At 35.4% G+C, this 55129-nt stretch overlaps 3 protein-coding genes and 1 long non-coding RNA gene across 5 annotated transcripts; 2 read left to right on the top strand and 2 right to left on the bottom strand.

Annotated features, from left to right (window-relative positions):
• The first annotated feature begins 7167 nt into the window (after positions 1–7167).
• Positions 7168–20308, top strand: tab3 (TGF-beta activated kinase 1 (MAP3K7) binding protein 3). Of its 2 annotated transcripts, none has more exons than XM_073819071.1 (7): positions 7168–7333; positions 12314–12482; positions 14157–15315; positions 17025–17185; positions 17632–17725; positions 17869–17940; positions 19496–20308. In XM_073819071.1, the coding sequence occupies exons 2-7, from the start codon at positions 12381–12383 to the stop codon at positions 19621–19623; spliced, it is 1716 nt and encodes a 571-aa protein (XP_073675172.1). In that variant the 5' UTR covers positions 7168–7333; positions 12314–12380; the 3' UTR covers positions 19624–20308. The 2 variants fall into 2 exon arrangements, with proteins under 2 accessions (XP_073675172.1, XP_073675173.1); XM_073819072.1 differs by lacking the exon at positions 7168–7333 and adding an exon at positions 7480–7840.
• Positions 20309–25646: 5338 nt separating this feature from the next.
• On the bottom strand, positions 25647–33269 carry tmem47 (transmembrane protein 47). Its single transcript, XM_073819203.1, has 3 exons — positions 32862–33269; positions 26482–26622; positions 25647–26038 (listed from the first exon to the last, which is right to left on the bottom strand). Exons 1-3 carry the CDS (start codon positions 33094–33096, stop codon positions 25860–25862), a joined length of 555 nt encoding a protein of 184 aa, XP_073675304.1. The 5' UTR covers positions 33097–33269; the 3' UTR covers positions 25647–25859.
• Positions 33270–39509: 6240 nt separating this feature from the next.
• prrg1 (proline rich Gla (G-carboxyglutamic acid) 1) lies at positions 39510–47896 on the top strand. The gene is made up of 4 exons (XM_073819208.1): positions 39510–39551; positions 40132–40173; positions 40584–40744; positions 42986–47896. The coding sequence occupies exons 2-4, from the start codon at positions 40164–40166 to the stop codon at positions 43457–43459; spliced, it is 645 nt and encodes a 214-aa protein (XP_073675309.1). The 5' UTR covers positions 39510–39551; positions 40132–40163; the 3' UTR covers positions 43460–47896.
• A 1139-nt stretch (positions 47897–49035) lies between these two features.
• On the bottom strand, positions 49036–51418 carry LOC141287074 (uncharacterized). Its single transcript, XR_012339400.1, has 2 exons — positions 50816–51418; positions 49036–49804 (listed from the first exon to the last, which is right to left on the bottom strand). It is a non-coding gene; the product is annotated as an uncharacterized lncRNA (long non-coding RNA).
• Between the last annotated feature and the right edge of the window lie 3711 nt (positions 51419–55129).

Below are 55129 nucleotides of genomic sequence, written 5' to 3'. Positions count from 1 at the left end.
AATCAATAGCATTACAGTATCATTTCCATATATAGGCCATACGTTAAGTGATAAAATGAAGGGGGGAAAACGAATATAAACGAAAATAAAAATATATATAGGCTAATTATAATAATTAATAATAATTATAATAATGATGACGATAATAATAATACAAATACGGAAAAAAGACGATCAGGTTAATAGAAGGAATGTCATGTAGGCCTATTTTACGGTGTGACGATAAATGATTTCCAAATGAAACTACGTGAATAATTCACTCTCACTGAAACACTATATTTGTCTATTAATTAGACTAAATAAAATACAGTATATGTTAAATTCAGCCTTTGAACTGAAAAAATCCCAGTCATAGAACCTACATTCATAACGTTAAGGAGATCGAAATGAAGGGGGAAATAACGAATATAAACGAATAATAAAAATATTACGGAAAGAGGAGGATCAGTTAATGGACAAGACTGTGGGATAAAATGTTTCCTGTAGGGCTATTTTATTTGATGTACTTTATGTAATATTTATTCATGATAAACTTTTGAATATACTGTCTACATCGCGCACAGACAGCATCAGCATTCGCATATACAGCATCGCCCATTGTTAATATAATAATTTAATATTGTAACAATTTCTGTAACAATTAATATAATAATTTCTTAATTAAAAATCTCTGATAGGCTAATCCTGGGTTACTATGGTCACGCAGGTTTGTTTATGCATTAAAACTCGTGCCCACGAGAAATGCATGTTGTTTCCTCAACATAATAAGTCGTGGCCACGAGAAATGGATCTCGTTCCCTCATCATCGCATCTTGTGGCCACGACATAAGGATGTCGTTACCTCGACAAAATGATCTCGTGGCCACGACATAATATCACGTTCCCACGAGTTAATATGACGTTCCCACGAATTAATATCTCGTGGCCACAACATAATATCATGTTCCCACGAGTTTATATGTCGTGGCCACGACAAACATAAGTGAACCGAAGGTGTCCCCTGGCGGGCACCGTACTGAGGAGTACATTCTTAAGCAAATTTTCATTTTGGGGTGACCTACTCCTTTAAGCAGAGGGAAAAAGGGCTGGTTTAGAGTATACCATTTGTAGCTTCTTTCAGAGGGGCATGACTTGACAAACACTGCAATAGGAGGTGGTATAAATAGCTCCTTGCTTTAAGTGTGATGAACAGTGCTACAGCAGGACTTCCTTAAGTTGTGACCTGTGACACTTTTTTGACCAGCTGCACTTTAAAATGGTTTATTATGGAGGAAACTGTTAGAAATCCAGCAACAGTTAAAAGACACAATGCTTTTCATTTGTTTACACTGAAACAAAGCCTAAATTAACATTTACTGTTCAAATGAATTATGTTCATAATGTTCTTAGTCTTATGTATATTTATTTAGTCAAACTATTATCTTTTTTATTACAAGCTCATGCTTGAATTCTCATTGTTATGGAAGTAGCGACAGATATTTTCTTCTGTTTTGTGACATACATCTAAGTGAAACAGATTCGAGAGTTTTCACGTTGTGTCATCAATTGTCCATATTGGCGGCACTGAACGTAAACAATGCCACTGAACTGAAGTAAACTCTGCAAAAACTCTCTGAGGAACAAAAGGCGTTTGTGGTTGTCCAAACTGAACCAGGATTTCAGGGCAAGAATCTTGACAACCTTTGTGTTTGTTCTTATAATTTCCAGTCAGGTAGGTGAAATATTACACCAATATCTTAATTAATTCTGTTGGTACATACCACCTATTAACTTAGTTTGTCAAAATATTGCGCCCTTTCCTGCTTACTAAGTCCTTTTAAATAGCTTCCACACAATTTGTCCATGGTTTAAACAGCATAAATTAGCAGAACTACGTATTCAGTAGTACATTAAATGTGCAATCCATGCTGCTGTTTACATCTGAGTATCGCCAATATGCCCGTGCATCCGGGTAACTGACCAAATCGTGACGAAAGTGCAAACCCTCAATTGAAAAAGATTAAAAAAATGCACTGTGCTGGGGACTTGGTTCTGTCCATTGGTTGTTGATTGGATGGCGACAGATCTGAATGTGAGCATAAAGCTGATTGTAAAAAAGAGGCAAGGTTTAAGAGGATGAAATGATCACTAGAGAGAAATATGATAGATCCAGTTGACATTTTATATATATATAAAAAAAAAACAGTGTATGAATGAATCATTCACAAAAAGATCAATAAGTTGGTAAATCATTAGAAAACAGGTCAGCTACATTTTCATTTCATGCCAACTTTAATGTGAAAAAGGTATTTTTAGGGCCTAATAAATGCCTTCTCTACTGGTGGAATGATCTTCCCACCCCTCTCCGGGAATGCAGACTCCTTAACAGCTTTCAAGTGACTGCTGAAAACCCATCTTTTTCAACACTATTTGACTCAATAATATTATAAAAAAAAAAAAAAAAACTGTTCTCCTCTCTTTCTTGATCTTCCCTTTCTAGCCTGTACTAATCTAACAAAGCCTAATATATGGTATTTTTGAGCACATGTTGATCTGCCTCCTTAGGATGAATCACTTGTTGTATTCCCAATTTGTAAGTCGCTTTGGATAAAAGCGTCTGCTAAATGAATAAATGTAAATGTAAATGCAAATTATGGAGCAAATCTGTCTGACAATGCAAAAGAAATTCCAAATCATGTACAATAACTAATGCCATGTATGAGTTATTTAAATAAATCCCAAAGGGAGTGTGATATCAAATGTCCTTTAATCCGTGTTTGTTTCTTTATTTCTTCTTCTCTTTGCCTCTTTACTGCGGGTTTCCTGTCTGCCTCGCTTACTCTCTCAACAAGTCAGCTGTTGGCCTGGTTGGGCATTTACTCTACTACAGGAACAGGTGCAGATCACACCAGGACACTAGGCAGGATGCAAAGTTTACAGTTGGTTTGAAAGAAAAATTGTAACACTTGAAACAGTTGTATTTGTTTCACAGTTGCTGAAATATGCTGCATTACAATTCACTCAGGCATGCTCCAAAGTTCTGGGCCTTGAAATCTAGCTTGATGGGTCTAGTTTTCTTTGTACGTCTGCTAATTTATTTGTGATTTGTGTTAGAATACAAAAAGATATTTTAAATACTATGAAACAATAGTTTATTGATTGTAATATTCTTACAGTTTTACTTTTAGATCAAAATGCATGAGTTATTGTTGTTGAAGTAATCAAGTATTGTTCGCAAAACATTAAGATATCCATTTCTAATCATGACGGAGGTCTCAAGGGAGCCGTATTTCCTCGGCATATCTGCTTACAGATAGCTGAAGTCTTCACTATCAGGTACCAGAGCCAAGCTAAATTAGGGCTTGTGACAAGTGAGAATTGGCTGACTGCCCAGGAGCTCAGAGAAAATGTTGACTTACCAATCTCAAATAACTCAGCTATGATCTAAAATCCTGATCTGTGTCAGAGATCCCAAATAGACATATGACATGTCGTTTTTTCTATTGTGTTGTACACATCAGAATTTAAGTCTTGTCTTGAGACAAACCCTTAGTGCATATTGTCTTGGTCTTGGCCTTTTAAACTGGAAGTCTTAGTCTGAGTCTCAGCTTGTGGAAAAGATGTCCTTTTTGATATTGTTAATTAACCTTAAATGGATAGTTCACCCAAAAATTAAAATTCTGTCATTAATTACTCACCCTCATGTTGTTCCAAAGCCACAAGACCTTTGTTAGTCTTCAGAACACAAATTAAGTTACTTTTGATGAAATCGGAGATCAAAGCATGCATATGCGTCATGGTACTCTGCAAAAATGCAGAATTGGTGAATAAAGTTTTTATTTTAGTTTTTTTGCGCACAACTTGTTCAATTATGGTTGAAACACTGATGTCACTGGACTATTTTGTTGATGTTCTTGGTACCTTTCTGGACCTTGAACATAGTAGGACCCTTGCTGCCTATGGAGGATCAGAAAGCTCTTGGATTCCATCAAAAATATCTTAATTTGTGTTCCAAAGACGAATTATGGTCTTACAGGTTTGGAATAACTCAAGGGTGAGTAATTAATGAAAAGAAATTTCATTTTTGGTTGACCTATCCCTTTAACAATTATTAATAAACACTGTAACAAATGTATTGCTTGTTGTTATTTATTGTTAAATAATGCATTAATTAGCCATAACCAATGTGAACTTATTGTAAAGTGTTACTGTTCTTCAGTGTAATTCTCAGATGTCATATGCAGGACTATTTAACATAAATCAGATAAATGTTATCAGTCTATAAATTAATTGCTTTCATATATCTATCCAAAGGGAGGGTTTCAGAGCTCTTTGTTATTATGACACTAAATCATATTGGTAGCTGAGCTGCAGATAATGACTCCCTCATCTGGTGGACTGTAAGAAACACATCTCAATGCATTGACATTTGACCCCAACTCTTGATGCTTTGGGAATTTTTTTGCCTTCTAAATGGAACAAGCTTTCGGTTGTTCTTTATTACAAAATGGATATCTATGTTAAACATATTAGAGGCAGTATAGATGCCTATATAAGTATAAGTTAATAGTTTTTATCAAGTAAAAGACCTGTCTGTATTCACCTTTTTCTTTAGCACAGAAGTGAGCCTATGGGTGAGATTTTTTCTAAATTTTCACTATAGGGAAATAACAAGTAAAATAACAATGTGCCGTAAATGGTAAAACTGTTCATAATTAAGATAATACATTAAAATAACATGGTAAAAGAAACCAATTTGCAATTTCAAGCATCAAAAATAAGCTGTTTAGTACAGCTAAAAATAAGTGTGGCTAAGTGTAAAAACTTTCACTTCAGGTTGTGGTACACATGTCTTTTTGCTGTGAAATCTTTACTGATTTTTAATTAAATAAACTTAAGAATAACTTTTAAATAATAATTTAATGTTGAAGACCTAATGAACTGAAGCAACTTGAGAATTTTTTTTTTTTTTGAAGAAAAATCATGTCAGACTTTTGAGGAATGTTTTTTGTAGATCTCTCAATCATCATTGTATTGCAGTGCATCGTATGTTTTGCCCCACAGCAAAAACTGCAGCGCTTTGAGAGATACAGAGTGTCAACTGATATTTTTATTCTATTTATGCAAGTAGCCTGTTATACTGTTATACAAATCTAATCTAATTTATATATATTACAAGCTATCAGAATTTCATCTTACATTTTGGCCATAAACATCAGCTGCTGCACCAAATTGCATATTTTTGCTCAGTTTGGGTTTCTTTCCTTTTTTCAAGTATAAACTTCATGTCCTCAATATCACAGACACCCATACAACCTGATGTAGCAAATATGATATGACAATTACAAAATAAATATACATATGCAACCCTTGTTTGAGTATTTTGTCTAAAGTTTGAATAAACTATTCAATTAAATAAATAAATAAATAAAAAAGATTTTTCTATAGACTATTATTTTAAATGTCAAGCCATACTGGGCTAAAGTGTACACAAAGATGTCCTATATTTTTCACAATGCTGTATCCACCTTATTTTTCTGTAAGCCATTTTGTAAATTTTATGGGTGGTTTTGCTGCTTGATATTGCAAATTGGTTTGTCTTACCATATTGTTTTAATATATTAACTTAAATATGAACACACCATTTGTAGTGCATACTAGTTACCATTACTGCACATTGTTACTCTTCTCATTATTCTCCTATACTTCTGTATTAAAGAAAAAGGTGGATAGGCTGTGCAGGTAACTAATGTACACTCTCAGAAAAAAAAGGTAGGCCTATTAAATCTGTCACTGGATACCCTCTTAAGGTACATCTTTGTACCTTATTTACCCCTGAAGGGTGCATATTACTAACGCATACATATTGGTTCCTAAATGGCTTATGTGACCCTGGACGCCAAAAATCATTAGAATAAAAAATCACATTCCATGAAGATATTTTGTAAATTTCCTACATAAAAATATCAAAACTTAAATTTTGATTAGTAATATGCATTGCTAAGAACTTAATTAGGACAACTTTAAACAACTTTTTTATTTATTTATTTTTTGCACCCTCACATTTCTGATTTTCTTCGTCAAATATTATCCTATCCTAACAAACCATACATCAGTGGAAAACTTTTTTTATTCAGCTTTATACCCCAGGGCCCAGTTTTTCAAAAAAATTTATCTGGATCAAATTGGTCCAGATTTGGAATCCCATGTTTTGCTATCCAGGATTAACTGATCTATCTTACTTTTATGACAGTTTTTTTAAAGGAACACTGGGTTGGATCACTGTGATCCAAATACCAAATATCAGGATTGCCAAATCCTTTTTACCATAGCCTTAAATGGAACCAACAGTGTAGTCTACTGGCTTAGCAAAGAACAACAGGTAGGCAAAATACCAGTGGCCACAAATAGCCATTGTTTGTTTTAATTTAAACAATGCAATAAACAAACATTTTACATTTTTTTAGTTTGTTCTAATGTTAAATCACAAAACAAAAACAATACTGTCAAAAAGTTAAATCATTTACAGGACAGATACCAGCACTTTCCATCTTTGACTTTCCATCCATTTATTTGACATCTGATAGTTTTTATATTATTTTGTTGCTGTTTTTACCATATTTCATTAGATGTGACATCCTTAATATAGGGTTCAAATATCAAGGAATTTATATCACCAGTAACCATTAAGTTTGTGATCATTCACTTAAAAATAAAACTTTTTTATTTTATTTGGTTAAAAAAATCACAACTGAATCCTGAATAAACCCTTCTGATGGGATCAGGATAATCCTATTTTAGATCACAATCTGAGTTCAAAGTTTTGAATAACCCAAAGGGCAGGTTTGATCCAAATCAAATGTAAGATTGGATTACATGGTCTGATCTTAATTCAAAATCCCTCTTTTACTTTTGAAAAACCCATTTCCAAGATTTGATCCAATCCGTGATCCAAAATCCCACTGGATTACTTTTGAAAAACTGGGCCCAGAGATTATATACATCTCATATGACTGGTTTTGTGATCCAGTGTCACATATATTAGTACATTTTTAGTACAGAGACAGTTTTATGTACCATTTTGTACTGAGAGGTTCTCTTTCTTTTACCCCAGCCCGGCAGAGGGCATGAATGTGCCGTATAATGTTACATGAGAAACCTTCAACCGGAACTACAGAGGAAGAGAAATAGGCGTAAGTGAAGACGACAATTTTGTTGCGACTGCGAAAACCGCTTGATTCCTGTAGAACTCCGGTGAATTGTTGTCATTTCCGATCACCTCAGCAGTCCGGTGACACACCCCCTGTGAAAAGCCTTGCTTGGATGGTCAATGGCCGTGAGGCTCCGGCGCACGGTATGTTGTCGTACATACACTGTTATCAGCACGGCGAGCAGCCAGCCGTTGTTTGCACTGCAACGAAACTGACAGCGAGTCTCCGTATAAACTGTTGCTTTGGTGTTTTACGATGTCAACAAGCTTTTGACAGGTGTTAATTAAACGTCAGTCAGATAAACACGCGGGAGCGGCGCGCATTGCGTTTCCGTTTCTCCCTGCGGCTCAATACCGGACGGCTAGCGGCTATGCTAAAGCTAACGGTTAATGAACAGCTAGTGTTTTTTTCTCTTTCTCTCTCTATCTCCTCCCAGAGATAACTACGTGCAAGTGAAACGTTTCTGTATGTCTTAATATTTATATATGTTGAAGAATAATGCGGAAGCGTCTTTTGTTTTGTAACGAGACACTGCTGATCCCGTCAATTGTGGCTTTCTATCTTTGTCATCATGTAAAAATAGCGTTGAGTTGTAGCTCTTAAACGGATTTGGCAACGGCTCGTCGTCGATCAGGAGGCACCAGACACAGGTACTCTGCAGAACTGTCACTACTTGACTTTAATAGTTAGCAGATTGTGTTTTTATGGATGCTTAGCTGTCTCTGCTAGCAGTGCTGGAATGAACCTGCGATTGGTTTGTGTTGACATGAAGAACTGAAACTGACAAGGGAACAAATCATGAAGTTGATGTCGTTAATATAGTGTAGAATGTTGGTGTTTAGTTTTATTTTTTGCTGGTGACTCAGGCTTATTGTCTTGCATTCAAAATTATCTTTTGTGTCTTGTGGTTAGTTTAAGATCGGCGTCCCATTCTTTGCTTATGTTACGCATAATAAGGCGTTGACAGTGCTGCAATTATGCTTATGACAGTTAGTAACACCTGTCGTGTGTGTGGATGAAGTCAACCGGAAGGGAGTTGTACACGTGAAACACTGTTCACGTCTCAGATTTCAGGTCGTTGCCAATGGTGAGATCGCTAAACACAACACAAGCCATTCTGAAACATGTGTCTTTTAGGTTTGCATTCGCATCGGATTTACCTGAGATGTACTACAATCGTGCTTTTGTTCTGATAAATAGCAGTTTTCAGGTTGCAGGTATGAAGTCTCTGTTCCTGTCCAGGAGTGCGCCATGTTCACACTGCGGCAGCCAGTCTGCGGCCGTCTGGTGCATAAGCGACCTTAACCCTGTAAAGCCTTGATGTGTCAAACAATAGTCAGATTAACAATTAATTGTTTTGAAATGGAACAAGCTTTAGACAAAATCTAAAAAATAAAAAAAAACCTTTGCGCATATGTTTGTTTTGTATCATATTTGATACATCAGAAGTCATATAGTGTGATATACAGAGTATGGAGCTCACATTTGAGAAGAAAAATACTTAGGCCCAAACTGTGCAAAAATATGCACCTTTGTGCAGATTTTATTTATATAAGTTGTTGTTAGTTGTTAATTACAAAAAGATGAAATTCTGATAGTTTAATGTAAATTAGTGTGGTCTTTATTAACAGTCACTCAATATATGTCCTAAGACACTACCAGTCAAAAGTTTTTGGACAGTAAGATTTTGAATGTCTCTTCTGCATTTATTTAATCCAAAGTACAGCAAAAACAGTAAAATTTAAAAATATTTACCAATTTAAAATAACTGTTCTATTTGACTATATTTTAAAATGTAATTCATTCCTGTGATTTTTTTTTTAAGCATCATTACCCCATTCACATGATCCTTTAGAAATCATTCTAATATTCTGATTTGCTGCTCAAAAAACATATATTATTATTATTATGTTAAAAACAGCTTAGGAATTTTGTTTAGGTTTCTTTGATGAATAGAAAGTTCAGAAGATTTATAAGCGTTTATAAAGTTTTTTTGCATCATTACTCCATTCACATGATCCTTTAGAAATCATTCTAATATTTTGATTTGCTGCTCAAAAAACATTTATTATTATTATGTTAAAAACAGCTTAGGAATTTTGTTTAGGTTTCTTTGATGAATAGAAAGTTCAAAAGATTTATAAGCGTTTATAAAGCTTTTTATTTTAGATAAATGCTGATCTATAGATCTTTCTATTCATCAAACAGTCCTCAATAATAATAATAATAATAATAGAATTTTATGCAAATTAGCATATTAGAATGATTTCTGAAGGATCATCTGACACTGAAGACTGGAGTAATGATGCTGAAAATTTTGTTTTGGTCACAGGAGTAAATTATATTTTAAAATATTTCACAATTGTATTGCTTTTGCTGTATTTTGGATGTATTTTGGTGAACAGAAGAGACTAGTTTTATGATCAAAGCTCAGCTGATGTATAAAATGTTGTTCAAGCTTGTATCATGTTTGATGCTTGTTTTATCACCATTTTTTATGCTGTATGGATAATCAAGTAAACCTAAGTTGCTTCAGCACATTTTTTGGAATTATACTAAAAGGCCTTTTACTTGCTTAAGTCAATCACAAGGCTTGTTGTTGGTTGTGTACAACATGTTGTTTTTTTTTAGCAAAGTTGATCATGTTGATCATGTAGAGCAGGGGTGTCCACATTTGGGCAGAGTTAAGCTCCATACTAGGGCTGTGCGATATTAAAGAAAAATGCGATATGCAATAACTCATTAAATAATGCGATATTCGATATGCCATAGGATAATGCTTAAAGTGCCACATGCTCAGATTAAACCATTTTACGCAGCTGTTAGTGAGTCAGTTATGTGAACTTCCATATCTTGTGTCATATATATATATGGTTATTTATATGTGCGTATGTATCAAGAGCTCCTGTAAAACAAATTCCTTGTGCTCATTCTGATTCTGATATAACTAGCATACATGTTTCACTTTTTGTGATGATAAACCACCCCTACAACAACTTCTGAAAGTGAATGGTAGTGTTTTACTCTAGCATTACATAAGTGTCATTTTAATATTAGTGTAATCATTTTAACATCAGTTTAGGAACTGAATAATAAAAAGGAGAAATAAAACTCTGCTTAGTCTTCACTAGTGATGCTCCGATCGATCGGCAACCGATCATGATCGGTCGATATTGGCTAAAAATAGCTTGATCGGCGAACCCCAAAAGCGCCGATCAAAAAAGCCGATCACTTGACGTAAATTACTCGCGCAACTTTTTCACACGTGCATGCACAGCGCCTAGGTAAACAACAGAAGAGTGGAGCTTACCAGTGGCAACATGAGTACTAAATTCTTTATTAGTTTTGTAAGGGTAGTATTGTTCTTGGGCATGTGACTAAGTTGTGCGTGTACAGAGCGCTGACTAGTTTTGCCGGAGAAGTATACTTTCGGTTTCATTCTGAGTGGTGAATGTGCGTGCTTGAATGTAAATGAATGTATCTTTGTATACCCGTCATATTGCAATAATGTTACCGCTGTATGTCTGATTGTTGTCATCAGTTAATGTTGTAGTTCAGTCCATATAGAATGAGGAGAAACGGCGCGCGTGTAATTCACGTGGGTATGTTTAGCGCCATTTTATCGCATCGTAATTCTAATGAACGCATATAGATGTTACTGAGGTGAATGTTTATGTTTTCTTATATACAGAAAGATTCTGATATATCACATTTAATTCAGCCTAAACCATATTTTACTACCTTTACCCTAATGACTGCAATGCTGGATAATATAATCCTTACATCATCTTAAAAAGCAGCTACAAATAACAAGCAAAGAACATTTACAATATCAAAGAACATAGCGTAGTCTAGTGCGAGGTGCACTTTAATATAAATAAATCTCTTCCCCATGCGGCGCGTTAAGGCGACGTGGCCACTGTATGCGTGTGTTTATATCACGACAAGTTTCTAAAACATCCTAGAACCGACTCCCTGCACTGCATCGCTAAATTTAGGCGCCTTTTTGACGGATAATATTAATAATCGTCTTGCTATCGTCAAACTCTGGTGAAAAAAACAGCATATGCTGCTTAGGTATGTTTTGGTGCTGGTTTTAGCTGGTTTATGCTGGTCCTTTGCTGGTTCATGCTGGTTTTTTGGCTGGTTAATGCTGGTCCTTGACCAGCAACATGACCAGCATAAACCAGCAAAGGACCAGCATAAACCAGCATCCCAGCACCAAAACATACCTAAGCAGCAAATGCTGTTTTTTTCAGCAGGGAAGGCATCAGCAACTGGCGATATCTCTAACTATTGTCGATACACGATACTATCGTCTCCAACCCTAACTTGGTGGTTCTTCAAGATCTTGACTGTAGCCTATTTTTTTTCTTCAATATAGTTAATTTAGAGTTAGTTTCATTTCTACAAATGGTGCAAACTCTGCTAGATTATAGATCAAAGATTCCCATTCCCCTGCCATTCTGTGATCGGCAGTGATCGGCAATCGGCAGATCATGATCTTGGTGATCGGTAATCGGTGATCGGCCCCAAAAATGCTGATCGGAGCATCTTTAGTCTTCACTCTATGAAATCAAAATGCACAGATTCTTGTTTAAGCTACAAAAGTTATTTAGGCAAGAGCAGTGAAAGATTTTCTCTTCGTCTTTTATTCATGGCCCCAAATATTGCAAGCTGTAGCGATATGCATATTGTGATATTTCAATATATTGCATAGCCCTAGCCCCAACCCTAATTAAACACACCAAAACCGGCTAATTAAGGTCTTACTAGGCATACTAGAAATGTTCAGACAGGTGTGTTGAGGCAAGTTGGAGCTAAACTCTGCAAGACACTGGCCTTCCAGGAACTGCGTTTGGACACCCCTGATTTAGAGGGTTTAAGAAATTTACTAAATATATTACCTAGGCTTTACAGTGTTAAAGGGATAGTTAAGCCTAAAATCATTTTCTCATCGTCATTCAGGTCAACTCACACAGGTTTGGAACATCATGAGTGTTTGTATATGATACCAGAACTGCCCCTTTAATGATTTGTCTTTGTTGCAAATGCCCTAAGGTAGTTTGTTGGCAGTGCATGTGAGTAGTCTCTGATGGGATGTTATTCATGTGTGTTGTCAGGGGATGAGAGGAGAGCAGGTGCTGCGCTCCTGGCTGCGGACTCAGTGACTCTCTCTTTGGGCTCAGGATGGCGCAGGGAGGGCCTCAGTTGGACTATCACATACTGCAGGACCTCAAGCAGCGCTTCCCAGAGATTCCAGAGAAAGTAGTGTCTCAGTGCCTTCTTCAGGTGAGAACCAGAAGTCACAATTGAAATAGATTCAAAAGAAATGGAAATTAGAATATAATATAATTACGTATAATTATGTTTCTCCAAAACTGTTGGTTATGTAGTCATCTACAGGGCTCTCACAAAAACTTGTTAAACAAGTGTTAATTATAAAAACAAATAAAACAAAATGTTAATTATTTTACTAAAATAAGAGGGGTCACACAAAATGCATGTTACTTTTTATTTAGTACTGACCTGAATAAGATATTTCACATAAAAGACGTTTACATATAGTCCACGAGAGAAAATAATAGTTTATAAAAATGACCCTGTTCAAAAGTTTACATACACTTGATTCTTAATACTCTGTTGGTACCTGAATGATCCACAGCTGTGTTTATTTTTTGTTTAGTGATAGTTGTTCATGAGTCCCTTGTTTATCCTGAACAGTTAAACTGCCCGCTATTATTCAGAAAAATCCCACCGATTTGTTGTCTTTTCAGCATTTTTGTGTATTTAAACCATTTCCAACAACGACTGTATGATTTTGAGATCCATCTTTTCTTACTGAGGACAGCTGAGTTATGCAACTATTACAGAAGGTTCAAACACTCACTGATGCTCCAGAAGGAAACGAAATGCATTAAGTGCCTGGGGTGAAAACTTTTTGAATTTGAAGATAACAACACAGTAGCAACACAGTATTAAAAAGCAAGCGTGTGTAAACTTTTGAACGGGGTCATTTTTATACATTTATATGTTTCTTTTGTGGACTACATGTTAAAGTCTCTTATGTGAAATATCTTATTCAGGTCAGTACTAAGATAAATACAAAAATAACATGCATTTTGTCTGATACCTCTAATTTTAGCAATTCTGCAAGGTGTATGTAAACTTCTGATTTCAACTGTATATTATTATTCATATTAGTGACATTCTCTAGACTTTTCTTTCTACTTAAACAAGACATGGACTTAAAATGGCTTTCCTGAGATAAATGCCAAGTCTGATGACATGTGGTTCCCAAGTTGCTTTACTGATGTGAATCACTGATTGGGTGATAACGTCACAACATTTATTGTTTGAATGTTGTAATAAATTTGACAATTTGAAAGTTGAGGCATTGCTTTATCAAAAATAATCAAATGTTTGTAGTTTAAGATTTTGTAATGTTTTTGAAAATCTATTATGCTTACTAGGACTGAATGTATTTGATCGAAAATTACAGGAAAAACACTAATATTGTGAAATATTATTGCAATTTAAAATGACAGTTTTCTATCTTAATAAAATAATTGATTAAATATAATTTATTATGGCAAATTTAAATTGTAGCAGATGTCAATTCCTGTGTCACATGATCATTCAGAAGTCTTTATAATATGCTGATTTGATGCTTGTGAAAACATGATACAATTTTGTTCATGATTTGTTAAATGAAAAGTTTAAAAAAGCAGCATTTTTTTGAAAAAGAAATCTTTTGTAATGCACTGTTGTTTTTGAACACAACTTACTGACCCCAAACTTTTGAACCTTATATGTAGACCTTATGATAATGATGTGCAGCGAGTGTTAAGTTTGATCTGTCATATTTTTGCTGTGTCATTCTGGCTGAATGCCATTACCAAGAGTATCAGAGTGGCATCAGGTGCAAGAACTAGTTTACCTCACCGTCTTCCATTTCCTCCTCAGAACAACAATAACCTGGACCTCTGCTGCCATCTGCTGGCTCAGGAGAGTAATAGATACCTGTATGAGGAGTACCACAGCCCAGATGACTTGCACTTAAACCGAAACCACATGTTGCGGATTAGCGTGGGCTACCCTGCTACTGAAGGGGCTAAAAATAATGCTGGCAGCCGAGCTTTGGTCCACAGTTCCAGCGACGGGCACATCGAGCATCCTCGAAGTGGTTTCCCCGAGCCCCTCTCCGCCCCCGCTACCATGGCACCGTCACCCGGCTTCAACCCCTTCTTCATAAACGATCAAGGACGCTCGAATATCCCCACCCCTCCACCCAGCATCCAGGGCATGTCGCCCACATATCACCCCGTCCCACGTTACATGACTCCTATAACAGTGACCCTCTCCCAGAACATCCCCTCTGCCCCACAAGCACTGCAGATACCCCCCGGTGCCTATTGTAACAGTGCAAACACCGTGTACATGCGTCCATCACCGTCCCAAAGTCCTCAACCCTCTCCCTGGTCCACATCTGGGGCGTCTGTGTATCAGCAGTCTCCTTACGCCACTCCGACATACGCATCCCCGTACAGTTCTCCACAACATCAGGTCCAGCAGCCGCCCCAGGTGTTTCTGCCCATAAGTCCCCCCACCCTCCCTGGGCTGTCCTACCAGCAGACGCCAGTTTCACACAGGGCTTTTATGTCCTCCAAAGGCCCTATGAAGAACCAGATAGAGATCACACTGGAGGGACAACGACCACGGAGCAACTCCCCTGTACATGCTCCTCAGGGATCACTCTATATGGCGACCAGCCCTTCCCCGAGCTCTCCGTCTCGGGCCATTAGTATGACCGGACCCCCTGGGTCCATTCATCAAGGAATATACGTCCACCAGGGTGTGGCAAGGCCTCGGCCTGCATCCTCTCCTCAGCCAGCCACCTCTGCGTTCATCAAGATCAAAGTGTCTCCTGGACAGGCACAGCGTTCCTCAAGCTCTCCACCAGTTGAGACAGAATCCCTTCTCAATATAGTGGACCAGGGCGAGCGCCACGGTGCCCCACCTCCGATCCTGCCCATCTCTGCCCTGCCAGGGAACATCTCCAGTCACATCCATCGCATGCCTAGACGATCCAGCTCTGGCTCGGATGACTATGCATATACTCAAGGTATGAATCTGCTTATGTAAGACCTCATGTGTATGCATATAAATTACACATAATTATGTATATTTATTATTTTTTGTATTAGTTTAATACCTGTATCCAGTAGGATGTGTTAAATTGATCAAAAGTGACAGTAAATGTATGTGTAATGTTATAAAATATTTATTTTAAATAAATGCTGTTCTTTTGAATTTTGTATTTATCAAAGAATCCTGGAAAAAAATGTATCCAGGCTTTCCAAAAAATATTGAGCAGCACAACTCTTTTCAACATTAATAACAGTAAGTGTATTTCTTGAAAAACAAGCATATTAGAATAATTTCTTAAGGATCATGTGGCTGATAAAAAATTAAGTTTTGACAGCACATGAGTAAATTACATTTTAAATGTTTAAATATTTAAAATACTTATATTTAAAATATAAAAATATTTATTTAAATATTTAAAATATTAAAAATGGTAAAAATATTTTGGATTTTTACTGTTTTTGTTGTACTTTGGATCAAATAAATGCAGGCTTTGTGAGCAGAAAAGACTTTTTAAAAAAAAAAAAAAAAAAACTAAAAAATCGTACTGTTCAAAACCTGGAAAATTTGGAAAATATTTAATTGTAATTTTTTAGCTACTTTGCTTATTAATATCTGGCTTTTTCCAGGAGTCGAGAAACAAATATTTTTAACTAAATGCTGAGATACTTAAGAAAGGCATGTTACAATTATTAAAAAAAAAAAAAATCGAGTAGCTAGTTATGTAATTTTCAAAAAAAAAAAAAAAAATATTCAAACTGTGTGTATCCCCTTTTGTACAATTTTGATAATAGGTAGATAAAGTTGTGTTGACTCTAATTTAATTTAAAATTAAACATGTAATTATTATTATTATTAATTCTCAAGGGTGTCATCATACTTCAACCGTTGTATATAAATATTTTGTATTTATTTATTTCATAATTTATTTCTTTATATTATTTATTTTAGATGTACTTTAATTGCTTATTTAGGGTTTTCTATTATATATTTTGGGTTGGGAAAATTGTATTCTGTAACTGAATATAGTTTTATATTCTGTATTGTTCATGGGGGTTCTATAACAAAATTAATCAAAACAGTTAAAAACCCCCGACAAAAACCTGTGTGTATATACACAGTTCTACAGTAATGCAGTACAGTGGTGGCCAAAATTATTAGAACACTAGTATTTTCAGCAGTTAAAAATGTTTTTAAGTTAGTTATTTCTATCTTTTGCTGTAGTGTGTCAGTAGGAGATATCGGTTTACATTTCCAAACATTCATTTTGCTATTAATTATAATAATTCAGTGAGATTTTTGTTTGCACAATGAGTCAGACAACAGCCAGTGACACACTACAAAAAAAGATAGAAATAACTGACTCATACCCATTTTTAGCTGGTGAAAATACTAGTGTTCTAATAATTTTGGCCAACACTGAATATGTTTTTTTTTTTAGGCAATTAAAATCCAGCATCCAGTACAGCAGATGTATCCTTATACATAACTCATGGAAAAAACTATGCTTGGTTTAATCAGATAACTGTCTCCTGTCAAAGTGGTAATTTCCTGTCCAGAATAACTGTTTATGCAACTCCTTTGCATCTGCTTTTGGTGTTTGTATGCATCAGGGTTGGGTGTATGTGGGGAGGTGGTGTTCAGTTTTGTATACTTGGTGTCTAATGCTGTATGTCTCCTCCTCAGCGCTGCTCCTGCACCAGCGTGCTCGGATGGAGCGTCTGATGAAAGAGCTCATGCTGGAGCGCCAGAAACTGGAGCATTTGAAGGCGGAAGTGAATGAAATGGAATTTGACGCCCTGCAGAGACGCTTCAGACGGGTGAACAGCACCAGCCTGATCCCTCGGGTAAGAGAGAGACCAAAAAACAAGGCTTTTATAGAGTGTGAATGCATCTTTTTGAAGGAGTGCGGAACACACACACCCACTTGTTTTACATCACTAATAAAGGGAATGAATAATTCCTTATCAAATTCTCTAAATGAGCCTTACGTAAAAAAAAAATATCATACCTAGAATCTACGTGCAGAACGTGCAAATACGATGAGGTGGAAATGAATCACATCTGTTCGTTCGGTGCTCGCTCATTCTGTATGCTTCACAGACTATGAATGAATCTCTTTTCAAAGGTTAAACTGCTGTACATAATGTACCCATCCAGTGCAGCACTCATCTCTTTCTTCTGAGTTTAACAAGCTACTGTGAAGAGAGTAATGGTGATAAACTGCTTTTACGTGTGAGGTTAATGTGAAAAAGTCATGTACTTTGTGTGTGTGTGTGTGCACATTTCTTAGCCCGAGGATATGACCAAAATTCGGTCAAAAAACAGACAGCTCCAGATTGACATTGATTGCACCTTGAAGGAGACGGACCTGCTGCAGTCCAGAGGTAAGAATAGCTTTAATGTAGTCTGTAACTATACATTAGCATGGCATTATTTCAGGGATTGCACAGATTGTTGGAAATGTGCTGATAATTCTGACTACCATTTGCTTCATCCATCTCTTATTTTTTGTTTGTTTATTTTTTAGGCAAGTTTGACGTGAGAACCATGAACAACTTTTATGATAATATTCAGCCTGGCCCTGTTGTACCTCCAAGAGGTGGGAAATTCAATTATTATTATTTATTTAAATGAATTTATTAAATCAACCGTCACAATGTTGCATATTTAAACATTTCATTACAACAAGGTTCAATTTGTTATTATTAGTTAATGCATTGGGTATCATGAACTAACAATGAAAAATACTTGTAAAGCATTTACTAATTTTGGTTATTAATTTCCACATGTTAGTACATTTTCAACATTTCTATTGAATGCTATGTACGTGCCTTATCATAATTACCCTTATTGTTAACCAGGATGTCCTACATGCAAATGCCCATTTAAAAAAAAAAAAAAAAAAAAAAAAGTTCATTAGTGTGTGCAGTGCACTTGCTACATTAGTATTGTATGTCTTGTTTATTTTTAGATTTTTCTTAAATTTAGTCATAACAGTGACTAATTAAAAGAGTTGAACAGAAAAATTATGAAATAACTGCATAACTACTTTTTAACCATTTTTTTTTTACCATATAATATAACATAATATAACCGTAATATTGCAGTAAATATACACACAAATTAAATAATAGAAATTGATTATATTATTTAAAAAAAATCATATAAAATCTTAATAAAAATATATAAATATATTATCTAAATTGTTTTTATATTTTATATAAATAAATAAAATCTTGCAAGTTCAGTCATGCTCCAAATATATATATATATATGTATGTATATGTTAAAATCTTGAGTTAAGACAATTCGAAATTCTGGCAAGAGACAATATCTGGCTGTAATGGCAAAAATAATTAAATTAAATTAAAAATATAAATATATAATAGAAATTGATTTTATATAAATAAACCTTGCAAGTTCAATGGTGCTCCAAAATTTTGGCAAGAGACCATATTTGTCCATAACGGTAAAAATGTTTAATTTAATTTAATTTATTTTTATAATTTAATTCAAATAAAATAAATATATATAAATGAATAAAAAAATCTTGCAAGTTCAATGATGCTTCAAAATTTCAGCAAGAATTTTTTTTTTTTTTAATTTAATAATTTAAATAAAATAAATATATAATAGAAGTTTTTTATTTTTTTTTAGTTAATTTCAGTGCATCACTATTTACTAAGATGCTATATTTATCAGTTAACCTACATTAATAAGAGCTGTAAAAATTGTTCTGGACACCTGATACATTAACTAATGTTAACCAGTTGAACCTTAAGTTACAAGTTTTGTTCCTTTGCTATGCTAGAATGTATCCTAGATGTGGTTTTCTTTAAAAACCTCATTGAATTTCTAGACTAACCTCCACTAGGCTAAAATTAGCCATTTGCTCTCTGAACATCCTGTCAGATTTGTCCTGACCTCTGATTACACCAGTGGAGTGGAGGGTATTAGGTTGCTTGTTATGATCTAGTGTTTCTTGCACCCAGGTTCTATTTTCATCGCTCCTTTGTTGCTATGTGGGGCCAGTGGCCCAAATTGTCAATGGGTGTGGCAGAATGCTAGATCTTCCTCAAGCCTTCAAATTTAGCTCACAGCAGCAATAAATAAGTGTGTGTGCTGTTTCGTAATGATTTGTCTCCTCTGTCTAGTTAAGCCTCCGGTCGCGCAAAGGGACGAGGATTTCGAGGGCGCTCAGTGGAACTGTGAAAGCTGCACTTTTCTTAACCACCCCGCGCTGCACCGCTGCGAACAGTGCGAGATGCCGCGCAACACTTGAGCCGGCTTCACCGCGACCCTTCACTCTTCTTACTAATCTTCTGTTCCATCACGCATCGTTCAAGTCCGCCTATCTTTCGACGATTTCTGTCCCTCGTGCCCTCAGCTTCACCCAGCAATAACTGAGCCGTACCCCACAGAAGAAAAAAATATTATCCAATCAGACCCACCCTGTGTTACCTCTTGAGGAGCTTCCTGCACTTGTATTTACTTTTGTTTTTCTACTGAAAGATGCTTTAAAAGAGGAAGTAGGGTGACTTGACTTCACAGAAACAAGGGATTGATTGATTGGCGATGGAGTGGATCGAGAAGGCGTGGTTTTAGAAGAGGGTGGAGCTTCCAGATGTGGCAGAGGTGTGGTTTACCAAGCTACCATTCCAAGCAGAATAAGACTGCTGCGTTTACACGGAAAGAGCCCAACAATCCCGCGCACAGGGCTTCTCTCACAACACATTCAATGTACTGAGATAAGCAGGGGCTGAATAATTTTAATGTAGACTTTACACTGTATGTGCTCACTATGAGCTCTTGTCATGAATGAAGAACACTACAAGACCTGCATATGAACCTATACCTGGTACTTTTATGCATATGCCACACTGTATTCTGTGTTTAAGATGTTGATTTCCTGTGCAAATGCCTCAAGTTGCTGTACTTAATAAAGGATCTGATTCTATGTGACTATATGCTGATGTTGAGATCTTTCGGATGTATAGGGCCTATGTAATCAGGTTTTTTTTTTCTCCCTGGTTTAAATTTTTCTAGACTCTGTTTTAATGTTTAAATTAAATTTTATTAATCAAAAAGCATGTGTAATCAATTGAAATCATGAAACGTACACAATTTCACAGCAATTTGTTAAACATTCAACAAATATTTGTTTTATTTTTAGTTTAATTTAATTTTCTGGATTTTATTGGTTTCATTAAATTTTAAAAATCAAAAGCATTTATTTTTAACTATTTTTCCCCCCCTCAGTAATATGGTATTGTGTATTTTACATTTTTCTGGTATATAATTTTTGCTACCAATTTGCTAAAGGTTTAACAAAAAAAAAAATCCTTTTTTTTTATTCAGTGTTTTCCATAAATTTTCTGGATTCCATTTTTACGTTTTAATTTTTCTAGACTCTCTTTGAATAATTAAATTAAATGTTATAAATCAAAAAGCACGTCTAATTAATTGAAATCATGAAATGTACATTAAGTTTTTTTTTCAATTTCTGTTTCCAATTCATTTTCTAAATTCTATTTTAATTGTTTCATTAAATGTTCTAAATAAAAGCATTTCTAAATAATTAATTTTATTTAAAAAAACAACATATTTACGGAATTGAGTATTTACATTTTTATGGTAAATACATTCTGGTAAATATTTCTTAGAAATAATGTTCTCATAATTGTATTAGTAGAAGTTGTACTATCATTCCATTAAGTAATCTTTTTCTGTCAGTTTTGTCAAGTTAACCCGAACTTTTATTTTGACAGGTTGCTGTGAAGACCTTTCTGTTTCTAAATAATATGACGGTAGGTTTTCTCTCTCTCAAAAGAAACAGTAAAACGCTCACGAAGTCTCTAAGAGCAGTTCTAGAGTATGTGTTCATGTACTCATATCCAAGCAGAAAAGGTCGAAAAAGCGAGAGTAGTAAACGAAACCGCACGTTTGCTCATTCACTCAAGAGACATCCAGGATTTACATTTATTATTTGGTGGCTTCATTTTAGCAGACACCAATCCGTATCGCGTTTGGATTCAAGTGTGCTGAGTGCTGACCTACTTTTGATTTATTCATCCAAAATGTGGCAACTTCCGTGACATTCACAGGGCTCGACAATAAGGACTGCTCGATGGGCCGGGGCCAGCATGCGAGACGCTCGGGACAGTAGGGCCAGTGCTGCCGTGTCACTACAGTTTAATATGCCTGCGAATGTTTGTTAATTGCATGCGCAAATACAGTCCAATGGTGCTTTCACACCGAAAGCCAAGCGAATATGCGCATCGCGTCACTCGCTCTAGTTTATAGACCTTTTTCCTGAGTAAACGATGAGCGCCGCCATTACGAATTCTAACGTCAGATTGAATGCTTTTTGTTCCGGTTTCCATAGGAACACTTTCAAATAGCGTCCATCTGTTTTTAATGTAGCTAACGTCCGCTGCTTCGTGTCATCTACACACTCATTAAAGTGAGGCACTGACAAATGACCGTCATTGCGACATTGCCAAGTGATGGCGCTATGTTGCCATGTGCTTTTTGAAAACATTTTAATAGGTTTAACATTAGTTTATTAGCTCGGAATATACCCTAATTTGACTAGAAATAATGCAGACCGGAAATGCAAAGCATTCTTTCAGTTAAGAGTCGGACTTACTTTCGTGTTCAGGAAAAACGTCACTCGCGCGAATAACAACAAGACACGATCGACCATGGCGGAGATAAATACGATCGCTGCTTTGTACTTGTTGTGTAAGTCCTAAATACACCGGAAAGCCAAATGCCGACGTGTCTGGGTTCACAGCACAGTAATGTATCACAGACATATCTCACGAATCCTTCTATAAACAAAGTGTAGAGAGAGTGTAAATAAGAGATTGATCGTGCAGTGCAGAGAGTGTCGTTGATTGTAATAGAGCTTTGTGATATAGCCAACTAAGATGAGTAAAAGGTTTTAATATTTTTATAGGAGTTTGTAAATAAGATATAGATTTAATACAGCAGTTAAATAAACAAGAAGTTATTATTAAGTGACTTACATTGTCTGACTATAACAATACCTGATTTTGCTCTGTTTCGTCGTCAAAAGTCACAACGCTGTGTTTGAATGTAGAGGCGCAACGGCTCTGCGCATCTACATTCAAACAGCGGTGTTTCGTTTATAAGCGAATGTGGGTTTTCAAACGAATCTAGTGAAATGATTCAATTTCCCATTCATAAAGAGAGTCACTTGCTTTATTCCTGAATGAACCATGCGTTCGAACGAATCAAATGAATGATACGATTCAGTAATTTCAGTTTCTTACCGCCACCTGCTGGCAGATCCTTTCAGTTATTGAAATCTTAAATACTTCTGTATTGAAAATTGTATATTTAAAACATTAATCTCAACATGAATTTATGAATTTGATTGCACTCATGGCACCTGAGCCTCATTTTCATGGATGACACTGTAAAAATGAAGACAGAAACCTTGCTGATCATTAAACTATTACTAGCACTACCTCTTTCTTGTGAAAGGAGTTTTAGTTCAATGAAGCAAATGAAAAATGACTGGAGAATTAACCTCTCAGTGAATTCACTCCACAAACTTTTATTCATCAGCATTGAAGGGCCTGAGTTGGACCATTTCAATGGCCAGAAGGTATTTGAAAGGTGGCACTCTCAGACAGAAAGGGCTCTGATAGTATTGCTCTAGAACAGAGACAATATTTGGGATCTTCTGATTAAGACCAGAAACAATCCATCACAATAAAACTTTTAACATAAATTCTGCTTAATAACACTAATATGTTTACTAATATTGTTTAAATTTTCTTCTTTGCAACAACATTCCTTTAATAGGAGTCCTCCATTTATGTATAGTTAACTGCTGATTTGGGACCATCGATTTGGTCAGACTGTTGTGCATAAATATAGTCACATCACAATTATAATTTCTTAAATTTTCAGTTGTATTTAAAGAAAAGTTATGCTGAATAAAAAGTGTATGTATAGTTATTTTTTGGCTCTTGACACATTATTTAAAATATGTGGCTAAGAAATAACTATTAACCTTTTTTTTGGTGCGGGGCCATTAAAAATTTTGGCAGGGCAAGTAAAAATCTGAACCACTGGCCCGACCGGGCCAGTAGAAAAAAATCCTTAGTGTTGAACCCTGCATTCAGCGTTATACAGTAAATAATATAGTGTTTTTGGACGCCTTATCATTTAGCCGTATTGGCGGCACTTAATGTAAATACCACTGAACCGAATGAAACTCGCATATTTTGCTGATTATTGCTGCTGAAAATGGTCAATTATTGTCTTGTTTTGGGCTGTACTAATCGGTCAAACCAGGAAAAACATTTGGAGTATATAGACTGCCAAAAGCTATAACAAATCAAAGAGAAGAGTGCAAAAAACTGTCTGAGGAACAAAAGGCGTTTGTGGTTGGCCAAACTGAACCAGCTATTTCCAGGGCAAAAATCTTGACAACATTCATGTTTGTTCTTATCATTTCCAGTCAGGTAGGTGTAATATTAGGCTACTATCTTAATTAATGCCGCTTGTACGTATCATTACCACCTATTAACTTTAGTTTGTCAAAAAATTGCACCCTTTCCTGCTTACTAAGTCCTTCTCTATATGATTTAGCAGCTTCCACATGTTTTTCTGTGGTTTAGACAGCATAAATTCAGTAGTACATTAACTGTGCAATCCATGCTGTTGTGTACGTCCGAGTATTACCAATATTGCCACACATCCAACTGACCAAATCATAATGTGTTCTGTCCGCATTTTCCCTATCACGGAAATCATAGGGCCCTAGATGTAAGACCATGAACGTACCACATTGTTCTTTTTATATCTTTATTTGGTTAGTATATAAATTAGTACAATATGTCACAACTGCATTTGGGACAGAAAAATCCCAACAGAGAGCACGCAATCACTCAAACACGCACTCAAATGATACATGCGCCCTCATTCAGACACACCAACATGCACACAACAGACTGACAGTGCTAAAAAAAGACAACCCTACAGTCTGCCTTTGACTACCTGTATGGATACTTATGCAAAAGAAGACTAATAATCACTCTTCAGATACCAGTCAAAAAACTAGTCTATATGCAAGGCTTGGTTACACCACAAGACCTAGGTTTTCTACAATGCAAAGTACCTTCTACCGAATCCCTTTTAAACTGAATATGCGATATGCGGAAATATGTTTCCAGATGTGCACAAAGTAACTGTATGGTGACAATTCATGTGCTATGTACATGATCTGTGCTTAAAGTAACATCGGTCTCAGTTTCTTAGTGTTTTATAAGAGCGATTATGCTTTGATGCACATCTGTGGGTAAAGGTGTGGTACATTTACCGTTGCTCGGCAAATTTTCACAGTCATTTCAATAGGAATCCACGCGAAAGGTAATTTTATACGATTTCGCAATGGGTTCAAACTGATCATGTGTTTTCTCCGCATTGACCCACAGTTTTCACATTCAAAACAGTAATTTCAGTAGGAATCCAAGCAAGTGAGGATAAAATTTTTACAAAGTGTTCAAATTAGTCATGTTGACCAACATAAATTTGACTTCTGAGTGACTTGTGCTTCATCACTACACTATTGTCAATAGATTATGCACTTTCGGAAGTTCCATAATTATTTTTTCACCATTACTAACATTTACCATTGATCAGTGAAATTTTGTGGCGAAATCCAGTCATTCCAATAAGAATCCGTGCGATCAGGAGTTTTACATGAGGGCAAAAAGCTCATATTTCACTCGTTGGTTGTGCAAAGTCCCAACACTGACCAACAGAATGGTGCTTGTTTTCAAAATGACTTAAAGCTATTGAATATAGACCTCTCTTTGCACGCAAAATTTTGCAAACATGATCTCACCGTAAGTGTAAGGTCTTTTTGACCAGTTTATAATAATACAGATGACTTTAGTTTGACTGATCAGTACTTTAACTGTACTAATAACACTGTTTCTTATTTCAAGTTGTGTGATTTTTCGATGTTATGTTTTCTGGTGGATTCTCAACAGGTTAACTTTGTCTTTAAACCTTCTTTTATCTTTCAAATGTGTCTATCACGGCACAGTTTTACAGTCAGATTTGTAGACGTCTGTCTGCCTTGTTTCAGATCCCACCACAGATGGAGGTTTCCCCAATGATTACATCACAGACTGGCAGTATTCCTGTGAGCACAGGCTGACATCTGGAGTCAGATGCTCATCTGACAGTCAGAAGAAGATCAGAGGTGTTAGAATGACATGAGAAGAGAGAGAGAGGGAGAGATGACATACGGAAAAGGAATGAGAGGTTGGTGATGGGGTTTAATTGCGTGATAAAGGAAAATGAATTTGAAATCGATGTATCTAACAGCTCGGCATTGCCCTGCATTTTAAGGGTCTTTGTGTGTGTTTGCAAAGTCAAGGGTCAGTTCCGAAAGAACAAATGTTCAGTGCATGAGCTGCTATCACAACAGTGAAGAGGACATTGAAGTGCATCATGGGTGTTGTAGCATGTTTAGTAGTAATCTTCGTAGTTCTTAGGGTTCAGGCAGTAGAGAATAGCTCCTCCGAAGGAGAAGATGGTGGCTCCCCAAGCCAAACCGTACCCCCAGTTAAACTCGTGGTATATTCTCAAACTGATGGTCTCGATGAACTTGATGGGATACAGCACCAAGCAGCAGGCCTGCAGGACCACTGTGAGAAACAGAAGAGCGCTGGCAATGAAATTTGCAATCATCAAAGAGACAAAAGTAGGTTAAGAACATTAAAAGTCTTCTAAATCCTCAATGGGCTTTATTCCTTGATAAGTTCCTCAACAAAGTGAGCGACTTCAAAGCGATGTAAAAATCCTCTCAAAAGAGATGCGGAAATGTCTGTTTCAGATATACCTTACATCTTTTCCCTGTGATGCGTTCATATCGTGAACAACTGATTACTGAAGCAGCTGGCTTGGAAAAATAATGCATTTGCTGTTTCCTGGTCCATTAGCTGCAGCAGTTGCGTCTTAGAGCCAACAACACATTTTAAATTCATAATACATGAAGCCTAATTTAATGTGCATGGAAAACAGAAATGGGAAGCCAGCTCATTAATGTCTTCAGTGTAAGTGTGTGTGTGCACGGTTGTGTCTATTTCACCTGCGGCAAAGAGCATAACAGCAACCGGTCGGTAGAAGCATCTCCTGGAGCGAATGCAGACAGACACCAGGGCCACCAGGAAGGAAAGAAGGATAAGGAACGCTCCACCCAACAACAAAGCCAATGTGGCGATCTGCCAGTCTGCATTAAATCAATACATGAAAAAACAATAGATCAGTTTCATATCGTATTACACTGGATGCATTATATTCATATTATATGAACATTATATCTGGTAAAAGTAAAGTCTCATGGGATATATGACTCATGTACTATCCCCCGGTTTCATAGACAAGGCTTAAGCTTAGTGACTAAAGTAAGTCTGAGCTGTTTCAATTGAAAGAAACTTGCACAGACTGATCTTAAAATATATCAGTGCCGTTGTTACTTAAATGTCTTAATTGAACTATGGCCTAATCCTGCTTTAGGCTAAGCCCTGTCTATGAAACCAGGCCTATATATGCTAAAGAAACCTTCAAGACTAACCATCCAAAAATGAGAAATGTAACAATAATAATTTGGTCACTTTCAAAAGTATTCTATGGCTTCAATAGACCATTTTTATTTTTATGATGTTTTTATGTCCTTTTTAAAGCTGGTAGTGCATGGAGAGAGCAAAACAAAACACAGACCACAAATTCGAAGTACAAAATGAGGATTTGTAAAGAAAACATTGGTGGATTATGATATGCAGTTGAAGTTGAAAGTTTACATACACCTTGCAGAATCTGCAAACTGTTAATTATTTTACCAAAATAAGAGGGATCATACACATTTCATGTTATTTTTGATCTATTACTGACCTGAATAAGATGTTTCACATAAAATATGTTTACATATAGTCCACAAGAGAAAATAGTTGATTTTTTTTTTTTTTTTGAGATAGTTGTTCATGAGTTCCTTGTTTGTCCTGAACAGTTAAACTGCCCGCTGTTCTTCAGAAAAATCCTTCAGGTGCCACAAATTCTTTGTTTTTGAGCATTTTTGTGTATTTGAACTCTTTCCAACAATTTTTAGATCCATCTCTTCACACTGAGGACAACTGAGGGACTCATTTGCAACTATTACAGAAGGTTAAAACACTCACTGATGCTTCAGAAGGAAAAACGATGCATTAGGAGTAATTCTGCAAGGTGTATGTAAACTTTTGAATATGGATCTTTTTCTTACACAAATGCATTAATTTGCTTTAGAAGACCTTTATTAACACCCAAAAGCTGTGTGGAGCACTTTTTATGATGATGGATGAACTTTATTGGATTTTAAAATCTTAACAGCCATTCACTGACATTATAAATCTTAGAACAGCCAGGACATTTTTTAATATAACTCTGAATGAAGAAAGTCATATACACATTTTTAGGTGAACTATCACTTTAACAAATGGAACCAGTGTTGTCAGACTAGTAAATAATGACAGGATTATCTTATTTTTGTCAACTATTCTTTTAGCAGCCTTTAACAGGCTGGAATTCAATACACACATGCCTACAGAATGGCTGACACGAACACTCACATCTTGGCTTTGCGTAACTGAAAGAATGAACCTCTCTGGGCAGAAGAGAGCTTATCGACAATTCTGGTGGGCTAAATGGGGCATCGCATAATGTATTCCTCCCTCCCTTTCTCTCTCCTTCAGTCCCTCTTGTTTCAGCTTTTCATTCAAGCACTCCGAGACACTCAGCTAGAGTAGGGCCCAGAAATAGCACTGAATCCTCCATGGAACGTGGGAGTGAGGGAGGGGGCAAGGAGAAAGAGACAGAGAGGAGGTGCCTGACACAGTATGCCTGCTCCCATATCTGACGACATGAGAGTATATGTGTGGAATCTCGCATGCACTTCGGGACGACTCCTGAGGAATCTCATTAGGTAGGCAAAGGGGAAACGCATTACGAGTAGATGATCTCTAAGGAGTGACTTGCCAAGTTTTTTTAAGCTACGAAGCCTGAGGGTGTCATTTTTTTCTCATTTGTCATGTTACATTTATTTCTAACTCATCATGTGAAATTCTTCTAATTAGTTAACAGTGAGTAGCTTAGTTTTCAAAGACAAACATGCTGACTTGTTTTGAGTCATAAATTGGTGTTTGTGAATTAATCGGTTGAGTGAATGATTCAATGACTCGTTCATAAGGACAGTTATTTGTTTTGAATGAAAAATGATTCATTGTTTGTCAACAAATCAGTTGAGTAAATAATTCAATGACTCATTCACAAGGACTGCCGCTTATTTTGAATCATGAATGAATGGCACTGTCCCAAATGGCACACTTCATGTGCACTTGTGGTCTTGTGGACTTGCAATGGCTAACGCGCACTTCTGCTGACAGTCAAAGTGGTGTTAAAGAGTTCTGCTCAAAAGCCAAAGTGATTTTACGTCACGAAAGTGTGAACTCGGGGGAAGGATTTTGTGTGCCATTTGGGACAGGGCCAAACAGTGTTTGTGAACATATCGTTTGAATAAATAATTCAGTGACTCAATCATTAAGACAGACACTTGTTCCTGAATCAATTAGTGGTCATGAATAAATCAGTTGAGTTAATGATTCAACAACTCCCTTATAAGGACAATCATGTGTTTGAATCATTAATTAATTGGTCTGAAGGAGTCAGTTGAGTAAATGATTCAATGACTCACACATGAAGACCAACACTTGTTGCGTTCCTGAATCAATCAGTGTTCATGAACAAACCAGTTGAGTTAATGATCCAGCAACTGCCTTATATGGACAATCATGTGTTTTGAATCACTAATTAATTGGTCTGAACGAATCAGTCGAGTAAATAATTCAATGACTCACTCATAAAGACAGTCACTTGTTTTGTTCCTGAATCAGTGTTCATGAACAAATCAGTTGAGTTCATGATTCAATGACTCTTTTATAAGAACAGTCATGTGGTTTGAATCATTAATTAATTGGTCCAATCAAATCAGTTGAGTAAATGATTCAATGACTCACTCATGAAGACCAACACTTGTTGCGTTCCTGAATCAATCAGTGTTCATGAACAAATCAGTTGAGTTAATGATTCAACAACTCCCTTATAACCACAATCATGTGTTTTGAATCATTAATTAATTTGTCTGAACGAATCAGTCGAGTAAATGATTCAATGACTCACTCATGAAGACAGCAACTTTTTTAGTTTCGTAACGATTCGTTTTTTTTACAAATCGGTTGAATGAACAGTTCAGTGACTCCTACATAAAGTCTGGTGCAACAATGTAACTTGCAAACAAGCTTACTGAAAGCACAATCAAACATTTTACTTACAACATGTCTGTTTTATTTCAGTATGGAGAATTGGAAGACTTGACTGTTTTAAAAAAAAAGAATAAGATGTCTGTGTTTACTCAGTGGTAACTTTAAAAAGCTCACTCACTTTATATTATTCGGTGGCAAACAAACAATCTGTTGCAACACACTCCCATTATAAATAAAATCAGACAGCATTACACAAGTTACAAAAACAAGAACATTACAGCAAGCACTGGTCATTAATAATGTAAATGGTATATTGTTTTAGGTTTGAAATTGCTCTAAAACCTGACCTGTCTTTTGTTATTATATAAAATAGGCCAACAACAGGAAACTATGTATATATCTTCTCCAGTATCAAGTTCACAAATAAATTTGTCAAGAGTTACTTTGGAAAGTCAGAGAAATTACTCAGATTAAACATTGGAAACAAAGACCATGATGATGTTTTTGTTTATTCATCATGTGATGAATGATTCAATTACTGAACCTGAGAAAGAACTCAAAACATTTCATAAGACATTGATGGCTGTTTGTTTAAATAAAACCATAAAAGCCCTGGACCCTGTCGCAGGGTTTTGTTATTACATAGTGATATCTGTAAATAGAAATATTTTCATCAGCTTGGGAAAATGATCTATAATTTTCTCCACTGGAAAATAATCATTGCTAGCGCTAAATCTTTTTCAGAGATGGCTGGGAGCTGCTCCGGGCCACAGCTTCATTCCACCATACTATGGTTTCAAACATAAACAAAGCCTTTTTACCAAATAAGGTTTATGATTCTGCATAATAAATATGTCTGTCACCGCAGGAAGCTAGAGAACAGAGCTGCTGATATTTGCTTCCATATAAAAACAAAATTCTGACACCTCGACCCTTAACCCCTCTGGATAGCCACCAAAATCCTGCAAATCATCAACGAGAGTGTCGTTCTGCCATCTGGAAAAAAGATTTCGACTTTATGTAACCTTGAGGTCTATGTCTGAGGGGTCTCTGGCAAAATGGAGCTTATCCGAAAAACCCCTGCAGGACTACAGATGGAAATGAGGATAGGAGATAAAAATCAAAACATTCATTACTGTAATCTGTTTTTCAGCAAGCAAGTGCCTCTTGGCTAGTTCTTTCAATCTGATACTGTGATGAGGGGAGAAAGAAGTCCAATGTCGTAGACTAAATTACGTCAATAAGACACAGCGTCTCCACATTCCTCGCCATCCGCGGACGGGAAGAGAGAAATCGGTGTATACTTTGCGCCGTGGACTCCACATTGAATCGCTGCCTCTTCTCCAGTCGAGCATAACATCAGCACAAAAAGACTCTCACACACTTTCGCCACATTCCTGTTGTTCGCGATTATCTCTCCCCGAGAGCTTTCACAACTTTGCATGTAATAGGGAGTGCGTTTCTGTTAACATATCTATGACAGAGATACGCTGGAGTCGATGAAAGTTTAGCAAGCAAATATGCTTGTATATGGCAGGCTGAGGAGTTAGCCGGTAATTGCGAAGCTAATGAGATTTAGTATAATGCACAGTGCATGACAGAGAAAACACAGAGGAAATGGAGTTACTGATTACAGAAAACCCAAAATCAATAATGCGCTGCAGAGGGAAGCCACTCACCCAGGCCGCTCCTTTGGTATTTTGACTAGAGCTCCATGACTTTATATGGAGTCAAACTGTGCTTTTTAAAAATGACGGGACAAGCTCCAGAGCCAAGGAAGTTGTCATTCCAAACCAAAGCTAAAATAACATCCTAAATCTTAACTGTGTTTGGCACTCCAAGACTTTACCAAAAAAAAAAAAAAAAATGTGGCACCAACACCAACATACTAAAAATGAATATGGCCCCCAAACTGCAGTTTGTTCACTAGTAAACCTTCACGGACGCCAAAAAGGAAGTTTCTCTTTCAGGGCAAAATGACATTTCTAGAATGCAGCACTTGTTTCCTTGGTAACTAATCTGTCCACATTAGGGCCTCTAGGGAGCTCTCCTCTCAAAACTTAACCTCACTCCTTGGCCGGTGAGGAGACCTTAACAAAGGCTCATTTTGTAGACAACAAAAGCAGAATGAAACCCCAGCTGGACCACCGATTCCATCACACATTCCCACATCATCCAAAAGCCCTTCCACCAAACAAGCTGTGAATAAAATACAGCGTCTAGTAAACGTTAAGGATCGATATCAATTAATTAATGAAGCATTCTTCACAAACATTGTCTCTGTAATTAGATTAATCCTGACTTGCTGTAGGCTAGAAAGTCCTTTCAAGGTTGTTCTCCCCCCCCCAAAACCATTAGCTCAAGCCTCAAGCTGTTTTCCTTTGAACCAACTAATATCACTAGGACCTATTTTGATGTCTAGTACCTATAAATAAGTCCTAGTTATACTAATTAGTAAAAATCAAACAGTAACTACACTTTAAAAAATAAAGTTTTTTTTATTGGCATCAATTGTTTTATGAAGAACATCTTGAACCTTGAACATCCATGGAACCTTTCAAATGCAGAAAAGGTTCTTTATATTTTTTAAATGTTCTTCAAAATGGTTCTTTTAGGAATTGTTCACTGAAAGGTTCTTTGGGAAACCAAAAATAGTTCTTCTATTGCATCACTGCAAAAACACCCTTTTGGAACCTTTGTTTTCAAGAGTGTATTATCTATGTATGTAGCTAGAGAAATCCAATAGTTAGTAAGATTTGTAACTGAAAAAATTTTAATTAGTAACAATTGGATATATCTCGAGTTGATATATTTAATAATTAGGCTACTAAAGTTAAAGTAACATTAAAATACAAACTAATTACAAGACTAAATGTGTAAAAACGACTTTTAATCTAACAAAGAAATGTAAAACGCAAACTGTTGACTGCTTTCTCAGTATTTAGAAAGAGCTGGTTAAGCATGAGCTGAACAATGAGTGATAATGATGCGCTAGGGAGCTAAGGGCCCCTTTTGTTATCTCATAAATCAAATATGTACCTCCAGGGCCGTGTTGCAGAGCTCACTAAAGTTAAAAAGACTGCGTCCTTTTTCCCTGCATCTTAAAATATGTATGTGCAGCCCATCCTGCTTGAACACTGTTTATTGCAAAGTTAGAAAAAGTAGCGGGTCTCACCGCTCCCTTTCTGCCCCAGCGTGCTGTCGCACCGCCAGTCCACGGAGGCAGCGGGCTTCCTGCACGACTCCCAGAGGGACAGGTGGTACTGGTCATCCGCGGTGACCCACGCCGGACTCAGCACGGCCCCAACATCCAGGCACAACGCGAGGAAAATACACACCAGACCCACCAACTTCAGGGGCGTCAACGCCGACACGCGCACTTCCTCCGCTCCGCTCACGGATGAGGCCATGTCGGCTGGATGCGCCGGTGATGAGGAGCGATGTTGCGCTGCGTCGCGGAGAAGCCTGGAACAATGATCCAGACAGTGCTTTTGGATCCGTATTCGCGATCAGTGTTTTGGAGGTTGTGGAGCAGCTGCGCGAGAGGGACGCTGTAGCAGCTGCCCTCGCGCTCCTGTGAACGCGACTGCACTGCACATTATTGAAAAATCCCTGCTGCACCTGCAGGGTCCTAGTGCCTAGCTTGAACTCCCTATTCATAGACTCGGTCTGAACGACTCGTTAACGAACAGAAATACAACGGTCCCAGCGGTTATCGAGTGAACAATTCAGCAACAGATTGAACCGAGACGCAATAGCCTGAGGATATGATTGATAGAGCAAAAACTAAATTGCTTTAATAGGCAAACTATTGTAAATTATAAATAGAATATGTCTACGTGTTTTTTTTTTTAAATAAATGTTATATTTTTTCATTTTTATTTTTAGTAGACACTTTTAAAGCGAACACTGCAAGTGACTGTAGTGTTTATGTTATTAGAACATGCAAACCCTTTTTCATTAAAGAGATACATTATTGTAAATACAAATTATATTTAGGTTACTGTATGGTTTTATGAGGTGAATCTTGGCTCCAGCTAAATAAACTGGAACATATGAAAGGACAATTAATAGCTACGCTTATTATTAATAGGCTATTCACCTTTTTCTACAACGTGGAAGTAAGCCTATGGGTGAAACTTAGGGTTCATTATCAATTATAAGGATATAAAGAGAAGAATAACAAAGTGCAGTAAAATTTAAAACTGTTTGCACTACAAACCAGTTTGTTTGTAATTAAGTTAATACATTGAAATAATATGAAAAAACCTATTTGCAATATTAAGCAGCAAAACGAGCTGTTTCTACAGCTAAAAATAGCTGGACGTGGATGAGACCCGAAGCTAGACCCATAAAATGTACAAATGGCCGCACACAATTTTACGGAAAGAAAAATGTGGACAAAAAAATAATAAACATGCTGAGAGATAGCTGCGTTTTAGGTATGGAAGCCACTGAATAATAATAATAATAATAATAATAATAATAATAATAATAATAATAATAATAATTGCGACTTTTTACCTTTAAACTTTAAACTTTAAATCTCTCAGAATTATGAGATATAAAATGCATTTGGTAAAAAAGAAAGTCAGAATTGCAATAGGCTATATAGATAATAGACTATTTTTATTTGCAAGTTTATATCTCGCAATTGTGACGTTTTTCTCAGAATTCTGACTTTATAAAACATAGTCTTTTTCCCCCTCAAAATGGGACTTTATATCTCGCAATTGCAAGTTTATATCTTACAATTCTGACTTTATAACACGCAATAAACGACTTTATATCTTACAATTCAAAACAATGTCAGAATTGCAAGTTTGTATCACGCAATTCTGAGAAAAAAAGAATTGTAAGATAAAAAGTTGCAAATATTTATTTTTTATTCAGTGGCGGAAACAGGCTTCAATAGTTTAAAGCGTTTTAATAATGTAAAATGGAAGAAACCGTGATAACTCGACGTGTATAAAGAATCGCTGAATCGATTCCTCAACCAGTTTTTCGAAGTGCTGTTCAAAAGAATCGATTTGCGGAAATGAGTCGGACGTCCCGTCGCTGCCTCTCATCTGGCGTTTAGATGGTGGCATATTTTTCTCAGACGTTTTTCCCTCGTTTGCTTTATTCTCCCATTCTCCCTCTTTAAATCTGTGATATGTGCTCTTATAAACACGCAGAGAGCAATGTGTCTGTCTTATTTCAAACAGATAATGTACAATCTTTCTCAGAATAATTAGACTCACATACTTGAGTGCTGGATTGCATGATATGCTATCCAAAAATTTTGTGGGAAGGGAAAATACTTAAATATTTAATCAAATGGTGAACTGGAAGCCTATATAAACTATCTAAAACTAAAAATATTAATATTTTCTGTAACTAGATGCATAACCTATCATTAGTAGAGAAGTATGAATCACTACACTGGAGAAATGTAAGTCAAAAGACGATTTAGTGTTGTAATAAGGTTAATCAAGATGTGCATTTAGCCTGAAAAGCTGTACATTGTTAATGATTGCAAAGTCTGTCAACAAAGGAGACCTGAAATTTCATAATACCTTGCTAACAAATACATTCATAACAGCCTTGCTAACAAATACATCTAAAAGAAAAAGATATCACCCTCAATACATTCTTTGTTAAGTTCACAAGATTTAAACTCACATTCTTCCGTAACTCCACTGTGTATTAACACAACAAGATTAAACATCAAATTCTGTTACTCTTTTCAATTCATCATGAAAAGCTTTTTTTCTGGGAACAATGATAAATAATTCATTTTGAATTAAAAAGCAATTGTTGTTTAACAGGTCAAAATACTGGCTTGCCTTAAGGAGAAGAATACATTCAGAATGTAACAGACTAGCAGTCTCTAGTTGCCTGAAGGCGATGTTTTTCCCCCCTGAAAAGACATGACCACCTCTTTCTCCTCTCATCTATTCAGCTCAACAGAAGTATTTTTTATTATTATCAAGGGTTTTGTGAAAGAGACAGGAATAATACAGAGAATGAGATACTGCGTATGTGCGTGTTGCATTTGCCTGCTTCAGAAATGAATGTGTATCGAACTGATTTTCAAGGCCATTTTTGTTATATTCATTTTTGTTAGGCACTATTCTCCTCTGAGTCAGTGAATACAGGTAATAGCTCTGGGTAGAATCTGACCTTTACAGAATATGAACGTGTGTTAGGACATCATAGGCCAAATGTGCTTTCCAGCAACTCTTGGAGCATCATTGATTGCCGATTCTAATCTGAGAGAGAAGAAAGAAGAACGCTGTAGCCCCCAAAAAGACATTATTCAAATTGAGTTAGTGAATCCCTGTTGATTAATACACGCGTCAGAGAAAATGTGCAAGAAGTGTGCAGGACATGAGGGACAGTTTTGAGTCTGTATGTCCATCCCTAAACTTATGCTCATAACACATTCTTCGTATTTTGTTTGTCTTGATAACATTGTTTAATTTAATTACTTTCTTAGTTTGCTATGTAGACATACATTGTTTAATTACTTTTTTTTTAGGCTACTTGTTTATTTTTATGTTTTTGTTTTACATTTATTTACACGAAAATGTTTCTATTATGCATATGCTACACTTTGATAGTAGCTTAACAATGTCTTTGCCTTGCCAAAAAAAACACAGTAAAATTTAAATTTAAAATTTATTTTAAGAGAGTAACATGGAGAAGGATAAAACAAGAGACATTAGATTAAAACAACAACAGTTAAGACTATGTACTCATGAACTATTCATTACAACTAATTAAGATTTATTTAACCTAATGCATTAATGTACACTACCAGTCAAAAGTTTTTGAACAGTAAGATTTTTAATGTTTTTTAAAGAATTCTCTTCTGCTCACCAAGCCTGCATTTATTTGATCCAAAATACAGCAAAAGCAGTAATATTGTGAATTATGTTTGCTTTCTATTTGAAAATGTAATTTATTCCTGTGATCATGTAATTTATTCCTGTGATCAAATCTAAATTACCTTCACAAATCATTCTAATATGCTGATTTGCTGTTCAAGGAACATTTAATAATATTATTATTAACATTTAAAACAGTTGAGCAATTTTTTTTAGGATTCTTTGATGAATAGAAAGCTCCAAAGATCAGTATTTATCTAAAAATGAAAAGGTTTTGTAACATTATACACTATATTTGAAAGCTTGGAGTCAGTATAATTATTTATTATATTGGAAATGCAATTATAGAAATCAGAATATTAGAATCATTTCTGAAGGATCATGTGACTTAAGTAATGATGCTAAAAATTCAGTTTTGAAATCACAGGAATAAATTACATTTTAAAATATATTACAATTATAACAGTTATTTTAAATAGTAAGTTTTTGCTGTACTTTGAATCAAATAAATGCAGGCTTAAGACCAGGGCCGGAGTGGGACTCCTTTTCAGCCCTGGAGTTTCAAGCCTTAGACCGGCCCACTTTAGTTCACGACTGACTATATTAAAATGACGTCATTTCCAATTCAGTGCAAATACAGTAGCCTAAGTGTTGCTTCACAGTGAAGATTTATTTGAACAGTTAACACAATATAATGTTTAACAGTATCAGTATCTATTTTCTGTTAGAATTAGTGCTCATAAATATCCAAACCTTGAAATGAAAAAATATCAAATAAATACAAATGTATATTAAGCTATATGTATAAAATAAAGATTAAAATAAAATGTATTAAACTTTCTAATGACACTATCATGTCTTTTTCAAGTAAACAGCTGCTTTATAAGTTCAAATATTTTTCATAAATGAGAACATTAAAGGGTAAATGTCTAACACTATTCTTTTAAACATCACAATGTCCTTTTCCGCAATATCTGAATATATATTCTGTGCAAAATTGTTCAGTCCTTAAACACAAATAAAGAATAGAACAAGTATTGCACTGTCCTACCTGCCCATTCTAGTGTGTTGGGCTCATGACTGGTGCTTGTTAATGTTACGGGGCCTGGCTTTTCACTCTTAGCAGCAAACTGGACTAGAGGCTGCTGCTGCTGAAGAGCAACAGTACAAGAAAAGGTTTGATACATAAACATGAACGGTGATTTGCAGACATCGTTGTTTTGCACTGCTCCTAGCTTGACGTTAACCAGGGGCGGACTGAGACAAAATTTCAGGCCGGGAAATCTCACACTTATCCAGGCCATCCCACACCAAAATTTGAAACCCTGGACAACAATATTTTTCATCATCACATAAAGAAAAGTTGAAATCAACTGGGTAAAATAATTAAATGCTATCTCATGAACTTCCAATTTGCCTTTTAATCTCTTTTAATCTCTCTGTCTCTCATGTGTGTTTACTTTTTAAACAAATTTTCTTGTATCTTGTGTCACTTTTTTCATAAACACATCTCGACCTTTACAACCACCTATACAGTACAGATCTAAGGTTGGTCTTTTTTAAAGAAGACAATCAGCAGATTATTGCAGAAATACTGAGACCTTTTTAAAGACATGTTTTTGTCAAGATTGTAAAAAGTTGTGATTTTGTAAAATGACACTTGACATTGCTGCTAAGGGGGAGGAGACAGCCACCAGGATGGTTCTTGAGCTTCTAAGCTTTCAAAATTATATATAATTTATGATTAGTACTAAAACATTTGATAGAAAAAAGGGCAACAGAAAAAAGAGGGCCACTACATTAGGACCATGTGTTATTGTCGTAATGTTAAAATTAAAACAACAAAAATTAGCTACATCTTGAATATATCTTTATTAAAAAATCTTAAAACTAAACATGTTTTGCATTATCATGGGTCATGTTTGGCCCTAAGGAAAATTAACCATGATATTATTGAGCCTATGGTAAACATAGTAACCATGTTTTTTTGGGTTTTTTTTAGGATTGATTCCCATTAGTATAATCATAATTTTATACCATGGTGAAAGTATAGTGTAGCAAAACCATTGTATATTGTATAATTATTGTATAACTATAGTAAACATGTTTTGTAAAACCACAGTTAATTTTTATAAGGGTAGCTCCCTAAACCTGTTTTAAAACGATATTTTTTATAGATTAACATTTGTTAGCAGTTCAATACTTAAGTAAACAAAGACAAAACTACAATAGTCTGTTTACAGATGTAACAAACCTGCGCTTTAGGTCCTAAACAGGACAGATTTGTCTCTCTGCTCCACCTGGGCACTTCTACTTCAGTCTCGCGTCGTTTTGGCGGACGGCGGACGCGCGGATGCGCGGAGCGCGCGCGAGACGAAACGCGTGCCAGTCAAGACTAACCGATTTATGATTTATTAGAGTTTTACTATTGAATGGCTAATTCTGAAATAACCACTTTAGTACATTAGGCCGGCAACAAAAACAACAACAACAATATTAAATAGCCTAATAATAATAAAAATTGGAGGGTAGCGGGCCAAAAATTCTCCCGATGGACAGTCCGCCCCTGGCGACTGCTGTGAGTGCAGGCAGCTAGGGACACCGGCCCTCGCGGCCAAAAAAACGGACCGGCCCACCGGGAATTCTCCCGGTCCTCCCGATTAGCCAATCCGGGCCTGCTTAAGACTTTCAAAAAAATCTTACTGTTCAAAAACTTTTGACTGGCAGTAGTTCAATTTTTTCTCATATTCGCAGTGTTTTCTGCCAAGCCATTATTTCTTTAAAGGTGATATAAACATAACCAATTCCTCCCTGTCTCATATATCTTCAAAAGGGGATTTACAAAAGAACAAATCTTGTTCTGTAATTACACACCCACATCCCGCAACCCCCGTCACCGGTTTACTATGTTCATTACTATCCAGTTAATTCTGACTGCGCATGCGCTAAATCAGGACACTGGGACTAACGGTGTACGCGTTTGGGTGGAACGGGTAAACACAGTTTTGTATATTTTATCAAACTAATTTAAAGTCGCGACCTTTTCTAATATTATATACAAAACGTACAGCTTGGGGCGCATCGATGGTTGCGTTATTTTGCGTCGTTTTATATATAAAACCGCGTCGACAAGCATCAGTCGATAGTCATCACGTAACGTTATAGGGATTGAATTGGCGACACAATTTTGTATTCATGTCATGTTTTTTAACGCTTGAGGCGGCAGCGTTACGTTTCTGTATAGTAAAATAACAGTCGTTTTGTGCTTGTCAAAAACGTAGCTGTTTTTATTCGTGTGATGGCAATGGTTGACTGGGTCCTGTAACGTTACATGCTAGTAAGCTAACGTTAACAGCCCTTGAGCCATACAAAATGATTTATGTTTCTGGATTGATTTTGCTCTTTATTGTGACTTAACATATGGACAGCGCTCTGTAGTGTTTTATAACGAATTCCATCAAATATGTTGCTGTTGTTTTGACTTTGAAAAACTAAAAATGCAAAAGCACAAGTGATATACTGTAAATGGGTGGTCGTTGTTGAAATCTGGTTTTATGTTCTGTCGTTCCCAAGGTCCAGTTTCCCTTTGAAAGGCTGCAGGAATCATGGGAGCCGGTGAGTCTTTTAATACTTTCTATGTGATATTTTCAAGGATGCCTTTTGTGTTTCTTAAGGTTGCTAAGATATGTAGTGGGTGTGTGTGTGTGCTGAGCCAGCTTGTGATATCATGGATGTCACGTAAAGGTGATGCATCTTTCTGTCAGTATTTTCCAATTAGTATTAGTCACAGCTTATCAACAGGGGTCTTGGCCTACATAGCGCCTGTAATATTCAATCCATGCCTAATCAGATAATTATGGATCACAATGTAGCATCTGTTTTATTTCTCCCACTCTCAATGCTGAGTAACAGTAGGCTACTCTTTCACAAACTCCCTGTGCCCGCATTTCAAAGAAATCACTTTGTCGGTCATAGCCCCCCTTCTTGTTTCTGTGCTGTATGCTTATTGTTTGTATCTCCGTCAGTGTTCCTGCCAGCAGATACCGCGCACTCGGTGCTGCGGAGGCTCCCGAGAGCAAACTTCTTCTTGGAGGAGATGAAACAAGGGAACATCCAGCGAGAATGCAGGGAGGAAATCTGCAATTATGAAGAAGCCAGGGAGGCGTTTGAGAATGACGAGAAAACGGTGAGTTTGGGGTAGATGCGTGCTTGTGTTTTTGCATGAACTTGAACATAACTTCCTCTCAGTCATTCCATGCCGTGGCATTTCCTCTAGGCAGGAAGTCAGCTTTGTCAACAGGAAAGCGGGTACACTTTTCTCAGGATGGTTAATTATGAGTCATTCAGATTAAGAATGTTTGAGTTGTGTGCTTGTGGGCGTTTACACTGTTTATACAAAATAACAGAACAATGATAAAGTCAGTATGTTATAACGCAATGTGTGCATTTGTTGAGTCCAGGGTAGGGCTGAATTTGGAAGGAAAAATTATAATTGCATTTTTTCCCTCTCTCTAATGATTGCGATTCAAAATAAATAAAAATGACTACAGGCTTGCTGTGCTTGTTTGTAAATATGCAAACATGCACATTTGTGACCCTTGACCACAAAACCAGTCATAAGTAGCACGGGTATATTTGTAGCAGTAGCCAACAATACATTATATGGGTCAAAATTATTGATTTTTCTTTTATGCCAAAAATCATTAGGATATCAAGTAAGGATCATGTCCCAAGAAGATATTTAGTCAATTTCCAACTGTAAATATATTAAAATTTAATTTTTGATTAGTAATATGCATTGCTAAGAACTTTATTTGGACAACTTTAAAAGCGATTTTCTCACTATTTTAAATTTTTTCCACCCTCAGATTCCAGATTTTCAAATAGCTGTATCCCAGCCAAATAATGTCATATCCTAACAAACAATACCTCGATGAAAAGCTTATATTCAGCTTTCAGATGATGTATAAATCTAAATTTCAACAAAATGACTCTATGACTGGTTTTGTGATCCAGGGTCACATTTGGCCATTTTTTTTAACTAATACTAAATGTGAATATAATTGTGATTATTATTATTTTTGACCCTGGACCACAAAACCAGTCATAATGGTCTCTGAAATTGAGATATATACAGCTATACAGCTATATATATCTCAAGAGATACAACAATTCAGAAATCTGGAATCTGGGGATGCAAAAAAATCAAAATATTGAGAAAATCGCCTTTAAAGTTTTTAGCAATGCATATTACTAATCAGAAATTAAGTTTTGATATATTTACGGTGGGAAATTTACAAAATGTCTTCTTGGAACATGATCTTTACCTAATGATTTCTGGCATAAAAGAATAATAAGTTTGACCTATACAGTGTATTTTTGGCTATTTCTAAAAAAATACATTTGCTACTTAAGACTGGTTTTATGGTCCAGGGTCACATTTAAATAAAAAATATTAAATGAAATAAAGAAAATAATACGATAATAATTTTTTTTTTTTACAGTAAAACTTTATTTTGGTGCAAAACCTTCATATTGTTAGTCATATCACTAATTCAGTTTTATTCTGATTCATTAAAAAGTTCAGAATTGAATAATTAGCTTCCTAATAAATCATGAATTTGAATATAAAATTAAAAATTGTAAGAAAAATTTACTATACTGCAACAAATGAAAACGTACCTGTGGGAAGTTTTTCGCAAGACGCGGAATACGTACATGGCGGTACATATTCTGCGTCTTGCGAAAAACTTTCCACAGGTACGGTTTGTTATGAGATCAGGTTAAGAAATTAATTTTTCTGGACGAGGGTGGAAGAGCACTTCATTGTCTAGTATGCCCTACATTTGTTGCAGTATAGTAAATTCTTCTTACAATTTTTAATTTGTGACATATTCGATGTGAAATGTCCAATGAGTGTCCACTCATTTTTTTCCCCGGAACAGATGAATGTACATATGGTAAGTTTTTTGTTGTTACATCTGAAAAGCGAAACATATGGAGCTGTAATAACTGTGTAAGAAAACAATTACAAGTAATATGCACTTATTTGTAAGTATTTTGCGTCTTGCAAAAATGTTCCCACAGGTGCGTTTTCGTCATGAGATAAGGTAGAAATTTCTATAGGTCTCTTTTCAATCTGTCTGTCGTTCTCTCTTTCCATTTATTTTGACAAACTGAAACCATCATTTTGTTTGCTACCTCAGTTCAAATTCGGGAACTGAATTGTAAAGGCATTCTCAGTTCAGTTCTGTATGGTGCACAGTCATTGCTTTGTGTTGCTGTGCCAAGCCTTGGTTATTGGTCTTGACGACATTAAAGAGGGAGTGGTTTTTGTTTTCAGTACAAACGAGTTTGTTTTGCTTATTATTTACATTTATGCAGACAATGTCCTTATCTAACACTGCTTTTTTTTCCACCCTTACAGAGGCGGTTCTGGGAGGAGTACCAGCGTGAGAGCAGCCCCAGGCCTGGAGGGCTGGAGTCCATCGCCGGTGGCGTTCATTCCCTGTACCTGATCTTACCCCTGCTGCTGGTTTTGCTGCTCATTGCTGCGGTTTCCATCACTGTTTGGAGATGCCACTCGCGCAAAAGATCCCAGCAGAGCCCTGCCATTGGGCGTCCACAAAGAGACACAACCCTATCAGTGGTGTCAATGGACCAATGGGGTCGGGACTACCATCCTGACATCAGTCCTCACTCAGAGATCAGTGCCCACAGTAGCCCTGCCTACCCAGGTGCTGACCTCACACCTGGGCGGGGCAGTCGGGGTGACCCGCCCCCTTCATACGAGGAAGCTGTGGGCCATACAGATATACAGATTGAAGCAGAGCCTCCACCACAATATGAAGACATCATCAGTAATCACGGTAACACGGTTATTATCTCCCAGGGAAAGTGACGGATCTTCCAGGCTTCCACGTTATCCAGTCTCATGTAGGGATGCATTTTGATGCCAATACACCAATACTGTAAACCCTGTCATTCCTTATTCGCTGTGTCACTCTACTATTTTTTCGGGATGTGAACATGCTTTGGTCGTTTATTTTTTTAGTACTAGAAGTATTTTTTTAACAACAACATCACTACTTTAATGACAGGCTTTTCAATTCCAGCACTAGCAAAACAGATAAACTTCTTTACTTAATGTGAAGAGAAAACAACTAATGCAATAACATTCTCAGTACTGTTACTCAGACATGTTAAACATTGAATTGCTTTGATTTCAGAGAAGTTCGTAGAACTCACAACAGCATGAATCCTGATCCAAGCCCAAACCCAATGACGGAGTACTGTAATGTGATCAGCCATTCTTCCAAGTTAGTAAATGTCAGAGCATCTTAGAAATGAACTGAACATTTGGTCAGTTGTGGCCTCTCATGGGACAATTTTAAAGGGATAGTTCACAGAAAAATGAAAATTCTGTCATTAATTACTCACCGCCTTGTCGCTTCAAACCCATAAGACCTTCATCTACGGTTCACAAATTAAGATATTTTTGATGAAATCTGAGAGCTTTCTGACCCTTGCATAGAAAGCAATAGACATTTTACATTAAAGGCCTAGAAAGGTAGCAAGGACATCATTAAAACAGTCCATGTGACATCAGTGATTCATTCGAAATTTTATGAAGCTACGAGAATACTTTTTGTGTGCAAAGAAAAGAAAAATAACCACTTCATTCAACAATTTCTTCTTTTCAATGTCAGTCTTCGACACGTGTTTACAGTTGTTGAATAAAGTCGTAATTTTTCTTTTCTTTGCACACAAGAAAGTATTCTCAAAGCTTCATAATATTATTGTTGAACCACTGATGTAACATGGACTATTTTAACAGTGTCCTTACTACCTTTCTGGACCTTGAACGTTTTACTTGCACTCTGCTGTCTATGAAAGTCAGAAAGCTCTCGGAATTCATCAAAAATGTCTTAATTTGTGTTGCGAAGATGAATGAAGGTCTTACAGGTTTAAAAGACACGAGGGTGAGTAATTAATGACAAAACATTTATTTTTGGGTGAACTATCCCTTTAAAACATATTTGTAAATAATCAAATTCAGTGGAAAAAAAATGCACAATATTTTCAGGAAGTTGTAAATTGTAATGTTTACTGACATTCTATTCTTCAAGGTTCATTGTAACCTTAATCAATAGCCATCTGAGCTTAGGCTATCTCTATATAATTGCATAGACGTCACTATGCACTGAACTCACAGCCTCAATGAAATATTGATTTTGGTTGATTTTTTTTTTTTTTTTACTAGTTGAGGTGTTGAACACTGTGTGTTAGATTTAGTTAGCATTTTGGAAACATTTCAGCTGAATAGATAACCAGTTAACAGTGTGAATTTGTTGATAATAGGTTGCGGATAACATTGACCAAACAAATTCAATCCTGATTTTATGTAGCATCATGGTTGTTAATGCTGAATCAGCCTCAATGGGTACCAATTCAATGTGTGTGAGGTTTTGACTCATATTTGCTTTGGGAAAATACAATACTGAAAGGAAGAGTTCAGGCAAAAATGAAAATCTGCTGAAAATGTGCTCACCCTCAGGCTATCCAAGATGTAGAGTAGCTTGTTTTTTCATCGGAACAGATTTGGCAAAATTTAACATTACATCACTTTCTCACGAAGAAGTCCTCTGCAGTGAATTGGGGATGTCAGAATGAGAGTCCAAACAGCTGATAAAAATATCACAGTAATCCACACAACTCCAGTCAATTGAAACAATCATTAAGATGTTTTAACTTTAAACCATTGCTTCTGGCCAAAATACGAGTTCTCTGTTACAGTGAACAATTCTGACGGCACCCATTCACTGCAGATCCATTGATGAGCAATACATGAAGAAACAAGCTAGTCTATGTTTTGGATGGATTGAGTGAGAGTCAGTACATTTTCAGCAAATTTTCATTTTTGGCTGAACTATTCCTTGAACTCTTGTATTGTGCAAGTGTGGTTTGCGGTTTGCCATTACAGTCAAGCCACAGTGAGTTCAATGGCAAAACACAGTAGACTAAATTGTCTATGCAACAGTGATTTTCTTTTCTCTCCGTAGCTTTGGAGCAATTTACATGCTCACAGCCTTGTGAAATTTATTCTTATTGTGGCCAAGGTTTAAACGGGCATATTAAGCATCCCAAGCTGGGAATTCTAGGACAAGCAAGATGAATTGTCCATTGTGGAGGTAATTAATAAGGAGCAAGAAGCATGCTTTTTGTTTGTTGTGAGCTGTGTGCAGACTCTTTTAGATTTGTTTTAGGTTGGTTTTGTTTCTCTAACCTCCTAGAGAATGTTGAGAAGTAACAATTATGACTACCTTGACCATGCTTGGTTGCTTTTAACTGAACTCTGGTATATTTTGAGTGTGTTGAAGGCTGTTTTCACACTTGGTTTGATTGTTTGAAATAGAAGTTAGATTTAACCCTTCTGCTTTCACACTAGTTTTCGGTCGGAATTGTGGTATGTTTGCATTTATAGTGTAAACTTAACCTGTGTATCAGTATAAATAGAGTGTGCTACAAAGCATTACTCTTTCCTCGCAACAAATGAGGTGACTGAGGTAATTTTTTGGTAACACTTTAAACTAACACCTTTATATTATAAAGGTACACTACCAATCAAACATTTTTGAAGAGTAAGCCTGCATTTATTTGATCCAAAGTACAGCAAAAGCAGTAACATTTTGAAATATTTTTACTGAAATATTTCAAAATGTAATTTATTCCTGTGATCAAAGCTGAACTTTCAGCATCATTACTCCAGTCTTCAGTGTCACATGATCCCTTGAAATATTATAATATTTTGTGGGAAAGAAATTATAGAAATTAGTACGTTTATTTATCAAGGATGCTTTAAATTGATCAAAAGTGATGATAAAGACATTTATAATGTGAGAGAAGATTTCTATTTCAGATAAACGCTGTTCTTATGAACTTTCTATTCATCAAAGAAAGCTGATAAAATTATATTTAGCTGTTTTCAACATAATAATAAATGTTTTTGGAGCAGCAAATCATTTTAGAATGATTTCTGAAGGATCATGTGACTAGAGTAATGATGCTAAAAATTCAGCTTTGAAATCACAGGAATGAATTATGTTTTAAAATATATTTAAATAGAAAATTAAATAGTAAAAATATTTCAGAATTGTACTGTTTTTGCTGTACTTTAGATTAAATAAATGCAGGCTTAGTGAGCAGCAGAGACTTCTTTAAAAAACATTAAAAATCTTGTAGTTCAAAAACTTTTGACTGGTAATGTGTTAATGCACATTCTAGGGCATTCTGTAAATAATTGTAACCATAGTTAAAATGCATTTTCATATTTGCAGATTCCTTGTTACATCAAGTTGTTTATCATAATATTTTCAAAAGGTGTAACAATGAATAGTGAAGTATTATGGTTACAACTATTCACAAGATCATACAGTATGTGCTTCAAGTAAAGTGTTTCTTCAGACTGTTAAAAACCAATTTTGTATATTTGACACTATCAGGTTGGTCTTGTCTGTGTGTTTAACAGCAAGCGGACACCGTTTACCTCATACCATTTATTTCTGGTTTCGTACTCGGAGTCTAGTTTTCACCTCAGGCTCAGCTACACTAAACAAAAACCAAGAGAATTTCAGATTAGGATCAAATTATGGGAACAAGCCGTCCAAGTCTCCTAAAAATACTCAACGAGGAAATATTCAGTATTAAGTATCAGGAATGTGTGTGTTTATGGGTATGAGAAAAAGAGAACTTAATGGAAAACAGGCAATGCGTTTGTACTTATCCAGTAACTATGAGTGAATGCACTTTTTTTAGGGCAGCGATTGCTCTTTGTAAAGGAATATTAACTGATGTGTAAAGGAATATTAATTGATGTGTAAAATGTGATGAATTATAATGAAAAAATGGCAAATGCTGTTTGGTTTTATTATCTTGGCTTTCAACAGGTTTTATTCTCAGTTTATCAACAATAACTCAGCTGACATAAATATGCAATAAAATCCATCACCAGCACTAACTCAAGAAAGCTTTGTGAAAATCAAAACAGTCTCACTTTGCATAAAATTGTTTGTTTTTAAAGGTAATGTGAAATAAAACTACCGTCATTTTGAAATACAGTCTGATTATGTTGCAAGTTTGGCAAGTTTGACGGATGTTGCTGTACATTTGCAGGCTGATATTTCTGTGGTAGTTCAGAGTGATTGTGGTGGTGTTTATTGCTTAAGCCTTACTCAGAGATAGATGATGTGTATATATATAAATGTATTAAGAACAAATTTAATTTTTTGTAATGATTGAGCTTGACTTTTATTTGTAATAAAAGTTTTTTGGCCCTCAATCCTCTCGTTCCAGTCTTCATTATGCAATATATAAAAAAAATGCAAATGCTTTTATACAGCAAGAACACACCAAATTGATCATATGTGACAGTAAATACCTATACACTAAGTAAGTTGTTTTTCAAATATATTCTAGACTTTTAAACATTCTATTATTCAAAGGAATTCTAAAAAATGTATTCGTTGCCACAAAAAAAAAATAAAAAAAAAAATATATATACAAAATTATATTAGAATGATTCATGTTAGAAATAGCTGCTGAAAATGTAGCTTTGCAATCACAGGAATAAATGTATTCATTTAAAAAATATTAAAACAAAAAACAATTATTTTGAATTGTATTCATTCAAATTTTAGAGCAAAAACAAATCATTATTTGCAATGTTCCTTTTTGTCAGTCAAAAGTTTTTTTAAAGTGTCTTCTGCTCACCAAGACTGCATTTATTTGATCCAAAGTATAGTAAAAATGTTACTTTTTTTACTATTTAAAATAAACATTCTATTTGAATATAATTGATTTCTGTGATTCAAAGCTGAATTTTTAGAATCATTACTCTAGTATTCTGATTTACTGCTCAAAAAACATTATGTTGAAAACAGCTGAGTAGAATTTTTTCAGGTTTCTTTGATTAACAGAAAAATTCAGAATAACAATTTATCTGCAATAGAAATCTTTTGTAACATTATAAATGTCTTTATCATCACTTATGATTTTTTTTTTTACTGTATTTTGGATCAAATAAATGCAGGCTTGGTGAGCAGAAGAGACTTTTAAAAACATTACAAATCTTACTGTTAAAAAACTTTTGACTGGTAGTATAACATATCCACTAATGTTAAAATGCACTGCATTTACTTGAATTACTTCGAACTACCTCTTTGTGCTTGTTTGGACGTATTCAATGTAACTTATTAACTTTATGAGCCGATCAGCACGATAAAGTGACTTGCTCAAGCAGTGGACAAAAACTTTGTTCTGTTGCCTTAGAGATGAATATTATTGTTGACCATGTCAAATGTGAACTTGAACATATCATGCAGTTTGCTTATCTGTAAAAGTTATTAGCATGTCAGACCTGAATATTTTTTTTAGGTTTATGAACACCTAAACTACTTTATTAACTAGACTGATCAGTATACCACATTAAAAAACACTTTATTGTTTTGTAATACATAAAATATCAACATTATATAATGTCCTGAGAATACCCCTAATTGATTCGTATTTTAATATCCATAAAAAACAAAGTCAGTACAGAAATAGAGATATGTTAGCGAATGACAGGACAAAAAGAGTCACAAAGTGAGACACAAAGTAAAAAAACAGGGTAAGAAAAGCAATGGCCCGGCGCTTGCATCAGCACACGGTAAACGTGACCACTCAGACATACGTGATTAACACAGCCATTCAAAAGCAGCATACCAAAGCCATTACAGGTTTCAAATACACCAGTAGTCATGATTAAAGCAGTGCAAGCAGAAACAAAGCTGTAACTAAGTAACACTGTCACAGCAGTAAACACTGCATCTCCAGTGAATCCATACAGCCAATGGCAGTGATAGAGAGTTCATTACAGCCAAGCCAGTAATCGTGCTGCGCTGCAGTTATTCAGTCAGCAAAAACAATCAATGAGCCAAACGATGAGAAGGTGTCCTGTTGTTGAGTTGATGTTCTATTTTAGTGAATGCTTTTTTTTTATAAGTTGCTGATATGTTTGGTATCACTGAGCTAATCCAGACAAGCCCACCCCTACCTCCCCTTTTCACAATTCCCACCCAATAATGCCAATATTGATGACTAGAAAATTGGTCTTCCTCTCAATCAGAGCCATTCTTTTGGGTTCCGTAGGACTTCTATCATCTCAGCTTCCTTAGTGCCTTTTGTGGGCTCATGCATGTACTCCCACCTGAAATATATTAAACGACAATAAAGTCACTTTATGACACCAAAGAAAGACGTTTACTCAAAACCTTTACATTTTTAATGGTCATATCATGAGAAATCATAATAGAAAACAATGATTTCGAAATGTATTAATTCACATTACTGTTTTTACTTAAAAAAAATCGCTTTTTTAAAACAAAAAATCTGACAAATCATAATTTGCCATCTTCCTTATTGTATAGTTAAGTCTATGGCATTATGAACATATGTGACCCTGGACCACAAAACCAGTCTTAAGTCGCTGGGGTATATTTGTAGCAATAGCCAAAAATACATTGTATGGGTCAAAATTATTGATTTTTCTTTTATGTCAAAAATCATTAGGAAATTAAGTAAAGATCATGTTCCATGAAGATTTTTTGTAAAATTCCTACTGTAAACCTATCAAAATGTAATTTTTGATTAGTTATATGCATTGTTAAGAACTTAATTTGGACAACTTTAAAGGTGATTTTCTCAGTATTTTGATTTTTTGCACCCTTAGATTTCAGATTTTCAAATAGATGTATCTCGGCCAAATATTGTCCTATCCTAACAAACCATACTTCAATAGAAAGCTTATTTATTGAGCTTTCATATGAGGTATATATCTCAGTTTTGTAAAATTTAACCTTATGACTGGTTTTGTGGTCCAGGGTCACATATTATAAATGGTGTGTATATATAAATGTATCAAATGTACAACATGTTTGATGTACTTTAGTATTCCCTTTTAAGTTTAACAAACACAAACTTTTGAGTTTTTAAAGGGTCATATCACGAGGAATCCCATTTTCCTTTAATGTTTAAAATTATCATATGAGCTCATTTTATGGAAATGAAAATTTTTCATGGTTCTAAAAAAATACTGTTTAAATGCAGAAAAAACTTTACTTGTGTTACTAAGTGGACCTCAGGAAAAAAACATTTTTTAAAAAATGTATAACTTCTCTAATATAAGTAAACAAAGATTGCTAAATACAAAGTCCTTTACCTTGCAGTAAGTGGTAGGGACATCAGGATGCTCTCGATGCGAGACCCAGGTGTGGCCAGGCCGAATTTCACCCCTCTGTCATACACTAGGTTAAATTCCACATATCTAAGAGACATAGAGAGGTTGGTTAGCTGCTGAAGATTTATATACGACAGACATATTATATGACAAACATCAAATTCAATTTTAAAAAACAATTACAAATGTAGTCATAACTATGCTATATGTGACCCTAGACCAAGTAACAGTCCTAAGTAACACAGGTATATATGTAGCAACAGCCAATAAAACCTTGTATGGGTCAAAATGATCACTTTTTTTTCTGTTACGCCAAAAATCATAAGGATATTAAGTACACATCACGTTCCATAAAGATATTTTGTAAATTTCCTGCCATAAATATATCAAAACTTAATTGTTGATTAGTAATATGCATTGCTAAGAACTTCATTTGGACAACTTTAAAGAGGATTTTCTCAATATTTCGTTCCAGATTTTCAAACAGTTGTCTCTCGATCACATATTGTCCTTTCCTAACAAAACCATACTAGAATGGAAAGCTTATTTATTCAGATGATGTATAAATCTCAATTTCCAAAAACATTACCCTTGTGACTGATTTTGTGGTCCAGGGTCATATATTACCATACTACTATAAAATATTAAATAATGATGATTATTTAATATTATTAATATTGAGTTATTTTAATAGACTATAAAATATACTAAATACTGAGTTTGCATAAGATAATATTTTAACCGTTTGTATTTATTTTAAGATATTTTTATTTATGTAGTTCTGTATGTTGCTGGCAATATAATATTTTTCAGCATTATGCTAAAGCAATACAAATACAGTGCTGTTCAAAAGCTTGGAATCAGTATGATTTTTAATGTTCTTTAAAAAAACGTTTCTTATGCTCGTCAAAGCTGCATTTATTTTATCAAAAATACAGGGGAAAAAATAGGGGAAATATTATTGAAATTTAAAATAAGGGTTTTCTGTTTTAATATACTTTAAAATATAATTTATTCCTGTGAAGCAAAGATGAATTTTCCGCATCATTACTCCAGTCTTCAGTGTCACATGATACTTGAGAAATTATTCTAATATGCTATATTAGATTATATAGATCATACATTATAATCAATGTTGGAATGCTGCTTAATATTTTTTGGGACCTGCGATACTTTTTTCAGGATTCTTTGAAAAAATAAAAAGTTAAAAAGATCAGTGTTTATTCAAAGTAGAAATTCATATTTTTATTCAGCAAGGATGTGTTAAATGGATCAAAAGTGATAGTAAAGATTTTAATGGTTAGAAAAGATTTCTATTTTGAATAAAGGCTGTTCTTTTGAAATGTAAGAAAAAAGTATCATAGCTTCCAAAAAAATATTAAGCAGCACAACAGTTTTAACACTGATAATAAATCTGCATATTAGAATGATTTCTGAAGGGTCATGTGACACTGAAGACTGGAGTAATGGCTGATGAAAATTATGCACTGCGTCACAGAAATAAATATTATATTTTTATAAGTATATTTAAATAGGAAAACAATATTAGAAATCGCAATAATATTTAACAATATTACAATTTTTTTGTATTTTTGATTAATAAATACAGCCTTGATGAGCATACGAGACTCCAATAAAACCATTACAAATCTTACTGAACCCATTTTTTTGAACAGCAGCGTATATTTAGTGTAAATTAGTGTATATTAAGTTTGGGGTCATAAACATTTTTAAATGTTTTTGAAAGCAATAAAATGTTCACCACTGCTGCACTTATTTGCTCAAAATACAGTAAAACAATACAATAGTAAAATATCTGTACAATATAAATTGTTGTTTTTAAAATATTTTACAATATAATTAACTCCTGTGATGGCAAAGCTGAATTTTCATTTTCATTACTCCAAATTTCAGTGTCTCATGATCCTTCAGAAATCGTTCTAATATTCTGATATGGTGCAGAAGAAAAATGTCTTATTATCAATGTTGAAAACAACTGTGCCGTTCAATATTTTTGCGAAAATCATGATACATTTTTTTCAGAATTTGTGGATTAATAAAAAGTCCAAAAGAACATTTCATAATAAAACAATTTATAATAAAACGTTTGTACTTAACAATGTAAGTCTTTACTGTCACTTTTGATCAATCTGATGCATTCTTGCTGAATAAAAGTATTAATTTCAAATTTTTTCTACTAAACAAACTTTTTGAATTTTTTTCACACACATACACACTGCCATTCAAAAGTTTGGGATTAGTAAGATTTTTATTGCTCATCAAAGTTCCATTTATTTAATCAAAAACACAGGAAAATAATATTATGAAATATTATGATTATTTCAATTTAAGTTTTCTATCAAATAAACTTAAAAAGAACAGCGTTTATTCAAAATAGAAATCTTTACCATCACATTTTATCCATTTAACACACCCTTGCTGGTCCGTGTACTTTTTCGTTCATTCATTATTCAATTTCGGAATGAAAGATGAAATTTAAAAAAGGGTGCAGCTTGGTTTTTTGTTTAAAAGAAAAAAAGCAGAAATGGCTGTATTTTGTTTTCCAAATGTATTGTTGTCATCAAATAATAATAATAGAAAATTGGACGCATTTCCGATCGTTTTTTAATTTGTAATATTTATTTGTACATTTATTGTATTTCATTTGACTGATCATATCTTTACCCGGAAGTAAATTACACCGTCGAGCGGGTATCAATTATTATTGTCTAGTATCACTAAAAATGCTACTAAGATCCATATTACTATCACACGAGCCAATGGCAATTAAATGCACGGATGCATAGTCAGATAATGAATGAAATACAACTGTTCACGAACAGAAGATTGTGACTCATGCTGCATACGCAATGACAATTATGCCTACTGTAAATATAGATATACAACTACGATTAGAGTTGTTTGCATAAAATGCACCGTGAACATTCACACGTTTGCCTAGCTGTGATAGTCTACAATTTATCTCCATTAATACTATTTTCTCAATTCTGCTCATATATTTTCATTTACCTTACATCAATTGCTCGATCAATATTATCATCACATATTTTACATTTGTAACTGTAGGTACCACAAACAATTTAATATAGCTAAGTTTGTGCATTTTTACAGGTAGTAAAATACTGTGTGGGCTGCTTATAAACACCAGAGAGATAATGATTCATGAAAAAGATGGTCTTTACTCATCTCACTTTTTCACAAAATAAATGCAGTAATAGAAAGTACAGAAACGCACAAAATACACTGAAATACACTGGGAATTATATGCATTTAAAAATTTGGTGGGGTTGAAGTTATCCCCCCGGATCTTCTGCATCCACTCAGCCTGTACGCATGCAGCATCAACGGGGAATGCGACGAAACTGTACAAAAATGCACACAACGATGAAGTGCTGAGTCTCCTCTTTTGAATCCTAAAAACAGTCAATGTGAAAAAATATCTCTGTGGTAATGGAACTCGGTCGCTGTTGTCTCTCGCTCTCGCTGTCAGATCACCGGAAGTTTTCACCTGAAGTAGGCTACTGGCCCATACTGATGCGCGGGTTGAATTTTTTTTTCAACCCGCGGGTCCCGCAATTATGAAATTCTATTTGAACGCATTCGTTTACTTGGACTGAAAGGTTTACAGGTTCACTGGTTTAAGGAAGTTCTGATCATAAAAATCGGCTCCTTTTTATTTGTAAGGTATTGTTTTCGTTATTATGTACTTTTTAAAATGACTTCGGTGCGGGAGACGCAGCGGGCGCACACGCATCAGGTGCAATAACCAAATACATTTCAAAGCAAGCCGGTGCCACAGTCCTGACTGCATCATTGCTGTCTTTATTGTGTGTTTTTAGCGAATATTTACATTAATTCACATATGACTGGATGTGGTTGACTGTCATGATTTTGGCTAATGCAGGAAAATGCGCATCAGAGGAGATTTAAATACGCATAGCACCAGGCCTGCAGAGCTGAATGTGCGCTCGCGCAACACAGTCTCACTCCCAAGTCGTCACATATTGACGTTTGGCCTTTGGCGTCGCATTTTGACGCACAGGGTACCCCTTCAGCGTCATTTTTGGACGTGCAGGGTCCTCACTACTTTAAATAAGAAACCCTTGGCGTCAATAAGCTGACGCGAAAGGCACTGTGAATTATATCGTCATGATTAAATGATCTATTGGGTAATAATATTGCCATTATTGCATATGTATTGGGGTGTGATTTTTCAATGCAAACAGTCACAACAGACACATTTACGAGCACGTAACCCAACCCCTGCCCCTAAAC

Source organism: Garra rufa, chromosome 15 (assembly GCF_049309525.1).
Source record: "Garra rufa chromosome 15, GarRuf1.0, whole genome shotgun sequence".
NCBI lineage: Eukaryota > Metazoa > Chordata > Actinopteri > Cypriniformes > Cyprinidae > Garra > Garra rufa.
This window is presented reverse-complemented; position numbering and strand designations above follow the sequence as displayed.

What these genes read in the sequence shown, in the direction of transcription:
- tab3 (XM_073819071.1), top strand. Translation starts at nt 12,381, where the DNA reads ATGGCGCAGGGAGGGCCTCAGTTGGACTATCACATACTGCAGGACCTC. An exon ending in GGACCTGCTGCAGTCCAGAG is followed by an intron (nt 17,726 to 17,868) that starts GTAAGAATAGCT and finishes TTTATTTTTTAG; the next exon opens with GCAAGTTTGACGTGAGAACC. An exon ending in CCCTGTTGTACCTCCAAGAG is followed by an intron (nt 17,941 to 19,495) that starts GTGGGAAATTCA and finishes TCCTCTGTCTAG; the next exon opens with TTAAGCCTCCGGTCGCGCAA.
- tmem47 (XM_073819203.1), bottom strand. Translation starts at nt 33,096, where the DNA reads ATGGCCTCATCCGTGAGCGGAGCGGAGGAAGTGCGCGTGTCGGCGTTG. An exon ending in GCTGGGGCAGAAAGGGAGCG is followed by an intron (nt 26,623 to 32,861) that starts GTGAGACCCGCT and finishes GATTTAATGCAG; the next exon opens with ACTGGCAGATCGCCACATTG. An exon ending in TGTTATGCTCTTTGCCGCAG is followed by an intron (nt 26,039 to 26,481) that starts GTGAAATAGACA and finishes TGTTTCTCACAG; the next exon opens with TGGTCCTGCAGGCCTGCTGC.
- prrg1 (XM_073819208.1), top strand. An exon ending in TTGAGAATGACGAGAAAACG is followed by an intron (nt 40,745 to 42,985) that starts GTGAGTTTGGGG and finishes CCACCCTTACAG; the next exon opens with AGGCGGTTCTGGGAGGAGTA.